Source organism: Erpetoichthys calabaricus, chromosome 3, assembly GCF_900747795.2.
Source record: "Erpetoichthys calabaricus chromosome 3, fErpCal1.3, whole genome shotgun sequence".
Lineage (NCBI taxonomy): Eukaryota > Metazoa > Chordata > Cladistia > Polypteriformes > Polypteridae > Erpetoichthys > Erpetoichthys calabaricus.
Genome location: NC_041396.2, coordinates 37,144,899 through 37,216,987, shown reverse-complemented (window position 1 = coordinate 37,216,987; position 72,089 = coordinate 37,144,899). Strand labels below are relative to the sequence as shown.

At 40.0% G+C, this 72,089-nt stretch overlaps 2 protein-coding genes across 2 annotated transcripts; both read right to left on the bottom strand.

The window, feature by feature from the left end:
- Window positions 1–31,862: 31,862 nt before the first annotated feature.
- Window positions 31,863–33,001, bottom strand: LOC127527146 (olfactory receptor class A-like protein 1). Its single transcript, XM_051924828.1, has one exon. The coding sequence runs from the start codon at window positions 32,992–32,994 to the stop codon at window positions 32,029–32,031; it is 966 nt and encodes a 321-aa protein (XP_051780788.1). The 5' UTR covers window positions 32,995–33,001; the 3' UTR covers window positions 31,863–32,028.
- A 17,684-nt stretch (window positions 33,002–50,685) lies between these two features.
- Window positions 50,686–51,730, bottom strand: LOC127527148 (olfactory receptor class A-like protein 1). Its single transcript, XM_051924830.1, has one exon. It carries the CDS (start codon window positions 51,717–51,719, stop codon window positions 50,754–50,756), a length of 966 nt encoding a protein of 321 aa, XP_051780790.1. The 5' UTR covers window positions 51,720–51,730; the 3' UTR covers window positions 50,686–50,753.
- Window positions 51,731–72,089: the final 20,359 nt, after the last annotated feature.

Here is a 72,089-nt window from a genome sequence, read left to right as displayed (position 1 = left end):
GCATCTTATCAAAGGCTGCGCCGGGGGGTAAATAAGTAATCTTCCGAACTGCAGCTCAACGGAGTAAGTCATTGATGTAAATAAAAATATTGAAAGACTAAGCTTTTGTCGTTTCTGTATTCTTAAACCATCTTCCAGTCCCACAATCCCCCGCAGTCACTGTCACATTTAACGTTCCCTGCTCCTCACCTGTCGTGTCACCCAAAGTATCAACACTCAGTTTCATTCAAGGCTTTACCGTCCTTCCTTTCATAGACATAAAATAAGACACACATTCCCTCTACATACGTGTCCAATAATAATAGTAAACTGGCAGGAACGAGAAAAAGCACAAGATGGGAATATTCATGACAAGAGCCTCGGCATCAGGGTAAGGATGTGCCTTGTCACCCATTACGTGAGCTCGTCTGCCACCCTTCAGTTGCACTGGCACACCTTACACTCTGGGGCAATTGCAATGGAGAATACCGACAATGTACACCTTCAGAAGTGGAATAAATCGACTGTATAAGTAGAACATTTCAGATAAACTATGAATTTTGTTAATCATAAACAATGCAACATAACTATTATATGTGTTGTTACTTTTTATTTATTCTCACCAAACGTTACATATCTACATGGGAAATGAACATGGGTAATATGTTTATAACCATTCTCACTAAAATACACTGTCAAAATATATTAATGAGCAAACTGAGACACATTGGCCTTTAGGAAATATAAAAAACGTATGCGCTGCCATTTACGACAGAATGCATTGTTAATTTGACGCACTCTCTACTGATGCGATGTCACAAAAAAATGAAACAGCACAGTCCGTGCAAACTCTTCGCCTCCTTGGTTTTTGACCTTATGATTGTCAACATCAAATCAATAAAGTCATTTTAAGAAGATGACAAGTCTGCTATAGTCAGTTCAATGAACGCTCCTTTTAAAAAATTGCTTATACCGAATATAAATCAGAATCTCAATGATGCGGGACTCGCGAGTAGTAACGAATAATATATGACACTGAGAAATTGTAATTCCTAATAACGGGAACAAGTAAAAACTACGATTTCCTAAAACGGACACTGTAAATGTAGGCATTTCAATAAATAATTTAGGAGACTTTTGTGTGCATTTTAATACCAATTTAAGAACTACGTAGGCTACCTGTTGTACTATAAACGATACCTCAAGCAGCACTTAACAGTAAATAGTCTAACAGGACAATGACTGACTGTACGAAGATGCTGCGCCGCTACAATAAAGGTTCACACTGTCATTCTGCATGTTTAGAAGGTGCTGATTGGCTGAAACTGTTTATAGCGAATTGTCTTAAATTGATAGTGCCGTATAGCGATCAGAAACGAAAAGACACATTTAGGCATGCTGGACAGTAGTTTGTTTTTCTACAATACAAATTCAGTACGACACCAGGGTCTCCAAACACACAAATATGAAGCTTATTACGTTTTACAGTGAAACTCTTTACATACACAATATAATTAGGGACGTGTGCCCCCTGCCCGTCTACGGCGGCCCAATCTTCCCTCGACAGCTCGATTTGCTCGCTATCCGTCCAAGCTGAAAATATTGTTAAATGGAGGAATTGAAAAAAACCTTTAACAAGTGGAGGATCGACGACGCGAACCGCTGGTGTTTTTACCGAGAGACAGTTGCGATACCATTGAGCCACCTAATCAGGATAATCAACGAGCTTCGCACAACTGAACTACTACTACTGTTCTTACTGCGGCGGATGTGGAAATATGTTGCTTGACATATGCACGTTAAATTGGTTTAATTGACACGAGAGTATCATTGTTGTATTCTCCTAATGAAGACAAAAAAATTATATTTATAGATGTATACTATATGACGTACGGTTTTGAACAAAATTAAGCGGTCCATAAAAAGGTTGCACGATTTACCTAATCTTTTTATATATATAAAGTTCATATATGACAATATATCTTTGACACTATGTATCAGACAAAGGAAATCACAGCAATCCACAAGAACAATAATTACTTCTCAGCAACTACCTGAATTGTAGTTTAACTATATTAAGTGAAGTGTGTAATGTCAATACGAATTACAAAATATAACTAGAGAGTTAAGTGTCAGATAGACTCTCAAAATATAGAGGTCAATGCCTTTGAGTGTGCTGAGGCTTCACAAAGATTCAGTAACCATGTCTGCTCGAGACTTCGAAGCCCTATCATGATCCAATCTCTGTACTACGCATGTCTGAGGCTTCAGAGCTCCGTCATGAGCTCAGTACTACGCATGTCTGAGGCTTCAAATCCCCGTTCGAAGCCCGTCATGACGCAATCTCAGTAGTACTACGCATGTCTGAGGCTTCAAATCTGCTCGAGGCTTCGAAGCCTCAGTTACCCCAGTGCGCATGTCTGAGGCTTCGAATCTGCTCGACGCTTCGAAGCCTCAGTTAACCCAGTGCGCATGTCCGAGGCTTCGAATCTGCTCGACGCTTCGAAGCCTCAGTTAACCCAGTGCGCATGTCCGAGGCTTCGAATCTGCTCGACGCTTCGAAGCCTCAGTTAACCCAGTGCGCATGTCCGAGGCTTCGAATCTGCTCGACGCCTCGAAGCCTCAGTTAACCCAGTGCGCATGTCCGAGGCTTCGAATCTGCTCGACGCTTCGAAGCCTCAGTTAACCCAGTGCGCATGTCTGAGACTTCGGCGCCACGTCATGAGCTCAGTACTACGCATGTCTGAGGCTTCAAATCCCCGTTTGAAGCCTGTCATGACGCAATCTCAGTAGTACTACGCATGTCTGAGGCTTCAAATCCCCGTTCGAAGCCCGTCATGACGCAATCTCAGTAGTACTACGCATGTCTGAGGCTTCAAATCTGTTTGAGGCTTCGAAGCCTCAGTTAACCTAGTGCGCATGTCAGAGGCTTCGGTGTCCCGTCACGATCTCAGTACTCAGCATGTCTGAGGCTTCGGCACCCCATCAGGATGCAATCTCAGTACTACGCATGTCTGCTCATTGCTTCGAACCGCAATGCATGGGGGCGGGACATTTCCATTCCTCATGTCAGCTTACTGCTTTGACCCGAGAGTTAGGAAGTTATATTAATTACATTACACTGCATATTCCACCACCAGGTTACAAAATTTCAACAGAGTTGTGATTGGTGAAACAAATCTTTCTGGATCATCAACACAACTGAAATTATTGTGCAGTACATTACTTAGTGTCAAAATATAAAATGACAAATTTTGCATATTAAAATGCTGACTATTAGAATGCATAAGAACAGCTGTACTAATATGGTTCAAAACACTTCCTTCACCATAATACTCTGGCTGTTCTCATAAATATTCCAGTCTCTGTGTTGCACTGCCTCACTTCTATAGTGAACAGTGTTATGCGTGTATTCACTGAATATAGAAATCAACATATATATGATTGTACCGCTACTTCGCGGTTCACTTTTCGCGGATTCACGACTTCGCGGGTTTTTAAATACAAGTGATTGACCGCCTATCGCGGAAGTTATGTTCCAGACCCATCAGCAACAGGAGAAAATCCGCGATATAGAAAGACCATATAAATAAACATTTTTATAGTTTAAGCCTTAAAATACCCATCCCACATGCTTTAAACACATGTAAACTTATAAAACACACTTTGTTAACACATATGATATGTGAATGTCGGGCTAAGGATATGAGTAACATCTCACTATTATAAAACATTTTAACTTCACGCAAGACAAGACAGTGAGACAGGAAAATTGGTGATGTACAGGCTTTTAAATTATTGACACGCAGAGCGACAAGCAGCACAAAGCCAGCACAAAGTCCACTTCTCCTTAGCGTTCATTCTGCTCCCCACCCCCTTGACAATGCGAAGTGGCAGGAGCTTACTGCGCTTCCGGGGAGGGGGGTTTGAGTGAAGGTGCGTTCAGCTCTCTCTCTCACACACACACACACACACACACACACACACACACACACACACCCCCCCCCCTTCCAAACGAGCAGAGCGACAAGCAGGCATTTTGGCAGAAGCAGCACAAAGTCCATTTCTGCTCAGCGCGAGTTCAGCTGCCCCCCTTCACAAAGCGAGTGCAGACACATTGACGTGTTTAAGAATGTAGAAAGTGTTTAAGAGCATAGGAAGTGTTTATAAGAGTGTGGGAAAGGTTAACAAGAGAGTGAGAAAGGTTTATAAGAGTGTGGGAAGGGTTTAATAAAGCCTTAGAAATATGTACAAATAATAAAATAAATATAGGTCGCTACTTCGCGGATTTTCACCTATCGCGGGGGGCTCTGGAACGTAACCCCCGCGATAGGTGAGGGATTACTGTATATATATATATATTTGCAGCTGGAGATCCACAAAGGGAGAAAAAATGTATCATGTATCATAAAGTAGTTTTTATTCCTGAGCTTTCAACCCCTGCCAGGGGTCTTCATCAGAGGATAATGCTTAGACTTGCAAGAATCAAAGGCAATATATAGCAAAACATTATGTGGATATGGGTATTGGGTGTACAGTTTATTTATTATGAACATGTTCTTCGTCTGTGTCCTCACAGGTGGCGCAATGGTAGTGCTTCTGCTTTGCATTAAGGAGACTGTGGAAGATTGTGGGTTCGCTTCCCGGTTCCTCCCTGTGTGGATAGCGCTTTGAGTACTGAGAAAAGCGCTATATAAATGTAATGAATTATTATTAAGTTTACATATGCTGGATTTACGTCCAAGTGTCTGTTGATGGCGTTCTCATTTGATAGCCAAGATTCGGCCAGCTCTCTGCCACTTTTAGTACTGGCCTTAAATTTGACTTGTCCCAGTTAAATGTATGTCCTGTTGATTTAGTATGCGTGTAGATCAATGAAAGTGAGTCCTTTCTTCTGATGGCGTTGCGATGTTCCTGTATACGTGTTGCGATTCTTTTTGAAGTTTGTCCTATGTATACTGCTGAGCAAGAACTGCGTGGAATACTATAAACTGCGTTTCGTGTTTCTGCTATCGATTTCTTATTTTTAGCATTAAAGAGGACCGTGCGCAGATTGTTCGTGGGTTTGTGCACTATTCTGACACCTGACTTGGCCAGGATGCCCGCTGTACCTTCTGACACATTGTGGTGATAAGGGAGTGAGTGCCAGGTGGGGTGGGGATTCTGATTCAGTTCAATTGTTTGCTGAGTTTTTTGGCGTCTTCTGTGTAAGCTCCGATTAATGAATGTTTTTGAATATCCGTTTGAAGTTATTCATTCATTTTTGTTTCCTTCGTATTGCAGTGGGTATGGACTCTTCTGAATAGAGTTTTAACACAGCTCCGTTTATGAGATACCGGGTGGTTGCTGGTGAAGTGTAATATCTTGTTTGATATTCTATATGTTCTATTTACTGTGTTATATGTTGTTTTTATACTGTTTGCTACGATATCACTGTTTCTGTCCCTTCTCATAAATATTCCTTTTCTTCCTCAGGTTCATTATTACTGCTATAATTACTGCATTAATGTTCAATATGTCTGTCAGTCAGTCAGTCATTGTCCAACCTGCTACAGTATATCTAAACACAGGGTCACGGGGGTCTGCTGGAGCTAATCCCAGCCAGCACAGAGCGCAAGGCAGGAACAAATCCCCGGCAGCATGCCAGCCCACCGCAGGACACACACATACACCAAGCACACACTAGGGACATGTTAGGATCTCCAATGCACCTAACCTACATGTCTTTGGACTGTGGGAAGAAACCGGAGCACTCGAAGGAAACCCACGCAAACACGAGGAAAACATGCAAACACCACGCAGGGAGGAGCCGGGAAATTAACCCGAGTCTCCTTATTGTGAGGCAGCAGTGTGATAAAGATGTATCTAATGAAAATATGTGTCTTGTTTCATGTATATGATGAAATGGTAGATCTAGCTAACGTAGAGGGTTTCATTAGTTGTATTAGCTATATTATGTTACAATAGGTAAACTGCAGGTCTTGTACTTTGAACGTTAGGTGATATACGTGTATCAAGTCTTATTTGCGCATGCTTCGAGATAAATGATTAGTATGGGCTGCTCTTATGGTAAACAAGAATAAATGTTTCTGGCAAAGACAGATTTTTTTTGAAATTACTATAAATATGGATAGCTGCCTGCTCTTTGTTTCCAGTGCATTAGTAGATCTTCATGCCGGCGTCTGTATCAATCGATGAAGAGTCTACAGCGTCGTCATTAACAAGGCTAACTTGGGGTGAAGTAATTGACAATGCTGATAAAAGTAAACACACGACATATCTCAGTGACATTTGGCTTTACCTCCCCTTCATCATCTCACGTGCACTTTTAAACAAGCTTCAAGGTGTCGTTTTGAAACATTTGTGCGTCAAAAGCTCAGCGTCTCATTTCCAATGCACGTGATGATGTGGATGTGTAGCGCCAGTTCGTATCAGTATAGTTATTGCAAAATTTAGTGACAGTTAGTGATGGACCAATCGCATTTCCACGAGGTGTAGTCTAGTTTGGTTGAAGAGTTTAATTCAAATACTGATATATGCTGGTTTTACATTGGAATTAGAATATGAATGTACATTATGCAGATTAAATTCCCGATTAGAAGTCTAACACCAACCAGGTTTTCAAGGAGCATTGCCGCATAATCGGAACTATCAATCAAACGCATCAGGCAACGGCAATCTGCAATCCCCAGACAGATGCTTACCAGGTTTGTTATTGAACACGAGACCTGGCGCTGTGCGACTGGCGTAATTGTTCAAGCCACCGTTACGCATACATTTACTTCTAAACAACGGTAATCCGTGCTAGCGCCTAACATAACTAGTCAACGTTGATCCGATTACTGCAGAATAATTACTTGCTAAGCGTATGTCGATTTACAATGCTTGACATTATTGCCAATTATAATTTTTGACTTCAAAGGTGTATATTACAACTTCATAGAGATTCGGTATTCGTCCACAATGCTCTAAGGGTTTACTGTTAAAATGTGCTGTTAATACAAATGGCCAGGAGGTGTCCCTAGAGAGGTGAGTGTCAAATGCTTCGAAGCTTCGATACGATTTCCGACACAATTGCTTCAAACGTGTTGATGCTTCATGAGGCTTCACTCCGCCCATCACTACCTGAAGGTTCAGGCGCCTACATCGGGCGTCAGAACGCCCAGTGAAGTACAAAAGACAAATGCGCCTACACAGCATAGTAAGAACCGACATAATACGGAAGGCGCAGGCGTCGCTGACATATTGTGAGTGGCACTAATGCGCCATATTGTGAGTGGCACTAATGCGTACGGAGTCCACAAAGGTTCATACATCAAACCCGAGATGGTACGGACACGCGTCTGAAACCGCGGAAGCAAAACTGTCTCGGCTCCAAAACCACACAGCTCAACAACTAACACAGCTTCGACACCGAACCCGCGTGGACACATCTAATGAACGTGGGATACGAAGTGAAACGGGAAACACTACAGAGTCCGCAGTGCTCCACAATGCACCACATAATATATATATATATATATATATATATATATATATATATATATATATACCTATTCAGCCTATATACATCGGACTTCCAATATAACTCGGAGTCCTGCCACGTGCAAAAGTTTGCTGACGACACTGCTATCGTGGGCTGCATCAGGAGTGGGCAGGAGGAGGAGTATAGAAACCTCATCAAGGACTTTGTTAAATGGTGCGACTTAAACCACCTACAACTGAACACCAGCAAAACCAAGGAGCTGGTGCTGGATTTTAGGAGACCCAGGCCCCTCATGGACCCCGTGATCATCAGAGGTGACTGTGTGCAGAGGGTGCAGACCTATAAATATCTGGGAGTGCAGCTGGACGATAAATTGGACTGGACTGCCAATACTGATTCTCTGTGCAAGAAAGGACAGAGCCGCCTGTACTTCCTTAGAAGACTGGCATCCTTCAACATCTGCAGTAAGATGCTGCAGATGTTCTATCAGATGGTTGTGGCGAGTGCCCTCTTCTACGCAGTGGTGTGCTGGGGAGGCAGCATTAAGAAGAAGGATGCCTCACGCCTGGACAAACTGGTGAGGAAGGCAGGCTCTATTGTTGGCATAGAGCTGGACGGTTTGACATCCGTAGCAGAGCAACGGGCACTCAGCAGGCTCCTATCAATTATGGAGAATCCACTACATCCATTAAACAGTGTCATCTCCAGACAGAGGAGCAGTTTGTCCTGCTCCACTGACAGACTGAGAAGATCATTCCTCCCCCAAACTATGCGACTCTTCAATTCCACCAGAGGGGGTAAACGTTGAACATTATTCAAGTTATTGTCTGTTTTTTACCTGCATTTTTTATTACTCTTTAATTTAATATTTTTTGCTGCTGGAGTATGTGAATTTCCCCCTGGGATTAATAAAGTATCTATCTATCTATCTATCTATCTATCTATCTATCTATCTATCTATCTATCTATCTATCTATCTATCTATCTATCTATCTATCTATCTATCTATCTATCTATCATAGTTTGGAAAGAGCTACAGTGACACGGGCGAACGCTCCGTATTAAACATACGTCATCCTCACATGTCCAAACTATAGATAGATAGATACTTTATTAATCCCAATGGGAAATTCACATTTTCCAGCAGCAGCATACTAATACAATAAATAATATTATATTAAAGAATGATGATAATGCAGGTGAAAAAAAGACAATAACTTTGTAGAATGTTAAATGTTAACGTTTACCCCCCCTAAGTGAATCACATTACAGTGATGCATTATTAACAGTACGATAAACATCACAGTATCGCAAACAAATGAACATTATTACTCGAAACGGGCAAAATATATTCACCACGGACCACGTGTCATTAAAACAAAAGCAGAATAAAGCGAGATCAGAAATAAAAGACAGAGTAGAAAGCAAATTAAAACGTCATAAACAGGTACACAGGCGAACGCTCCGTATTAAACGTGCGTCATCCTCACACGTGGCTGCCCAGCGGGCACGGGTTCAAAACACCGGGGGTAGGCGAGCGAAGCGAGCAGGGGGCGGAGCCCCCTTGTTTTTCATCATTAAATGAATACTTCAGCCCCTTTCACAAGCCCTAAGAGTAAAACATTTGATAACACCGAACTTCATTAAATTAAGAAACTAAATGGTCTCTATTTTTGAATGAATGAATCATTAAGAAAAGTTAACTAGGGTACATTTATTAAAATGCTATTCAGACATCTGTTCAATTAGTGAAATGAGCACTTCTTAGTGATAAGAGAGCAGCCCCTCCATCTTTAGAGAGAATGTAAAAAAAACCACAAGAAGTGGCCAGGCTGACTCTCCTGAAGTACAAGTCAACAGAACCAATGCCAGTACATGCTGCCTTTGAAACAAACACAAAAAAAAATATTAGCCTCACAAAGATTCCTCTAAAAAATCAAAGCTGAAAAAATAATACTATAATTATGATTTTTATTATTGCTTTATTTTTAAAGAAAAAAGTCATGTTTTTCTGTTTTTTAATGATGTAAAGTAGTCTTACGTACATGTAGAAGCTTTGAAAAAATAGTAGATGTGAAATGATGTGGGTGTGTCCGCAAAAATTACCAGAAAAGAGTGGACCAGTGACATCACTGTTCTAGTACTGAACTGGCAGAAAAACTCACATTCTAAGAATTAACTGAGGTCCGCCCCTAACACGCCCCTTCAAACTAACATGATGTACAAAACTTGTATTGTTGTGATCAGAACCATTGATGCTAAATGAGAGGTAGGAGGTCAGCTTTAACTTTAACTAAAAGAACCTAATTGAGGCAACTATTTTTACTGGCGGTGGCTCAGGGGAGAGAGTTTTTATTCCTCGCATCCCCGTTATACCCTCTGATCTCCCATTTCTATTCAAACGCCTACAATTTTCAGTAAGGCTCTGCTTCGCAATGACAATTAATAAGTCTCAGAGACAGACCCTACAAAGGTTGGCATTGATCTGAGGCAAGATTGCTTTTCACATGGCCAACTATACGTTGCATGCTCAAGAGTAAGCTCAGCGCACAGCTTGGTCATATTACAACCGGAGGGGCAAACTGACAACGTGGTATGCAAAGAGATCCTTAACAAATAATTATTGGTACATTTTCCCTCAGTTTATTATTTAAAATTTTAAAGCAGTACTTTGTCGCTGCGAAGCGCGGGTATTTTGCTAGTTAAACACTAAAGTACAAAAAAGAAGTAGAAAGTAACACTAAACCGCAACACCGCCAGGAACACCGGCACACAGCGTCTACTAAACACTAAGAAACACTAAAGGAAAAAATACTATTCAGTAAGTACCGCGTCTACTAAACAGTAAATCAGTAAAGGAGAAAGAACTAAACACTATGGAAAAAGAACGGTAAGACCGCATCAGCTGCGGAGCTCAGCTCAGAGCGAAATGAGGTGAATGGGAGGGGAGATGATCACGTGACTCCAACACCCGCCTTAACTCTCCGTCCCTCCACAAACACACAAACACAGCCACACGGATCCCATCTCTCCTTTATATATATAGAAGACTAGCTGATTACCCAGTGGCTTTGCTCACTGAGTGCAAGGGAAAAAAATAAAATGTAGTCTATAAGTTATTAAACAGTAAAACATTAACATTTAAGAAGTAAAGATACATTGAGCACTACTGGAGTTGTTTCGGGTACACTAAATTTTAAAGGCGCTATAACACAGTAAGTAGTAGATCCCTTGTGAAAGGCGCTAGACCAGGCCTGTCAAACACGCGGCCCCTGGGCCACATGCAGCCTGCAACAGAAATCTGTGCGGCCCGCATGACAGATCCTAGTTAGCACTAAATTTGTACAAAATGATTACTATCAATTGTGATTGAATCATTCTGCATCTTCGGCGTTACTTACTGACTTTTCTTACTTCTGCCTTCTGACAAAAGCGCGTTTTCCCATGGCATTATGGTACCGGAAATGTCATCTGCTAGTATAGCCACGAGCCTTGTCCAAAGTTAATGAGCCGTGACGACGCAACTGAAGTACTAGGCTGCATTAGCCTGGCAGCAGGGGTGGCCTTAGGCATGTGCAAACTGTGCACCTGTACAGGGCCGCCACGCCAATATATATTGAATATAAAACAGGAAGAGAAAATAACGACACAGAAAAACATTGTGTTTCTTGTTAATTAGTACATTGTATTTACTAATGTCGCTGGAGTCGGAGCATTAAGCTATATGTAGTATTATAACGTTCTGCCATAATGAGAATATCATGGGCCGCCACTTGGTTTTCAAGTTACGGACACACGCATATAGAAGCGTGTCATGAGCACTTACCTTTATGAGCAATTGTTTTCATTAATGAAAGCTACTAAAACCCTACATCGCTCAAGACTTACCGTCGAGCACCTTTCATCCCTCATAAAAGTTGCAGCTGCACAAGATTTCAAGCCTGATATTGACAAACTGGTTACTAACAAGAGATGCCAAGTGCCAGGACAAAAGAAATAGATCTCACACTGTAAGACTCCTATATAAGCAATGAATATACAGGTGTTGGTCATAAAATTAGAATATCATGACAAGGATGATTTATTTCAGTAATTCCATTCAAAAAGTGAAACTTGTATATTAGATGCATTCATTACACACAGACTGATGTATTTCAAATGTTTATTTCTTTTGATGTTGATGATTATAACTGACAACTAATGAAAGTCCCAAATTCAGTATCTCGGAAAATTAGAATATCAATTAAGACCAATGCAAAAAAAGGATTTTTAGAAATGTTGGCCAACTGAAAGGTATGAACATGAAAAGTATGAGCATGTACAGCACTCAATATTTAGTTGGGGCTCCTTTGGCCTGGATTACTAAAGCAATGCGGCGTGGCATGGAATCGATCAGTCTGTGGCACTGCTCAGGTGTTATGACAGCCCATGTTGCTCTGATAGTGGCCTTCAGCTTTTCTGAATTGTTGGGTCTGGCATATTGCATCTTCCTCTTCACAATACTCCATAGATTTTCTATGGGGTTAAGGTCAGGTGAGTTTGCTGGCCAATCAAGAACAGGGATACCATGGTCCTTAAACCAGGTACTGGTAGCTTTGGCACTGTGTGCAGGTGCCAGGTCCTGTTGGAAAATGAAATCTGCATCTCCATAAAGTTTATCAGCAGCAGGAAGCATTAAGTGCTCTAAAACTTCCTGGTAGATGGCTGCATTGACCTTGGACCTCAGAAAACACAATGGACCAACACCAGCAGATGACATGGCACCCCAAACCATCACTGACTGTGGAAACTTTACACTGGACCTCAAGCAACGTGGATTCTGTGCCTCTCCTCTCTTCCTCCAGACTCTGTGACCTTGATTTCCAAAGGAAATGCAAAATTTTCTTTCATAAGAGAACATAACTTTGGACCACTCAGCAGCAGTCCAGTCCTTTTTGTCTTTCGCCCAGGAGAGACACTTCTGACGCTGTCTCTTATTCAAGAGTGGCTTGACACAAGGAATGCGACAGCTGAAACCCATGTCTTGCATACGTCTGTGTGTGGTGGTTCTTGAAGCACTGACTCCAGCTGCAGTCCACTCTTTGTGAATCTCCCCCACATTTTTGAATGGGTTTTGTTTCACAATCCTCTCCAGGGTGCGGTTATCCCTATTGCTTGTACACTTTTTTTCTACCACATCTTGTCCTTCTCTTCGCCTCTCTATTAATGTGCTTGGACACAGAGCTCTGTGAACAGCCAGCCTCTTTAGCAATGACCTTTTGTGTCTTGCCCTCCTTGTGCAAGGTGTCAATGGTCGTCTTTTGGACATCTGTCAAGTCAGCAGTCTTCCCCATGATTGTAGACTGAGAGACCATTTAAAGGCTTTTGCAGGTGTTTTGAGTTAATTAGCTGATTAGAGTGTGGCACCAGTTGTCTTCAATATTGAACCTTTTCACAATATTCTAATTTTCCGAGATACTGAATTTGGGACTTTCATTAGTTGTCAGTTATAATCATCAACATTAAAAGAAATAAACATTTGAAATACATCAGTCTGTGTGTAATGAATGAATCTAATATACAAGTTTCACTTTTTGAATGGAATTACTGAAATAAATCAACTTTGTCATGATATTCTAATTTTATAACCAGCACCTGTAATATAATGAATATAATATAATTATATAAGGACCTAGCTAAGGGGCTAAGACTCTAATTGTACACTGTTTTACGGAGATTGTATGGAAATAAATTGCTTTTCTTTAAACTTTAAACTTTAAGTGTTACATTTTTTAAAGTTTTCAGTATTGGAAAGAAAACTACAGTAAGTTTGTATAATAGTATTTGTTACAGTGCGGCCCGCTGATGCATGTATGGCAGTCGAAGCGGCCCACCAATGGCAGTGAGAGTGACATGCCTGCACTAGACGGCCGCTGTGGTATAGAAATTACATTTTCTATGTGATTGTCCAAATTTTTGCCTGACAACCTTGCACTATATGCCTGTGATTTACTTGTTAAAATAATTAATCACAAAAGCAACCTTGAATGTTGTGGGGTTTTAGTGACCCGAACTTACCTTAAGGGACAGTAAGTAGTTGTGCAGGGCAATTTATAAACAAAGTCCTGCTTTGATGGCGCCGATTACACTCATTCGCAAAGATTTCCACTCTCCCAGGAGCCGACGGGGGACTTGAAGTGTCACAAACAGTGCGAGAAGAGAGGACGCTGCCCGAAACTGCGAAGCTCTCGACTCGGCGGACAGCCCGACATTCCGCGCCTCCCAGCGTCCACTTTGTTCTCACGACCCCTCGCCGCTGAAGGTGGTCTCGTCTTCATATTGTTTACAGCTCGGCACAGTTAAAAAGTAGAAAGACGCAAAGCTGTTTTCCTCATCTCTTCTACTATCAAGTACTGCCAACTAAAGAAAAGTTACAATGTGGCAGTTTCAGCGACAGTCATGTGGACGAATAAATAAAACTTTTCTGTCAGAACGTGCCTGGCGGCAGATGGCTCAGCACTGTAGTCCAGACAGGGAGGGGTGGGAGAGGGCGACGCAGGGCGTACACAAATAATAACAATTCGTAAAGACGATATAAAAATGGCGTCCACAAACAAAGTGATTAGTTCCTGTATTATAATGTGTTCTGTGGTCATAGGTAATTTCCATATCGTGTGGTCATACGTAATTTCCGTTCCATACGTAATTTCTATATCACGTGGTCATACGTAATTTCCGTTTCAAACGCGAAAAGAATTTTTTATATATAAATACTCCCCCATTGATACTTATAATTAATACCGTACAGAATTATCTTTTTGTGGCATAGGGAAATTTATATTTCAGAGCCTTCCTTGAGTGTCTCACTCTCGAGGTGTGGGTGGGGAATGGTGGAAGTGATTTCTGATCAAGTTAATGAAAGAATTTGGGGATCAGTGAATCACTTGTTTTATACGCAATGACACAAGTCTCCCTCATTGAGATTTCAGGTCAGATCATTTCCCACTCACCATGAGTTGAGGGAAGGGGAGACTTCTGAACTAAATTAAATAATTTGAAACTGACCACCCCAACCCACCACAATCTCACTATTTCCTGACAAATTTTACATAAACAGCTACATCATTTCACACTGCAATTTTTCAAAGCTCCCACATGAAAGGGTACTTTTTGCTATTAAAAGATAAAACAACCTGACTGTTCCTCTTTAGGTTGAAGGTGATTTAGGGGCTCTCCAATGATGTGACAATTGAAGATATAGTGTAAAACTGAGTCCACCCCAATCCTTCATACAGCACGCATATCTGCTAAAATGTCCTTGGCTCTCTATAACTAAATACTGTACATGTCTCAATTAAAAAAGACAAAGATCACACAACTAAACAAATTTACCATACACAGACATGTTTACAATACAGTCAAATTCAATTCATAGACCCAGGATGTCGGAGCCAATCCTAATAGCAGTGGATCAAGGCAGAAACCAATCTAGCACAGAATATCAGTCAAACAGAGCCTACTCACACACAGGGTTGGTTCAGATCCTGTACATCTTTGGTATGGAGAATCCCGAAGAGGAACTGTGCAAGTTCCAGTCAGGCAGCAACCATTTGCAGGATTCAAACTCAGGACACCGGATCTGTACAGCACTGCCCCATTCTTGTGTCATACCATATTTTAGAATAATGGTCATTACTATACATTATCTTTCCCTTCTAGTGACAGCTTTCCAAGTAAAATGAAAAGGGCATCAAATTCATCACTGATAGAAGTCTGTCTAGAGAAATGAGTTATAAATAAACTGTAAATACAAAACCTTCAAAATAAAAGACTAGCCAGGGCATGATTGTCTTTTCTTCTATCCAGTAGATGGCTCTAAATTGATTCTTTACCCTTTAGATTGGCTCAGCATGTTGGCAGTAATCCACTTTAGTCAACATTATCTGATACACAATTCACATTCTCATAAAACAGGGATTTCAGAACTCTAGGAAAAGTGGATAATTCTTAACAGAATTCCTTTTCACCCTTGAGCTGGATGGAGTAAGTTAGTTTTATTTTCTAATACTGAGTGTAAATACACGTAAAACAGAGAATGTGAAAGACTATATTGGAATTCTCACTCCAGGATTAGTTGTGACAGTGTAAAAATAAAGTAATTGCTACACAGTGCAATATATCATACAATATAAAATCTAAACTTTTAACATACTGTGACCACCAGGGGCACCTCAGTGCCCTGACTTAAGACACAAATCACCTATAGACAGATCCACAGTTTATTAACAGCAATACCTTTATCCAGGCTCCAAATCAACAATACAGCACACACTAAATTGTTTGTCTTCTTCCTACTCTGGCTCTCCGTCAGGAATGAGATGGCTTCTTTTATCCCTGACCCAGGAGTACCTCCAGTGCCATGGTGTTGCATAACTTCCGGATCAAACGGAAGTCCTTTAAAGCATGTAGAGTTAATCCTAATTGTGCCCCCTGTTGGCACCAAAGGATCCCAACAGGGTTGCCCTTTAAATATCCAATTCCCAGGCCACCCTGCGGGAGTCCATACTGGTGCCAAATCAGAGGAGCACTGCCCCCCTTTGTACTGGGTGACAAACTGTCTATCCATTATTTGTTTATCTCATCTGGGATAGGAATCTACAACTTGTCCGGCAGGGTTGCACCTCCTTTATGGTCCTGGCCGGTTAAGATCCATCTTCCATTCCAGTTGGGATGCCCATCCATCCATCCATCCAGCGCAGCTATTATAATAACAATTAAGCCAATATTAATACTCAAACAATGACACTGTTATCTCTTCAGCCCACAGGTTAAGCCTGTGAAGATTTATTAAAGTAAAACGTATTTAGAAGATTATTTGCAGATAGGATTAAGGAATATTTGAAACAGTTGCTTTTTATCCATAATAACTTGAACCTTTGACTGATGGCAACAACTGCAATTGCGAATGTATTGAGTGAATTTTGTCTGAGAGAAATACTTGCTTACCAAATAGATCTTTCAGATTTAACTGCTACAATGTTCTTATTTTACTGGTTGATTTTACATTTTAATTTGTCCTGTTAATGTTTGGGACATGATGATTTCAAAACCAAGCTAGTAGAACATAAGTTAAAACAGAATCAACACAAGATTTACAAAAAAAACAGACATAGGGTTAGAATTCAGCCTAAAAAAACGATGTCCCAATGTTCCTTTTTGAGGTTACTTCCACCTGCAGCTGAAGTCACTTCAGTACACATGTACTGTGTCAGCATGCCCGCATCGATCAAACACAGGACGTTCAGCATGTCTTCTTGTGACTTTACGCTATAGGAAGATCAAAAAATTAATCAAGGTAAATAACATTCAATCAGGCTTTTATATAAGTAACATATAAATGTGTTTTTATAAAGACCATCACAAAACATAATCTCATACAGGACTTTGCACGATACCTGCTTTTTTTCTTTAAAGGACACGTGTGGGACAGACTGACTGGCAGGATCATTCCTGACCTGTTGCTGAATCCAAACAGTGCCATCTTTCGCCTTTACGCCAGGTGCAGCTGTGTTGTTCTTATGTGTGAGTGGACGTTTCTTGCGGGGAGGGCTTCTGTTCTCTTTCTCCAATGTAGAACCCTCATGCTCATCGGAGTTCACCTCTGTTATAGCACGTCTTTATTTGAAAACTAACAGTGTCAGATCAGCGGGAGCGTGAAAGTGACTGAGAGAATAAAACTGAATTAAAAAAAAAAAAGCTAACTTTTACAAGTACCATAAATTTATACCGGCTGTTACAAACTCAAATCAAATGTATGTTTTTATTCTATAATAGTAAGAATAACAGCAGCTCACTACTCAAAAACGGAGGCATCTAGGATCGTATGGTGAACGTCTTGATTACGTGTCAGACGTTCTTACTGCTACACCACCAAAGCAGTCGAATTAGGTGTGTATCAATATGGCACCCAAATGCGAGTTCTTTTTCTGCAGTTATATTCTTGAATAAAAGCGCACTTGTTTTGTTATACTTGTACCTTTTGTGAAGTGTATATTTGATATTTGGACTTCAGGCTTCACACATTATACATTTCATGTCTACATTTTGTCAATTATTACTAAAACATGAAAAATGTTTCTGTTTTAACAATGTGGTTTGTTGCAGACACGGAACACACATGAAATGTATGTATTGCACTTAGAACCTTCTTTGTGAATTGAACTGCGGTGGTGGGTAGGGGGATGGGATAGCAGGCTGCTTGCTACTTGTGCTGATCGACACATTTACAACACAAAAGACACTGACGGAGAGGTGTAAACGGATTTAAGGTTGGCCAGGATTACAGTTTTTTCATACGTTTTGGTAATTCTAGTGTTAAAGTCAGTTGTGAGTCTACGATTGCCCTAAGATTTTTATAACTTTTAGTAAGTGTGTTGTCTGGGCTTTGCCTTTTTTGTGGACGAATTTGTTTTAATCAGTTCTTTAATTTTTGTAAATTAAGTTGTGGGAAAGGCTTCTCATTCCAATTAGCAAACTCATCTACCACAAAACTATGACTCATTCCATTCTGATTAAGTATTCTTGCAGTTGAAGACATCAGTACATTTTCAAATGAATGTATATTCAAATTACTGTAAAGAATGTACAAAAGATGTGGAAGAACATATCCCTGAGGGGACCCTGTGAATGAGAACAGCATGTTGGACAAGCAGCTGTTTAGTTTAACTCTTTGAATGTTGTCAAAGGGACATCCTACCAAGTTAGTCTTGATGGTATTAAAGACTGATGAAGTATACAAAAAAGAAACCCTTATTCTTCCTTCAGTGCCTTGTAATATATTACATTTATATTTATATTTCTATATTTGGCTGATGCCTTTATCCAAGGCGACTTGAAACATTTATGATACAATTTGGTTCCATTTTTTTCGGTTTTCCAATTGGAGCACAGGCAGGCCAAGTGACTTGCTCAGAGTCACACAGTGTCAGCAGCAGGATCTGAACCCACAACCTCTGTAAATGAGGGATTACACTCAGGGTTTTCTCATTTGCTATGAGCCTCCACAGTCTGAATGTTTTAGTGCAGTCTTTTCATATTTGTTATGTGTAGTCTTTGCTAAAATGCAGTTGTTTCTCTTCAAATGCAATAAAGATAATTTTTAGGCAGTGTGATCTAGATACCAATGCATTGGTTCAGATTCAGAATAATGGGTACAGTGCAATGAGATTCTTACTTTTGTGTCTATCATAAATAAACAATTCTTCTACTACCAACAACAGGCAAAAATATTGCATCATACATTAAATGTAAAATGAGACAATTCAATATATGCAAGAAACATAAATCCAGTTATCAGTATGGATGACTGTTGGATAAAAACCTTTCGTGAATTCTTGAGTGTACTGTCTGCAGAATGAAGAAAATGAACATTTCAGCTACAGTTGTGCATTGAATGGGCCTTTAACTGGTGTCTGGGACAGAAGGGCACAATAAATAAACAAGTAAATGCTGCTTGCTTGGTTCTATGAATATGAGAAAAAATATGTTTTCAATAATTAACTTAAAAAATCATTGTTTTTAGTCATTCACTTATATCCATGTTGAATTATGAGATTAAGGTATATTACATACTGTATACTTTACTGTCATTGTACTGTAATGTTTTTGGAGCACTAGCATATTAAGTGACTCAGTCAAGGTTACAAAGTGAACCAGTCCAATACCCTAAATGCTATGGCACATCATATTATACAGTAATACAATGTCCCAGGGGATGCAAGATATGGCAATTATTAGTGAATGGCGCTATAAAAACAGTTGTTGATATTCACAGATGGCATGTTTTTCCAGCTGCTTTGCTCCATTGTCCGCTCACACATGTTGCCCATCTCTACTTCACTCTGTTCATCCAGAGTCAGAGGCAACCCTGGTGCCACACTTTTCTCTCGGTCTGTGATCTGATCCAAGCTCAGGGGCCAAATCAGAGGCTCGTCACTGGCTACACATACAGGCCGATAAACTTTAGCAGCCAGGAGACTTGATCAAAGTGCTCCCTAAGTGCTGTGTCTGTGCCCTTCTCTTGAGATTGCTCACCAAATTATTTTGCTAGGTATATTTTTGCCCCCTCTGACAGGTTCCTGCCCCTGAGGAGTTTGTCCCTCTCAGGCCTGGACCATGAGGTCACTACACTTCCTTTATTCTTTTAAGCCAACATCCCGAGGGCAGCAAAAACTCCATCTGCCGGAGCATTCAAGAGGTGTGAGGCGATGTGGTCTGCTCTGCCTGAAGTGAACTGTCATTAGCGTGACTGAGGGATCCATCAGCTTTATGCTAATCATGTCCTCTGTCTCAGGGTTGTTAGTCTGTTCTTCTCCCAACCACTGCCTCCAGTGTAATGAACTGAGAGATGGAGGAATGGAGTTAACCTCTTTACACTAATTGCTGAAAGGAACCTTGCTTTCTTTAGGGCGCCTCCACCCCACCACCCTGACGTTCGACAGTGCCATGTGCTCCCAGCTGCTTTGTCTGCTTGCACACGCTGACTGGCTCCACATCACTCTGTTGACCCCGGGTCAAGGGCAACATGTATGCTATACATACATTGTATATATTAATTAAACTATAAATATAATATATTATATTCATGACTCAGGCGCCGCTGCAAGTGGCAGCTATTCCAGCAGCTCCGTGTATGACTTTATTTTTCTACCTTTTTCTCTATTTCGCTGTTAACTCCTACCACTTTCTTTTATGTGGACTCGTTCCCTGGACGCTTTTTACTACTTGGACATGGATTTTTACATGCCGAGACTCATCTATTCAAGTAGTCAACTTCAAGCGCTGAGAACAAATGCCCGCGCCGGTGTGGTTCCCTATTTACCTGACGAGGTAAGAAGACGGTATCATGGCAGCAGAGCCGGTGATAAGATAAAAGCCAAGCGTTTAGCGAGAAAGTGCCGCTACAAACCTTCGGTGCCTTCTGTGATCCTCGGAAATGTGAACTCACTACCAAATCAATGAACTGACCTGCGCTGGTGAAAATGGTCAGGACCTACAAAGAATGCAGTTTGTTGTGTTTTAGTGAAACGTGGCTAACAACTAACATATCAGATGCTAACGTGGAGCTACCCGGGTTTAGCACAGTTAGAGCGGACAGAGACGCAAGTACCTGCGGAAAGCAGAAAGGAGGAGGACTTGCATTCTATGTCAATACAAGATGGTGCATCTCTGGACATGTTAACGTTAAAATCTCCACTTGCTGCAGGGACATCGAACTGTTGGCCGTAAGTCTGCATCCCTATTACTTGCCCAGAGAGTTTGGACATGTCATTGTTGTTACTGTTTACATCCCTCCTCGGGTGGACGTGGAGATAGCGGGTGACATCATCCATTCCAATGTGGCTAAATTACAAACACAACACCCCAAGGCACTTGTGCTAATCGCTGGAGACTTCAACCATGTAATGCTGGACAAAACATTACCTGCCTTTTCCCAGTATGTGGATTGTAACACCCAGGGAAATAGGACTATTGACCTACTGTATGCAAATGTTAAAGACGCATACAGCGCCACCCCGCTGCCTGCGCTTGGGAAAGCAGATCATAACCTGGTTCTGCTTCAGCCTCACTACAAACCAAAAGTGAGGGAGCTGCCTACAACCACACGCTCATTCAGGAAGTGGTCCCCTGAGGCAGAGCAGGCTCTGAGAGACTGCTTTGGAACTATGAATGAGATATCCTGCAGGGATCATATAGTGAGAACATTGAGAACAGGTCCTGTTCAGCCTATATACATCGGACTTCCAATACAACTCGGAGACCTGCCATGTGCAAAAGTTCGCTGATGACACTGCTATCGTGGGCTGCATCAGGAATGGGCTGGAGGATGAGTATAGGGACCTAATCAATGACTTTGTTAAATGGTGCGACTCAAACCACCTACAACTGAACACCAACAAAACCAAGGAGCTGGTGGTGGATTTTAGGAGGCCCAGACCCCTCATAGACCCCATGATCATCAAAGGTGACTGTGTGCAGATGGTGCAGACCTATAAATATCTGGGAGTGCAGCTGGATGATAAATTAGACAATACTGATGCGCTGTGCAAGAAAGGACAGAGCCGACTATACTTCCTTAGAAGGCTGGCATCCTTCAACATCTGCATAGGATGCTGCAGATGTTCTATCAGACGGTTGTGGTAAGTGCCCTCTTCTACACAGTGGTGTGCTGGGGAGGCAGCATAAAGAAGAGGGACACCTCACGCCTGGACAAAATGGTGAGGAAGGCAGGCTCTATTGTAGGCACATAGCTGGACAGTTTGACATCCATGGCAGAGCGACGGGCACTGAGCAGGCTCCTGTCAATCATGGAGTATCCACTGCATCCACTAAACAGTATCATCTCCAGACAGAGGAGCAGCTTCAGTGACAGACTGCTGTCATTGTCCTGCTCCACTGACAGACTGAGGAGATCGTTCCTCCCCCACACTATGCAACTCTTCAATTCCACCTGGGGGGGTAAACGTTAACATTATTCAAAGTTATTGTCTGTCTGTATACCTGCATTGTTATCACTCTTTAATATTTTTATCTATCTACTCCAAGAACCAACCCAAGGCCCGGTTTCACATCCATGGCTCACCAGTGGGCATGTATTTGTGCCAATGGACTTTAGCAGCTGGCAGATACAATCAAAGTGCTTTGTAAGTGCTCTGCCTGTGCCCCATCCCCATCCGGTGATCATGTGGTAGCTTTTTAACAATGGTTTTCCTTAAATATAAATTACAATTTTTAAGTCTTACTTGAAAACAACTCTTAAATGTCATTTTCCACAGTAAAGTAAACTAAAAATACACATTCATTGAGAAGAGGGTGGCACATTGGCAGAGTGGTGGTGCTGCTGCTTCGCAGTAAGGAGAGCTGGGTTGGTGTCCTCCTTGTGTGGAGTTTCCATGTTCTCCCCTTGTCTGCATGGGTTTCTTCCCATTGTCCAAAGACATGCAGATTAGGTGAATTGGCAATGCCATATTGGCGATAGTGTGTGTGTTTGTCCTGCGATGGACTGGTGTCCTGTTCAAGGCTTTGTGCCCTGTGGTTGCAGAGATAGGCTCTAGCACTCATCCATGCATCTATGGGCTGAATTAAGCAGGTTAGAAAATGACATGACATTTACTGTGTTAAGTCTTAAAATGGGCTTACTTACATTATCAAGTAATACTTTGCAGCATTTTATGTAGGCCCATGCTTATTAAAGCACAACACTCACTGCATTCTTACTTGTAATCTAAATGTGATGAACTGTTCCATAAATAAAAGGAAAGCAAGAGGAGGACCGTGTTGTTAATGCATTACTGTGGACGATTTTCATAGTCTCTGACTAACAAAATGTTACAAGGGGGATTAAACTCAAATGGGCTTCTGATTTAAAACACAAGGGAGACCAAATACTAGTTATTACCTGCTATACAGTCCCACTTGTTATTGCCTCAGATGTATCATCAGTGTATAACCAGGTAATCAATCTCTCTTTCATACTTTAAAGCATCTGAATGATGAGTCCAAAGAACTTTAAATAGAAACATTTGTACAGACATTAGGAAAAATACAACAACTTCCTGTGGAGAAGAGCAGCACACTGATGAAGTGGTCTGTGGCACTCATTTACAGATAATAGGCTTAGTTGTCATGCTGGTCACTCACTAATTTGCCTTTTTATCTGGATTTTCTTCAGATATTTAATTTCCTCACATATTCCGAAGATGTCCCTGATTGATGCAGTATATAAATTCAGATGGTGCACTGCAGTACATTCATACATAAAGGACATTCTCAGACCAAATAAGTCCAATTCAGGGGTAATTTCAGGTCATAAATTATCAATATGGCACTGGGATTTATGTGTGAAATAGCTTTATATGCATGTACATTATGCTGTATTTTTATATTTTTATTTTATTTATATATTTACACATAAACAGTGCAGTTTAAAATTATTTGTTCCTTTCCTTATTTCTACTATTGTGCTATACTATACTATACTATACTATTCTGCTATTGAAACTTCTTGACACTAAAAAGTTTTTGGGGTTTTCATTCAAAACCTAATGTTAGATAAAGGTTACTTGAATTTGTTTACAGTTAGCTTGCATTAATACATACATACACACACAGTTTCCAGGTCTTAATATTAATGTCATTGAGGGGTCTGTATTGAAGGAGTGACACTTCATAGGAGTGACATAACAAAGTAGTGACATAAATACTGTATTAAAGGAGTGACATTTTATTTGAGTCACCTACCACACACAACTGAGAGTACGCTCGCCAAAAAAATCATTGCTACCACTTGGATGGTTGGTTGGATGGTTGTCACTCCTTTGAAATTTATATCTGTGGTTTCACTCCTTTGTTATGTCACTCCTATGACATGTCACTCCTTTGAATAGGACCATCATTGAGAGTTGTATTAGCAATAAAACAGTAACAAACATTGTAATGCACTTTAAAAGTTACTTTATTTTAGTTTGATAGTTAATGTTATTTAAGAATGTTACTGATTGTTTCCAATTCAATGTTGAAAATGGTCTCCACAGACAGAATTGCAAAGTTTAATATGACATTGGTGACGCACCTTTGAGTTGTGATATTCACCGTCTCAGTTCTGGGGTTGTCATTCATAATGTTCTTTTCTCAGCAAAGCATGAAAATAGCCCTCCTGTCTTAGGTTCTGCTAATAAGGTTTGAAGCATCTCTATAATTTAACAAACTAGAAACCAAAATATTAGTGTTCCCAATATTTCTCTGTTTTCCCAATATCTCGTCCAGATACTTTTTTATAAGTTGACAAGATTTCTGCTTAACTGCATGAGTTTGTTTCTGTGTGAAGAAGTGCTTCCTTATACCGACCTTCAGAACTACTTGGGTCTTTAGTTTAGAGTTCAGAGTGTTTGTTCGTTTGTTCCTGTCTTTGAGCATTGGTTCTGTCTGTTTACACAGTCATCTTAGTTATCTAATTTTTAGATTCTCACTTTGGGTAATAAGGGATACAGTCAATTTATCTTTTATCTTTGGATTTATCAGGCACTGGATGCGCACACACTTCTGCCTTGGAAACTGCCAGGCGACCATCTGGCCACATGCTGACAGACACTGTTCTGGAGTCACATGATGCAACAGTGGATGTGGCCAAAGAACTAAGGAATATAAGGGCTGTACTATGTGATTTTGTGTGATGGTGCAGGTCAGCTCCATGCTCCCTCTTCCTTCTTGGGAACCTCTTGAACCCGCCACCACTGATAACGTTTCCAATGGATGAGCTTGGCGAATGAGGACACCACACAAGGTAAGGGGAAGGTGCAAAGTGTTCAGTGCTTTTATTTTAAACAAAACAACAAAACAAGTGTCCATAAAGTGCAGTGCTTCAAAAGAGCTCAATAAATAAATAAATCTATAAAAAACAAAAATGAGGTGGAGGTTTAAATTCAAATAAATAAATCCATTAAAACAATGAGATTAAAAGCCAGATACAGACTATAAAAACAGCGAGCCCCAAAGTTTCCTTTTAAAAACTGGCACCTCCAAGACTCATGGTGATAGGTGCAGTCAGCTTTCTTAAGTGGGCTCCATTCCCTGCCACCCTTCCTTCGGCATCTGCAGGGAAACTTGACGAGCTCCACACGTCTCTCCTGCTGCTCACCTTCAGCCCTTGTGGTAACACGGCATCACTCAGGCTGCTCCTACTCCCCACAAAAGTGCTTAGTAGGATCGCCCCTATCACCGCCTCTGGTTACCATGGCCCTGAGGCTCACCCCTGACCACCTACCTCACTCTATAAGCTTCGGTGCTGTCTCTCTCCATCTCTGCCTCTCTGTCTTCCATTTCACTTTCAACCTTCTTCTTCTTCTTCTCTCGGTCACTGGCCAGTCTATTTTCCTCTGATCTGCATTTTTTCCTTTCTCCTTTTCTTTCCTCTCCCAGCACCAATTAGGGTCGTGGATGATCCTACACTCTCCGCTCTTGCCATTCTACCAGGACCCCTCCCCCACACACAAACACACGAGTGCAGCGATTATTTATTTAACAACACGGCAATCAGCCGCTGAGCTCACTTTACCACATATTGACCACAAATAAAATTAATTGGTTAAAAAAAATACTACATCTGTTTACCTGTTTTTATTCAGTCAGTCATTTTCCAACCTGCTATATCCTAACACAGGGTCACAGGGGTCTGCTAGAGCCAATCCCAGCTAGCACAGGGCGCAAGGAAGGAACAAATCCCTAGGCAGGGCGCCAGCCTACCGCAGGGCACACACACACACATCAAGCACACACACCAATGCACCTAACCTGCATGTCTTTTACATTGTGCTAATTACATTCAAACAAAGTTGTAGTGCTGTCTGATTTGGCTGATCATTTGGTGGGTCAGGGTCAAGTTCATAATATGCCATCTCTTCAGGTACGGCAAGCCACGATTGTGTGCCACATTATGTAGCATGCTACATGCCTGCACAATGCAACACACTTTCTCTGGACTATCGAGCGGCACATTAATAGAGTGGAAAAGCTTTCTATTTTATTGGATAACTAAAAAGATTACAATATGCAAGCTTTTGAGGCAACTCAGACCCCTTCTTCAGGCAAGATGTAATACAGAAATTGGAGTTCCCTGTGTTTATATACACACTAGGACAAATAACAACATTGGAAAAACTTTAAGTGAGACATCTTAAATGTAAAAAATTAATAGACATCTTCAGGCTAAGATGAATTGTGAATTTCCCCTTGGGATTAATAAAGTATCTATCTATCTATCTATCTATCTATCTATCTATCTATCTATCTATCTATCTATCTATCTATCTATCTATCTATCTATCTATCTATCTATCTATCTATCTATCTATCTATCTATCTATCTATCTATCTATCTATCTAAGATTCATTTAGCAAGAGAGAAGAACAATGTATAGTCAAGATCTTTTGATAAGATAACTGTCCAGCAAAGTCTTTTGAAGTTTCTGATGAGTTTTTCAATACAAGGTGTCATTTTGCCTGATTTCTCACTATGTTCATAATGGCTAACATGGTACAACACCCTAATACTATTTACATAAGCAAATTCATCCTCTGAAGTTGCCTTAATAGTGTAGTGTCTGCGCCGAGTGTCACTACAGATAGCTTCTCCACTCTTTTCTTGGCTCTTTGAGGTGATTTGTTATCCTTAAAAGGACTGCTTCCCTTTTGTCACACTAGTTGGAAAAAGCATCTGCGTCTGTGTGAAGTTGCCATTTTTATAGACTCTTCTGCTATAGATGATATAATGCCAGCTCATTCTTACGGTGATTCATCCCTGGCTGATGTAACTTGTCCAATGTTGTTGCAATAGCAATGTGCGTGCAGTTGACTTCTCTGACTACATTTGGAAAATTGAGCTTTAATGTTTCCCAGTTCAACCACAGTGTAAGGAAATCTTATATATCTGGATGACAAGTGGATTATACCATCCTATACAGTTTGCATGGCACGACTCAATGATGTTTGTGAAATACCCAATTGGTCAGCAAGTTCCATCCCTCCATTATCCAACCTATCCTATATCCTAACTACAGGGTCACAGGGGTGCTGGAGCCAATCCCAGCCAACACAGGGCGCAAGGCAGGAAACAAACCCCAGGCAGGGCACGCACGCACACACACACACACACACACACACACACACACACACACACACACACACACACACCAAGCACACACTAGGGACAATTTAGAATCACCAATGCACCTAACATGCATGTCTTTGGACTATGGGAGGAAACCGGAGCACCTGGAGGAGACCCACGCAGACACAGGGAGAACATGCAAACTCCACGCAGACAGCAGCACTACCCACTGAGCCACTGTTCTGCCCTGGTCAGCAAGTTCACATTGAAAAGCTGTGGCTAAAAACCAGAGGGTGAACAGAACTTGCAAAGGAACAAGTAGAGCACAAAATCCTTTGTAAAGCCAGTGCCAGTTCAGCACACAGCGCCAAGAGAATGGCTCCTGGAAATCGAAATCGACTTGGAAGCCAGTCATCATCATTATCTATAAATGAACACTCTTTTCTAATTCTTCCATTTCTTCAAAGAACACTAAAGTAGCCATAGTAGTTGAAATAGTTTGGCCATTGTGTGCATCATTATATTGTTACAGAATGATTAAAATCAAGTGAATTAAATTTGTAAATGATATGCAATTAATTTCAGTGTATTTGATTAATCTCACATCATGGATGCGAATATTAAAAAGAAAGGGACCTTACACAGAAAAAGTAGCACTGCTTTGACCCTGGGTGCTACCAGCTTGCAAAACTGAACAGAAACTTGTGTATGCATGGTGTGAGGCTGCCATGAAAATGTGTGTGGCTTTATGTCAAGTTTATTTATTTATTTATTTTATTTTATTGATTTTATTGTAATCATTCCATACAAATTGATGAATTTTTACAAAAAAAAATTGGATTGAAAACAAATCAACCCCCACCCCTGAGAAAGAGAGCATGGCCAATGGACTAAAACCTAAAAATAGTAAATATAAATAAATTGAAGAGGTTAATAGGCAGATACAGATAAATGGAGAAGAAAAAAGAAACAGGGAGAGAATCTACTTCCTCAGAGCTTTAAGAGCTTATTCTAAAATGTTATTGATTAGATCCTGCCAGATTTTGAAAAAATTCTGCACAGATCCTCTAACTGAGAATTTGATGTTTTCCAATTTCAAATAATATAAAACATCAGTTACCCTCTGACTTAAAAGAGGAGAGTTAGGATTCTTCCAGTTTAGCAAAATAAGTCTACGTGCCAATAGTGTAGTGAAGGCAATCACAGTTTGTTTGTCTTTCTCCAATTTAAGCCCATCTGGAAGAACACCAAACACAGCTGTTAGTGGGTTAGGAGGGATTGTGACATCAAGACTGTCTGAAAGGCACTTTTTGTCCAGAATGATGTTAATTTGGTGCAGATCCAAAACATGTGACCCAGTGAGGCTGGGACTTGATTGCAGCGTTCACAGGTTGGATCTTTCTCTGGATACATTTTGGACAATTTCAAGCGAGACAGATGTGCTCGATATATAATTTTGAGCTGAATAATTGTATGCTTTGTGCATATGGTGCTCGAATGAATTCCACTCCTTTTCTGATAAGTTGAGTGAGAGATCCTTTTCCCATTGGATCTTTGAAAGGGAGGGACTGTAAAATATTTTTATATATTGCAGAAATGCTGTCTAAGTCCTTGAGACTGAGCAATATTTTTTCCAGCATAGAGGAAGGTGAGAGATAGGGAAAATCGGGCAGTTTCTGTTTGACAAAGTTTCTAATTTGAAGATAGTGAAAGAAATGTGTTGCTGGAAAATTACATTTGGAATGTAATTGTTCATAGGATGCAAAGATGTTGTCTATATAAAGATCTCTAAGCAATTTAATCCCAAATGTTTTCCAGATATTAAAAAACTGCATATGTTTGCGAGAGTTGAAAAAGGTGGTTCTCATGCAGAGGTGCCACAGATAAAAGATTCTCCATCTTAAAATGCTTCCTACATTGGTTCCAAATTCTGAGTGAGTGAAGCACAATTGGGTTATTAGTATATTGGCGATAACTTGCATTTATTGGAGCGCAGAGCAGGGAGTATAAAGAAGTACTGAAAGGATTTTATTTCTATTGCTGACCAAGCCTGTGTATATTCATCTATTTGTGTCCAGGTTTTTATAGCTTGTAAGTTTAGTTTTATACACCTCAGAGTAAGTGTGGAAACAGGCATATGCAACATTTTTGAGCATATGCACCATTTATACCTTGGTCGTTTTATTAAGAAAGGGTAAAAAAGGTTGATTTCTTTCCTGTAGTAGTTGTAATAGCAGCAGAGTACAGTGAAATTCTTACCTGCTTGTCTGACCAACATGCAATGTGTCACCGCTCTAATGTGCCATGATAAACATGAATGCATTCAAATTTACATTTTAATATTTGATTGAAATTTGATTAGTAAACTATTTCTTTAAGTACATGCAGTACAGAAAGTGATCTAGAAGTGATCAGATAAGGAGCAAAAACCCAGTGCCTAATAGTTACCAACTCTGAAATAACAATTTTTCAAACCAAATCATCCATTTTAAAAACATTTAATCCAATTCAGTGTCACAGGTAGCTGGAATCAACCCTGAAAAGGGTCCTTTATTTTGAAAGGAAATAAGGAAAGTGCAGAGGATTACAGAGAAGTGTGTCTCAATCTTCAATAGGATATCGGCAAAACTTTGTGACCATACCCTATAGCACATGCACATAGGACATGCCCCTTAGCAGCACATGGTGTCATAGTAACCAGTTTTGCAATGTAATTATTGATGACATCACTAAAAAGTTAAAATTCTATATGGAAAAAAACAATTACTATAAAACAGACAAAACATATTGATTACGAGGTGGCCCAATGAGTCAGTTAGTTCACAGGATCTAAATGTGAAGAAAGTCTTTATGGGCTCATTGTATGGCTGCAGTTTAACTTTCACCCATACAGGGATTAATGTTTTTTGAATTTCTCCCTGTATGTTTTGGAGAAAATATTTAGAATGGTTTAAATGTTGACTCATCTTGACTTAGGAAAATTATCAAAGTAAAAACTAGAATTCAGTGTGTTTGTTTTCAACATTCTCATGTTCCTGTCTTTGAAAATTAGCTCTGTCTATTTAGGCATCTTGGTTGTCTAATTTTTCGATGTTAAATTAAAATTTGTTTCAGTGCAGGATGTCTGTGAATTTGTCAATTAATGATGGCAAGGAAGAAAACAAGAAAATGTGGCTGTTACATTGATTATCACAGTTGCAGAAACCTGTAAACAGAAAAGAGGAGCAGAGACTGGTGGAACAAGATGTGGGTGGTTTGGATGCAAAACAGTGCTTTGACAATCTCAGAATGTTAAGGTAGCCATTTCATTATCTAATACAACACCTGTATCTCTTTAATGTATCTTAATTTTATTGACATAGAGACCTTTTAAACATAAAATGTTAATGTTTATTTATTAAGAAGTCTGACATTTAGGTGTTCTTGCATATAATTCAAAAAAGCACCTACTGCAGTTGTCATGTCTGTTTGTCTATCTGTCTTTCAGCATGAAACAACTCTGCTCTCAGTAGACTCATTATGTTGAAATTTGACACCCAAATTCTTCAAGAAAATATGTTGTGAAATTTTAGTTTTTATTAAGATATCTTACATAAAGTGTTCTGTGCAGTGTTTCAAAATCTCCTAATGAAAAGCATTTGTGAATTCTCAAACTCATTCTTCTTAAAAAAGAGGACTTTACTGTGTGACTTTACTTATGGGTTAGTTTACTGTTTCAAATTTATCTTGAGAGGGGTTACTTCGGCGTGTATATTTTTAAAATATATTCTTATTTTACTTCTTCAAAAGCTGTCCTTGATTGCAAAACAGTGAAACACCTGCAGACTTGTGTGCTCTGCAACAACTCGTGCTTGATATGCCTATAGAATATTCTCCTGTGGCTGCACTGCTGTATGTGTGAAGCTCTGTCACAGCAGCTCACTTCTCCTGTTCCTCGAATTCATTTTTGGTAAGTGACTTAATATTCATAAATGTAAAAGAAAAAAAATGTAATCAACTTAAATTAGTAGAAATTAATGTAACAGGAAAGATATTCACTAACCGTAGCTTGGTGACACTTTATGGATACTGTGAATAAGTCTGTACTCAAAATGTATATTATCTGATGGACGTTCAAATGGTTTCTGCACATTTTTTTAACTCTATTTATTAAGAATTTCAAAATCAAATTACGTGAACTTTTCTACATATTCACCTTCCTCTGTGAAGCAATTTTCCCAACATTGTACCAACTTTTTAATGCCCAATTACTACTTCTCCCGCCTTCACAGTTTCCAACAAAAATATAAAAGTGCGGAAACTTTTTGAACGTCTCTCATACTAAAACAACTTCACAGCTGTATTGTGTACAGGTTATAATGATTTAATATTTCACTATTTCTATTAAGTTGTTGGGAAAGTGCCACAATAATGTGCTATCCATTATGGTCAGATGTAGCCAACAATTTTAGTTGGAGAGTTCAATAAAGGTTTAAGTCTTGGTTGCAAACTTTCTTGAAAAATGTAATGTTTAAGACATTTGAACTACAATTAGACATGTAGAAACACTCCACAACCAACAGCAATAGCATATTAGTCAGTGCAATATTTTCACCATTTCAGCTGGAATTTGCTGTTTACGAAAACTGATCAAGCACCTCAAGCCTATTCCGGTTCCATTTTTAACTATATGATTATTATCATTGTTATTTCTTAATATAACTCATTCTTCCAAAAATATGTAATACAAAAAACTGCGATAACTACCTCTGATTCAATGACTAGAACGTTTGAAAATGTTCCAACTTCTGAAACAGTCCACTAAGTCTAAGAATGCACCCGAATCTTATGCCATATGTACATTTTCGTACTTGTTACATCATTATTTTGCTTGAATACCCGTAGATGTGTTTGAGAATCTAAGATCAAACCTGACCTATTTTTAGACATCAGGTGTGGTAATGTTTGTCGTTTGGCCTAATCTATCCTGTTTGCCAACCTTCATCTTAATTTTGACCTTTGGGTTGGTGATAATGACTACAACTGGGCATACTGAAGTGTACAGAGTAGCAAAGAAGACTCGAATGTCTGATAAAAGAAGTGATACTCTGAGAACTGTCAGAGAGTAGAGATAGATGATGTTATCGACCCCAAAGAACAGACAGTATAGTGTGACCAAGGTGACTACAGCTTGTGACGCCTTGACCTCTGCTCTTGCTCCAGTCTGGCTGCTCTCTGAACTCCTCAGACTCTTCACTCTCTTGCTATGCTTGTAGAGTAGAACAAGAATGTAGCCACTCATGATTGCCATTAGCACTATAAACAGAAGGTCACTGAAAAAATTTACTAGACCTCCAGACATGAATCCTATGTAGTCGGGATACTTAATGAAACAGAACTGCAGGTTGAAAGTGTAAGGCGGAATGGTGTTATTGGGGAAGGAGGCTACAGCACTCAGAGGAGCATTGGAATTGGAAATACAATATATAACATAAAGGACAACAATGATATGTATAAGGTACTGAGGGATTCTGGGCTTCAAAGGGGCAAGTCTAGATGTGGCTGGAGAAACCAGCACTGCCTGGTAGGTGCTCAGCAGACAGGTGAGACTTATAGAGAGGCCTCGGAAGATACGGAAGGAGAAGATAGTCAGCTTACATCCAACATCATCAAACATGTTCTTATAGCCAAATGCTGCCATTGTCTGTGGGATGCTGCGCATCAATGCCACCATCAGATTGGCAAAAGCTAAGTGGCATAAAATGATATCAGCTGTCATGAGTTTCCCTTCTTTGACAAAGGTCCGAAGAAAAGTATAGCACACAAAGATGTTGGCTGGAATGCTAATAGTTGTGAGGATTAGGAAGCCTGCTGCTTTGAAGACTTGTCTGGTGTCAGTTGTGTCCATGATGACTTCTGTAAGAAAGAAAAAATATTTAATATTAATTCTTTACATTTATATTGTGCTTTTTTCACTACTCAAAGCGCTCTCCATGCAGGGAGGACCTGGGACACGAACACATGATCTCCTTACTGGCAGCAGCGTTACCACTGTGCTTCCCAACATAAATGAATCCAGTTGTTGGGACAGAAGGAGCTGGAGTCTGGCCCAGGGATATCAGGTACACATGCAATTGCACACCAATATTCATTATGTGTTGACAGTCAACATAATTCACACTTGTCTAGAATATAGAAAGAAAATCAAAATGTTCATGAAATTCACAGCATCTGAAGGAAAAAGGTGCAAACTCCACACAGAGGTGGCCATGTGAAAATGTTAACCCAGTCTGTAGAATTCGTTGATAACAGTATGTGCTACTCAATGTTTAGTTTAGTATTTATAATGTATTCTGACTCCTGCCAGGGAATAGGGATGCAGTACTGAGAATTATTGCCTCATGGACGCTGGATTCCAGTTTCGCATTTCAGCTGTGATGCCATCTATGTGGATCTTGAATGTTCATGCATATGTATAACATGATTTGACTTATTTTTGACTTTCACTGAACCTTACTATTATGCACCAGCCTTGTGTGGCATCCTGTCTGAGATTATTGGAGTACCATCACCACTTATGGGCTATTTATTTCTCCCGGTTTCACCTGGGAGACACCATAGGTCCACAACGTTTTGGATGCTCTGAAATTTTACATTGATACTGTAACTGAACTTTTTCTACTTATTGGTGGCTATCTTGTGCTGTGTGACTAAGTTTCTTCTCTGTGTGTGCGTGTCTGCCCAAATGCGGGGGCAGTAAATGGTGAGCTTTACTTTGAATTTAATTCCAACACACACATTTGACATCTGGTACTGTGTCACATTTTTTCTTGCTGCTACTGCCTCATAGGCTTCGAGATCTTAGTTTTATACATGACTAGGTCACTGTCTTCATGGAATTAACTGAATTATCAGGACAAAATCCCAGAAGACTCTCCTCTGAATTTTGAAGTGTACTTCTAAAACTTCAGTTTTGTCTTTGTTTGAATTTTAATAAACTTTCTAACATCCAGTTTGTAATGCTACTTTATACAACTAATTAAAGGATTTAGTGCTTTTGGATCATCAAGCGATACAGAGATTTATAATTGTATGTCATTTGAATAGCTTATATAATTGAGTGTTATATGGAACACCACATGTGACAGATCTTTCTCTGATAAATGATCATATAGTTTTACAAAGAACCCATCCATCCATCCATCCATCCTCTTCCGCTTATCCGAGGTCGGGTCGCGGGGGCAGCAGCTTGAGCAGAGATGCCCAGACTTCCCTCTCCCCGGCCACTTCTTCTAGCTCTTCCGGGAGAATCCCAAGACGTTCCCAGGCCAGCCGAGAGACATAGTCCCTCCAGCGTGTCCTGGGTCTTCCCCGGGGCCTCCTCCCGGTTAGACGTGCCCAGAACACCTCACCAGGGAGGCGTCCTGGAAGCATCCTGATCAGATGCCCGAGCCACCTCATCTGACTCCCCTCGATGAGGAGGAGCAGCGGCTCTACTCTGAGCCTCTCCCAGATGACTGAGCTTCTCACCCTATCTTTAAGGGAGAGCCCAGACACCCTGCGGAGGAAACTCATTTCAGCCGCTTGTATTCGCAATCTCGTTCTTTCGGTCACTACCCATAGCTCATGACCATAGGTGAGGGTAGGAACATAGATCGACTGGTAAATTGAGAGCTTTGCCTTACGGGTCAGCTCCTTTTTCACCACGACAGACCGATGCAGAGCCCCCATTACTGTGGACATTGCACCAATCCACCTGTCGATCTCATGCTCCATTCTTCCCTCACTCGTGAACAAGACCCCAAGATACTTGAACTCCTCCACTTGGGGTAGGATCTCGCTCCCAACCCTGAAAGGGCACTCCACCCTTTTCCGGCTGAGGACCATGGTCTCGGATTTGGAGGTGCTGATTCTCATCCCAGCCGCTTCACACTCAGCTGTGAACCGATCCAGGGAGAGCTGAAGATCACGGCCTGATGAAGCAAACAGGACAACATCATCTGCAAAAAGCAGTGACCCAATCCTGAGTCCACCAAACCGGACCCCCTCAACACCCTGGCTGCGCCTAGAAATTCTGTCCATAAAAGTTATAAACAAAATCGGTGACAAAGGGCAGCCCTGGCGGAGTCCAACTCTCACTGGAAACGGGTTTGACTTACTGCTGGCAATGCGGACCAAGCTCTGACACTGGTTGTACAGGGATCGAACAGCCCTTATCAGGGGGTCCGGTACCCCACACTCCCGGAGCACCCCTCACAGGATTCCCCGAGGGACATGGTCGAACGCCTTTTCCAAGTCCACAAAAAACATGTAGACTGGTTGGGCAAACTCCCATGCACCCTCCAGGACTCTGCTAAGGGTATAGAGCTGGTCCACTGTTCTGTGACCAGGACGAAAACCACACTATTCCTCCTGAATCTGAGGTTCAACTATCCGATGGACCCTCCTCTCCAGAACCCCCGAATAGACTTTTCCAGGGAGGCTGAGGAGTGTGATCCCTCTGTAGTTGGAACACACCCTCTGGTCCCCCTTCTTAAAGAGGGGTCCACCACCCCAGTCTGCCAGTCCAGAGGAACTGTCCCTGATGTCCATGCGATGTTGCAGAGATGTGTCAACCAAGACAGTCTGGTGGACCAGAAAGTCGTTCTCCATGGCCTCCCCAAACTCCTCCCATGCCCGAGTATTTGCCTCAGCAACCACCGAAGCCGCATTCCGCTTGGCCTTCCGGTACCTATTAGCTGCCTCCAGAGTCCCACAAAACAAAAGGGACCGGTAGGACTCCTTCTTCAGCTTGACAGCATCCCTCACTGCCGGTGTCCACCAACGGGTTCGGGGATTGCCACCACAACAGGCACCGACCACCTTATGGCCACAGCTCTGGTCAGCCGCCTCAACAATAAAGGCACGGAACATGGCCCATTCGGACTCAATGTCCCCCACCTCCCTCGGGATGTGGTCGAAGTTCTGCTGGAGGTGGGAGTTGAAGCTACTTCTGACAGGGAACTCTGCCAGACATTCCCAGCAGACCCTCACAACATGTTTGGGCCTACCAGGCCTGACCGGCATCCTCCCCCACCATCAAAGCCAACTCACCACCAGGTGGTGATCAGTTGACAGCTCCGCCCCTCTCTTCACCCGAGTGTCCAAAACATGTGGCCGCAAGTCCGACGACACGACCACAAAGTCGATCATCGAACTGACGCCTAGGGTGTCCTGGTGCCAAGTGCACATATGAACACCCCTATTCTTGAACATGGTGTTTGTTATAGACAATCTGTGACGAGCACAGAAGTCCAATAATAAAACACCACTCGGGTTCAGATCGGGGGGGGGGGGGGGGGCATTCCTCCCAATCACATCCTTCCAGGTCTCACTGTCATTGCCCACGTGAGCATTGAAGTCTCCCAGCAGTACGAGGGAGTCCCCAGAAGGTATGCCCTCCAGCACCCCCTCCAAAAAGGATGGGTACTCCAAACTGCTGTTCGGTGTATACACACAAACAACAGTTAGGACCTGCCCCCCCACCCGAAGGTGGAGGGTGGCTACCCTCTTGTCCACCGGGGTAAACCCCAATGTACAGGCTCCAAGTCGGGGGGCAATAAGTATGCCCACACCCGCTTGGCGCCTCTCACCGCGGGCAACTCCAGAGTGGTAGAGAGTCCAGCCCCTCTCAAGGAGATTGGTTCCAGAGTCCAAGCTGTGCGTCGAGGTGAGCCCGACTATATCTAGCCGGAACCTCTCAACTTCGCGCACTAGCTCAGGCTTAGAAAAATTGAACCGAGTGTTATATGGAACACCACATGTGACAGATCTTTCTCTGGTAAATGATCATATAGTTTTACAAAAAACTGAATAATTAATAATTTGAAACTATTTAAGTATGTTCTATCTCTTATTGAGAAAATATTCATTTTTCAACCTGGGTGGAAATAAATGGATAATTATATCTAATACTTTTGCCTTTTGTAAAATTCTAGATCTAGATATGTGAAATCTAGTTTTGAAAGTACTGTGCAAATTCTTCACATTTTTGTGTGGATACTAGGTTTTACTAGTCAGTCAGCATCAACAGATTAATTAAACAATTAATAATAAAATTAGTTTTCTCAGATTATTAATAATTTGGGAGAAATAGTCCTGTCTTTCTCATCACAGGACTCTGTACTTCTTGAAGACTTTTTTCTTGACAATATTAGCATGGACCAGTAATTTTCATTCTTCTTTGACCCTTTCTCTTAAGTGTGTAGGTAATAGCATTTTTCTAAGGCATTATACTTAAAACACGTTTCATTTTTTATCTTTTCTGGTGCTTTAATACCTAATGTTTTTAGCACATTATTAAACTTATCAACAAGAAGATTTACAGAAGAAGAAATACTGAATGGCATTACCTGTGTCTTCATTGTGTCTGTAAATGTTACAGAATGAAAACAGTGTCTTTTGACAGTATGCTCTTTTTTCTTTTTATCCATTTTATTATATTAACAAATACACAGTGATGGTCAGATAGAATTGTGTCAAGTACAGACAACAAAGCAATATTAACACCTATACTATATAGCTAAGTCTATGGTCATGTTTATGAATTACCCTATACAAATAATGAATAAAATCAAAGAAATATACTAGATTTACACCACCTTTAAATCATTGTTTAGCTCATATGTAAATAAAAATCCCCAGTTGGTAGGACTCTATTATATTGTATCTTGCATTACCTCTACATATCTTGCAGACAATTAAGCTAAAAAACAGGACTTTGTATAGATGGGCAATCAAACTTTATTGCAAGCATTTATGGCTGGTTTTACTGCCAAACACTCAAATGAGGAAAATATCCAAAAAGTGCTGTCATTGCATCCTAAAAAAGTCTTGAAATATTACAGCAGTGCCCCCTCCTCTTTTCCTGCCATTTTTAATGTTAATTTTTAAGGCACAACTCATTTAAAAGAGTTAGACCTTGACAACCAAGCCAGGTCTCCATCAGAACAGTACCATGTAGAACAAAGTCTAAAATGAGATTGATACTAACATCAGTCACTGTTTTATGAAATGGGGTGTGATATCAAACTATGGTCAGTTAAGTTATTTCCAACATATTTAGAATGTTAAATATAAAATCTCGATATGTAATGTATTGTATTTAAATGTAGAATATAATTGTTATTGTTGATTGAATAAAAATTATTAATATAACAATTGATTCAGTGGAGTAGAGTATTATTATTTATTTTATGTGTGACTTAGCATAAGCTTAGAAGTAATTTTATGTAACTGCAAAGAGAAAGGCCTAAAACATTTACATCAATAAAATGCATTACAAAATAGTTTTCATTTTTAGAGTACTAAACAGTTTCTACTTTCTGTTCATCTGCAAGTTCAGTCTATACCTGTTTTCCCAATTTGTTTATAATATAATATTTATTTTTATTGAAAGTTAGAATAGATCACTTATACCTCTCCTCTATCTTTAGCTACTATTATTTAAAGCTTTCTGAGAACTGCTTTCATCAGAGTACACATGTGCCTTTTCTGCTCTCTGCATGTATTTTACATATGTGTTGCTTTGCCTAATAAATTCTCTGTTGATGTGCTCCATTCTCTCATGTTTATTGCATAACATTCCTTGGACAGTAGTATGCTGCATAGGACTACACTCAGCCGCTTTTATCCACTGTAATTTACAAGTTTAAAATACATTAGAGATACATTTCGCTTTTGAAGAACTAAAGATCTCACTCAGGGCCACAATCTCAGTCAGTCAGTCAGTCCAAACACCTAACTGGTAAGCCACATTTTGTTGTGTTACAGAAAATTGTCTAATTACACCTTTAGAAATATATATATATATATATATATATATATATATATATATATATATATATATATATATATATATATATGTGTATATTACATTCATTGCATTCGCAGACTGAGTCCCGACATGAATTGTGTGGGTGGTTACCTACCAGGTAACGCTTGTGGTTGGTTCCGCCATTCGGCAAACATCCACCACGGCGCCCTCTTCAGTTGCGAGAAGCAGATCATATATATATATATATATATATATATATATATATATATATATAAAATTGCATAGTTTACTGTCAAATAATGCAAAGAGTACGCGACATGTGTTTCACCCTTATTTGAGCTCAGCAGGTGTACACACTTTACTACTCCCCTTGTGAGGATCGAACCTCAGACGTATATATATATATATATACAGTATATATATACAGTATATATATATATATATATATATATATATATATATATATATATATATATATATACGTCTGAGGTATATATATATATATATATTTGCATATGCATATATATTTTAAATTGAAGATTTATTATAAAAGTAGCTCTTTTTTATCACTTCCCATGGGAAAATAAAAACACAGAATTATTGTATTAAGCCTAAAATAGATTTACTTAGATTATCATGAAACATTTTGCACTGTTTACTAAGCAAAGAAAGGCCATGTTTTTTAAAGTGTAACACTAGTCGCATTCTTACCTTTAGTCTAAATGTGATAAACTGTAGGACAGCTGACTGCGAACTGAGGTGTTGTTGTATCAGTAGAGATGATTTTTATAGTCCCTGACTAACAAGCTGTTACAAGTGGAGTTGATTACGAATGCATACTGATTTAAAACTCATGGGAGACTTAAGAACAAAGCAAGACGTTCAATGCATATAGTACTGTGTGCGATAGATAGATAGATAGATAGATAGATAGATAGATAGATAGATAGATAGATAGATAGATAGATAGATAGATAGATAGATACTGTATTAACCCCAAGGGGAAATTCACATAAGTACATAGTAGCCCACTTGTTATTACATTAGATGTATAAACAGAATATGACCCATATTTAGTATTAATTTTGCATTTTAAAGCATGTGTATGGTTAGCACAAAGAACTTTAAAAACTAAATAAGTGCTTTAGCTCAACCATTACGTAATAATCCAACAGATGACTTTTTCATGTTCTTATAAACTTTCTTTGATTAAGAGCTGCTCTCCCATGAGGTGGTCCATGGTGCTCACTTATACTGTAGCTCCTGGGCTCAGTTCTCAGTCTGGACATTAATTCCATCTGCTTTTTATCTCACTTGCTCCAGATACCATGTTTATAGATATTTTAGTTCAAAATTGTGTTGCCTTTTGCCTGAATTTATCTGTTATTATCTTTGCTATTATCTATGAATGTGTTCTAAGGTATTCATCCAAAATCTATTATTAGATAAGAAATACATGAACAAACAAGTAATATTTTCTCAAAATTATTTAATTTGTTTAGACTTTGCTTATATTAATACACACAGGGGTGATGCAATAAAAATTGATGAGATTCTAGCATCAATTTTATTAAGAGCTTCATTAGTAATGAAAGAAATATAAATATTATGTTACACTTTAAAAGCTATTTTATTTTTATAGTTTGAGTTTTGAGAATGCTACTGACCATTTCAAAAATCTGTGCTGTAAAAAGTGTTTACATATTCATGCTGATATGACCTCAATGAAACAGCCTTGTGCTGTGAAAATCACCATATAAGGATTTGTTTCCATACAGAAAACAGTACTGGCTCTAACCTCCTGGCTATGGATAGAAAAGTTTGTATGAGATCGGTGCAATGCTCACTTAACCAGTGGTATACTTTTCATTAACTGTGTTTCACAGACACCCTAATAGTGGACTGTTGTTTCAAGGATCCTTCTTGTGCATGCAAGAAAAAGAGAAGTTTCTTCATGTCATTTTCTAACAGTGATTACTTGACGTCCTCCTTTTAAAATTTTAGAACAAGAGGAGAACAATACAGTCAACCCAGCCACCGGGGATGCACAAACCAGTGTGTTTCTTCGTGCCGGTCCCAAGCCCATATAAATGGGGAGGGTTATGTCAGGAAGGGCATCCGGTGTAAAATTTTGCCAAATTTATATGCAGACAACAATGCAAATTTCCATACCGAATTGGTCGAGCCCTGGGTTAACAACGACTGCCACCAGTACTGTTAGCCAACAGGGTGCTGGCAGAAATTGGGCTACAGTTGGCCAAAGAAGAATAAGGAGAAGAAGAGGGGTGAGACGTGTCTGGAGGCAGGAGGACAGGAGGAAGGCAAAGAGAGTGGAACTGAGGATAGGAACTTTGAATGTTGGCAGTATGACTGGTAAGGGGAAAGAGTTAGCAGATGTGATGGAGAGAAGGAAGGTTGATATATTGTGCATGCAAGAGACTAACTGGAAGGGGACTAAGGCCAGGGGGATCGGAGGTGGATTCAAATTGTTCTATCATGGTATGGATGGGAGGAGAAATGGAGTAGGGGTTATTCTGAAGAAACAGTATGTTGAGAGTGTTCTGGAGGTGAAAAGAGTATCAGGCAGAGTAATGATTATGAAGCTGGAAATTGGAGGTGTGATGATGAATGTTGTTAGTGCATATGCCCCACAAATTGGGTGTGCAATGGGTGAGAAACAAGATTTTTGGAGTGAGTTGGATGAAGTGATGAACAGTGTACCCAAGGGACAGAAAGTGGTGATTGGAGCAGATTTCAATGGGCATGTTGGTGAAGGGAACAGTGGAGACGAGGAGGTGATGGGTAGGTATGGTGTCAAGAAGAGGTCAGAGGATAGTGGATTTTGCCAAAAGGATGGACATGGCTGTGGTGAATACGTATTTTAAGAAGAGGGAGGAACACAGGAAAGGAGGAAATGGTGATGGAATGGGGAAGGACAGGAGACTATACAGAGGAAGAGGATGGCAAAGAAGAAGTGGGATAATCAGAGAGATGCAGAAAGTAGACAAGAGTACAAGGGGATAAGGCGCAAGGTGAAGAGAGAGGTGGCAAAGGCTAAAGAAAAGGCGTATGATGAGTTGTATGAGAGGTTGGACACTAAGGAGGGAGAAAAGGACCTGTACCAATTGGCTAGATAGAGGGACGGAGCTGGGAAAGATGTGCAGCAGGTTAGGGTAATAAAGAATAAAGATGGAAACGTACTCACAAGCGAGGAGAGTGTGTTGAGCAGATGGAAAAAGTACTTTGAGAGGTGGATGAATGAAGAGAATGAGAGAGAGAAGAGTTTGGATGATGTGGAGATAGTGAATCAGGAAGTGCAATGGATTAGCAAGGAGAAAGTAAGGACAGCTATGAAGAGGATGAAAAATGGAAAGGCCGTTGGTCCAAATGACATACCTGTGAAAGCATGGAGGTGTTTAGGAGAGATGGCAGTAGAGTTTTTAACCAGATTGTTTAATGGAATCTTGAAAAGTGAGAGGATGCCTGAGAAGTGGAGAAGAAGTGTACTGGTGTTGATATTTAAGAATAAGAGGGATGTGCAGGACTGTAGTAAGTACATGGGGATAAAATTGATGAGCCACAGCATGAAGTTATGGGAAAGAGTAGTGGAAGATAGGTTAAGAAGGGAGGTGATGATTAGTGAGCAGCAGTATGGTTTGCATGCCATGAAAGAGCACCACAGATGCGATGTTTGCTCTGAGGGTTGTGAGACTTGCCCGGATACCACCAGTCGGAAACCACATCTTTATAAAAGTCACATGTTTATTTTTCATAAATATACACAGGTTTTACAGCCCTGAACACCACACACAATGCACACAGCTAATATCACCACAATAAGGGCTTCTCTCTCTCAGTCCTTGGCCGCCTGTCTCCTCCTGGGAGCTTTGTCCTGCTCCCACTCCCGACTCAAGCTCCCCGACTGTATGAAGGTGGCCCCTTTCATTCCCGCCCAGATGTGCTCCAGGTGGCTGATTACGTCCTTCAAGCAGCACTTCCTGGTGTGGCGGAAGTGCTGCTCTTTGCACTGGAAGCACTCCGGGTGTCCCTGGCAGGTTCCTCCGCCATCTTGCCAGATGTGGTGGAAGTAACTGTTTCCGGGTTCCTTGAGGTTTAAGGCACCCCCTGGCGGTGGTCACGGGTCCCAACGGGTTAACCGCTTGTCCCTCTTCTCCCGTGGTCCTCTCTTAATCCAAGGCGGTTGCCCTCTCGTGGCCCGGAAGCTATACATGCCCTCTTCTGGTCCTTCCAGGCATCCCAGCCAGGTAAGGACCCCAGCAATCTGCCACAGGGTGTTGATGGAGAAGTATAGAGAAGGCCAGAAGGAGTTGCATTGTGTCTTTGTGGACCTTGAGAAAGCATATGACAGGGTGCCTTGAGAGGAGCTGTGGTATTGTATTAGGAAGTCGGGAGTGGCAGAGAAGTATGTAAGAGTTGTACAGGATATGTACGAGGGAAGTGTGACCATGGTGCTGTCTGCGGTAGGAGTGACGGATGCATTCAATGTGGAGGTGGGATTACATCACGGATCGGTTCTGAGCCCTTTCTTATTTGCAATGGTGATGGACAGGCTGACAAACGAGATTAGACAGGAGTCCCCATTGACTATGTTGTTTGCTGATGAAATTGTGATCAGTAGTGATAGTAGGGAGCAAGTTGAGGAGACCCTGGAGAGCTGGAGATATGCTCTAGAGAGGAGAGGAATGAAGGTCAGTAGGAACAAGACAGAATACATGTGTGTAAATGAGAGGGAGGTCAGTGGAATGGTGAGGATGCAAGGAATAGAGTTGGCGAAGGTGGGTAAGTTTAAATACTTGAGATCAACAGTACAGAGTAATGGGGATTGTGGAAGAGAGGTGAAAAAGAGAGTGCAGGCAGGGTGGAATGGGTGGAGAAGATTGTCAGGAGTAATTTGTGACAGACGGATATCAGCGAGAGTGAAAGGGAAGGTCTACAGGATGGTAGTGAGACCAGCCATGTGATATGGGTTAGAGTCGGTGGCACTGACCATAAAGCAGGAGACAGACCTGGAGGTGGCAGAGTTAAAGATGCTAAGATTTGTACTGGGTGTGACGAGGATGGATAGGATTAGAAATGAGTACATTAGAGGGTCAGCTCAAGTTGGATAGCTGGGAGACAAAGTCGGAGAGGTGAGATTGCATTGGTTTGGACATGTACAGAGGAGAGATGCTGAGTATATTGTGAGAAGGATGCTAAGGATAGAGATTCCAGGCAAGAGAAAAAGAGGAAGACCTACAAGAAGGTTTATGGATGTGTTGAGGACATGCAGGTGATGGGTGTAACAGAACAAGATGCAGAGGACTGAAAAATATGGAAGAAGATGATGTATGTGAAGGAGAATGTAGAGAATTACAGAGAGTGATGCTACATGACTACACTCTATGACACACCACTTAGGTCACTCCACATTGCAGCACATGACATCATTGTTGTTAAGAGATAGTCATGGTTTCATCCCCTGGTTATTATTCTTTTATTTTTGTTTATTCATTGTGCCTTCTTTTTAGTTAAATGTTGCAATATGGTCTTTCTTTTTGTTTGAGGACTGACTGAGGTCATTGATGTGTTGGTAGAATGCCTAGAGGAGGCTGGGCGGTCTTGTGGCCTCAGAACCCCTGCAGATTTTGTTTTTTTTCTTCAGCTGTATGGAGTTTTTTTTTTTTTTTCTATTCTCCCTGGCCATCGGACCTTACATTTATTCATGTTAATTAGTACAGTAATCCCTCCTCCATCGCGGGGGTTGCGTTCCAGAGCCACCCGCGAAATAGGAAAATCCGCGAAGTAGAAACCATATGTTTATATGGTTATTTTTAGAATGTCATGCTTGGGTCACAGATTTGCGCAGAAACACAGGAGGTTGTAGAGAGACAGGAACGTTATTCAAACACTGCAAACAAACATTTGTCTCTTTTTCAAAAGTTTAAACTGTGCTCCATGACAAGACAGAGATGACAGTTCTGTCTCACAATTAAAAGAATGCAAACATATCTTCCTTTTCAAAGGAGTGCAAAGCAAGCAGTCAAAAAAAAATCAATAGGGCTTTTTGGCTTTTAAGTATGCGAAGCTCCGTGCAGCATGTCCTTCAGGAAGCAGCTGCACACAGCCCCCCTGCTCACACCCCCCCTACGTCAGCGCAAGAGAGAGAGAGAGAGAGAAAGTAAGCTGGATAGCTTCTCAGCCATCTGCCAATAGCGTCCCTTGTATGAAATCAACTGGGCAAACCAACTGAGGAAGCATGTACCAGAAATTAAAAGACCTATTGTCCACAGAAACCCGCAAAGCAGCGAAAAATCCGCGATATATATTTAAATATGCTTACATATAAAATCCGCGATGGAGTGAAGCCGCGAAAGGCGAAGCGCGATATAGCGAGGGATCACTGTTTTGCCTAATTTTATTTCTGTATTTTGTCTTTTTTCTCTTTCTTCATCCTGTAAAGCACTTTGAGCTACATCTTTTGTATGAAAATGTGCTATATAAATAAACGTTGTTTTACTTATTATCAGTTTTTTAATACAATTATACAATACAATACAATTGCCTTTTGACAGCCACCAGCCTTGACTCTGTAAAAGACAAGAAAAAAACTCCCAAAAAAACCCTTGTAGGGAAAAAATGGAAGAAACCTTGGAGACCCCTTTCCAGGTAGGTTGGGCGTGCAGTGGGTGTCAAAAAGAAGGGGGTCAATACAATACAATACAATACAGTACAATACACAGAACAGAACAAATCCTCAATACAAAACAAAAATTTTAGAAGTATGGAGTAGAATTTAACACTAGATAATATCACATATTATGATTTGGATTTGTTTAGAGTCCTGGAGACCTCATTCATCAAGCTGCCTCCCCCATTTGGCCATTCCACAGCCTAAATAGCACTAATACGATGATAGGACCCCTCTTTCCCACGATTCCTGCGATCCTCCATCAGGGATGACTTTACCTTAGGCAGGCAAAACAACTTGGCAGGTGGGCCATGGCACCAAGTGCCGCATTTGAGTACCGAGAAGAGAAACAAAATAGGTGAGGGTTAGTATCAAATTATAACTACTTGTATCATGTTACTTATGTTTTAGTACTAATGACTAACAACAGAGCTGCAGTCTGTACAGTTAATCAGCAGCTCTAGTCAGGGTGTGCTAAACTGAAGTATAGAGTGTTCAGCCGTGATTTAAAAGCTGAGACCGAAGGGGCATCTCTTATAGTAGCAGGCAGACCATTCCACAGTTTAGGGGCCCTGTAACTAAAAGCTTGACCTCCCACCGTCATTTAATTAATTCTTAATGAATTTCATGTTTCTGTATTACGTTAAAAATGTGATTTTTGTTCTCTGTATATTGAGCCTAACGGCACAGGGCCACCTAACATTGCAGCTGGGGGACAGCACAGCAGGTCACAAGATGGTTGCTTTGGTATTACACTGTATCTCTGCCTTTTGTCTGTTTTTGGGTTACAGATTTGTGTTCTGCTTTTTGGTTGTGGACTTTGGCTTACTTTAAGGTATAAGATTTTTTTGGGTTTGTGGACTGTTTTTTTTAATATATTTTCTCATGTCTCTTTTGCTTTGTTTTTGCATTCCTTTTTAATCTGTTTTATAACATATAAAGAATATTGTTTTGTCATTGAGTACTAGTATGGTTTCAGTTCCCCTATTCTTCATTTTCATATTAAAAGCCTTGGATATTTTTATTGGACCTGTGCAAGTTGAGAAGTCTGCTTTTTTATTTTGGTAGGTAGACCTCAGGGATCTTGAAGGCCTACTTCTAAGGGTTCCTACACCCATTTTGCACAGAAAGCCAGGCAGTTCATAACAATTGCAGCATCATTTTTTGCAATATAAGGCTTGACCACATGACAGGACAGATTGCAGTGGTAGTTCTATTACATTGCAATAATGATCTCGGACTTAAGTCACAGGCACTCCCTGCAGGGTGTGTGCATGTTCTTTCTCTGTCCATGTGGGTTTCCTCTAGGTGCTCAGGTGTTCTTCCACAGTCCAAAGACGTGCAGATTAGGTGATTTGGTGATGCTAAATTGGCTCCTGATTTCATGTGTGTGTATGTGTTCAAACTGTGATGTGTCAACACCATGTTTAGTGATTGTTCCTGCCTAATGAACTGATGATGCTGGGATACGCTCCAGTTTTCCCACAACCCTGCCTCTACAGGCTAAGAAAGTGAAAAGATGGATGGATGATTTGACGATGACACTAACCAATTAAATTGACATGTGAAGAAATAACTAATAACTTCAAATGTTATGATTCTTTATTTTTAAGATTTACAAATTTTTGTCAGGCACTTGGTAATGTTTTCCTTTGGTTTTGTATCATATACTTTTTAGTTTCTTTGAAACCTTTTAATTTTATTTAGACATATTTAGATTTTCTGTGAACACCATATTTTATTTATTTTTTGTTTTGTTTTGATTATAGGGGATTAGATGCATTTTTTAGTGTTTAATATGTGTGAAGGACAGCCGGGTCCCATGCCCGGCAGGGACACCCCTACTGCATCTGTTCCGGGGGAGCTACTATGGACAGCTCAATACCTCCCCCGGGACGCTTGGTGGCAGCCTCCCTGGCAGACGATGATTCCCCAACCGGGCGCATGGCTCCATGGGAGATGGAGTCCTCCACAGCCTGGCTGGGGGCTCGGATGGCCGCCAGGGGGAGCTGCATGGAGTCTGCAGCCCCGCTGGTCAAATCTTCAGCCCCACCTGGAAATGCAATTAGCGCCAGGTGATCAAGCACCTGGAATGCTTCCGGGTGGGGTATAAAAAAGGCCAGCCACCACCACTCGAGAGAGCCAGAGTCGGAGGACTAAGCCTGAGGAGGAGTGGTGGTAAAGAAAGAAGAGAGAATTGTGTTGTGATATTTGGGAGTGTTTTGGGACTGTGTTGGGCCTGTGAGACACGGGGAAGGCGTGCCCCACGGCTGAAGAAAATAAAAAAGAATTCTATTTAAGTACGTGCCTCTGCATCAGTCTGTGCCGGGTCAGGCGCTATATAGCGTCTTTATTACATATGCTAATGCATTGTGCATACATTTGAAATTGGCAGCACCTGACACTTATATATCCCTCTGGGGTTGGAAAACTTTTTTCCAATTTTTTGGTATTATTTAGAAAATGAATCTTCAGCTGCAGTGGGCTGGTGCCCTGCCCGGGGTTTGTTTCCTGCCTTGCGCCCTGTGTTGGCTGGGATTGGCTCCAGCAGACCCCCGTGACCCTGTACTAGGATATAGCGGGTTGGATAATGGATGGATGGATGGATGTTCAGTCATTGATAAGGTCAAAATGGTTTTTACCTTTTTTTCCTTAAGACTTCCAACGTATTCTTTTTCGTCTGAAAGACTTTTGCCACTTTTTTTTTCTTTTTACTTCCCAGTATTTTGACTTTTGCCTCCTTTCAATTAATTTTTTGTGCAAAATGATCCCTGGGGCACATTTAATCTTAACAAATAATAATAATTATTATTATAAACAGATGGAAATTTATCCATTATATTGTATCGCAGTAAATGTTTGAGGAAATCGGTTAGTAGGCACTTGCTCTGGTGTCATAAGTTCTGAAACACGAAGAAAGTGTGGGCTAATTGTAGGAGATAGGTAAGGTCTCTTGAGGAATAGCACCACATGCTGTTTTTGCCCCTGTCTGTGTTTTGGAGACATTTTTAAAACTTTTAAGGGCAGGCTCTTCTTTACTGAGGAATTTGTGTACTTAGTTTAGGATTTCTAGTGTTTGATTTTTGATGTTCACATGCTCCTGTCTTGGGGCTTTGGTTCTTCATGTTCAGAGATCTTGGCTTAGCTGATTTTGGGTTCTAACCTTGGTTTGAATTTAGAGTACAGTTTTGTCCAGTGTAAAGACACTTAAGCTATGTAACTTTAAGGGTCATGTTCACACTGCAGCTAAAAGTGACCTGATTTTAATTTTTGGCTTCTATCCAATTTTTTTTGGTGACTGTTCAGATTAATTTTTCAAATGATCCAAGTCCAGTAAGATTTGTGAATATGATTTTAATTAGTAACACACATTCCTTGCAGTCAAGACAGAATTAATAAATCAAAGCACAATTCCACCCTCACCTAAGAGAAAGAGATAGGAGCCAGTAACTGAAGCTACTCTATAAAAGGAACAAGAAAATAATAATAATAAGTTTTATTTATGTAGCGCCTTTCAGACACTCAAGAAAAGAAGGGTATCCTTTGCCCTAACATAGAATCTTATTGTAGAATGTTATTGATTAGATCCTGCCTTATTAAAAAAGTTTTGAACAGATCTTTCAAGTGAGAATTTGAGTTTTTGCAGTTTCAAGCAGTATAGAACATCGGTTACCCACTGACTTAAGAGGGGTAGGGTGGGATTCTTCCATTTAACCAAGATAAGTCTACGTGCTAGTAGTGAAATAAAGGAAATTATAGTTTGTTCGCCCTTCTCCACTTCACAAAATTAATAGAAATGAATTCCACAACCCAGTGCTACTGAATATCGCACAATGACTACCAACACCATCCTTAAAATTGTTTCAGTGCAGGGTGTCTGTGAATGATGGCATAGAATAGAAACAGAAAACTAAAAATTTCAGTTGTTGCTTTGAGTGCATTTATCCGAGTCGCAGAAACCCATGGACACAAAAGAGGATCCAGGACTGATAGAAGTGAAATGTTGATGATGTGGATTCACAACAGTGGTTCAACAATCAGTGAATGTCAAGTTGGATGTTCAATTGTCTATGACAATGCCTTTCTACAAGAGTTTCTTGGAAAAATACACACTTGAGGTGTGGTATTTCAATCAGAAGTGACATAGCAATTGGGCTGTATTGGCTGGTGGGAAGGCACCCAAAATTCAGTTGCCCTGCTGAATCTATACTGTCAATTCATTTTGATTTTCCAACCAGAGATACGACAAAGGCTACATAAGAAATTCAAACACAGGCTACTTTCAAGCTGCATAAGTCTATATTAGTTTTAGTACTACATAAGAAAGTGATGAAAATCCAGTGTAAAATATTCAGATTTCTGATTTTGATGTGACACATATTGGATCTGGGTCACGTATATATGAAAAAACTGGAGCTGAGTCTGCAGTGAGAATGTATCCTAACATTAATTAGTGATTAAACAAATAAAAATCTAGATTGTGAAACATTGAGCATTGACCACCCACTTGCTACAACTTAGATGAAAAAGGTAACATTTATTCCTTGGTAAAGTATGATCACTCCCTCCAGATAGACCTTTTATTGACAATTTTTGGAGCTGATTTGAAATGAAGCTCTTTACTGATTGGTTGCAGACTAATGTAAACAATACTGCCCTTACAAATACATGGCTTAATTTACTGTAAATATTTGAAACTGCTGTTTTTTCTTTATCATTAGCATTCCCGGGTGGCACAGTGGCACAGTGGTAGCACTGCTGGCTCGCAGTTAGGAGACCCCTGCATGGAGTTTGCATGTTCTCCCCGTGACTGTGTGAGTTTCCTCCGGGTGCTCCGGTTTCCTCCCACAGTCCAAAGACATGCAGGTTAGGTGCATTGGCGATTTTAAATTGTCCCTGGTGTGTGCTTGATGTGGTGTGTATGTGTGTGCGCGCCCTACAGTGGGCTGGTGCCCTGCCCAGGGTTTGTTTCCTGCCTTGCGCCCTGTGTTGGCTGGGATTGGCTCCTGCAGACTCCCATGACCCTGTAGATAGCATATTACAGGTTGGATAATGGATGGATGGATGGATGGATGGATGGATGGATGGATGGATGGATTAGCATTGCCCTTGGAAAATTCATCAATTAAAATATTACTCAATTTAATGAAAAAATGAATTCCTGTTATACATTGGATTTGCTGTTTTCAGTTTGTGAGGCAAGTGGTTCTGGTTTTGAGAATTTCAGCTTGGAATTGACTCTTGGGTTTGTGAAAATAACTACAACTGGACACACTGATGTATAGATGGTGGCAAAAAATACTCGCACATCAGATAGGAGTGGGGCCACCCTCACGACAGTTAGAGAATACAGCCATATGAAATTGTCAACTCCAAAGAAGACTGTGTATAGACTGACCAAGGTGACCACGGCTCGCGATGCCTTCACCTCTGCTCTTGCTCCAGACTGGCCACTTTCTGAACTCCGGAGACTCCTCACTTTCTTGCTGTGCTTGTAGAGGAGTAGCAGAATGTACCCGCTCATGGCAGTCATTGACACTATAAATAAAAGATCTGTGAAAAAATTTGCTAGACCACCAGAAACAAAACCAATTTGATCAGGATAGGAGACAAAACAGAACTGTAGGTTGTATGTGTAGGGTGGAATTGTGTTGTTGGGGAAAGAGGCAAAGGAATTGAGAGCAGCATTAATGTTGATGGCACTGTATAAAATATAGAAGGAAGCCATCAAATGCCATAGGTACTGTGGAATCCTGGCCTTGAATGGGGCAAGCTTGGATGTGGCAGGAGAAACCAGTACTGCTTGGTATGTGCTTAGCAGACATGTGAGGCTGATAGAAATGCCTCGGAAAATGCGGAAGCAAAAGAGGGTCAGTTTACAGCCAACATCATCAAATAGGTTCTTGCAGCCAAATGCAGTCAACGTCTGTGGAATACTGCGGTTAAGGGCCATGACCAGGTTGGCAAATGATAGGTGGCACAGTATGATGTCAGCTGTCATAAGTTTATGCTCTGCAACCAAGGTGAACAGGAAAGCATAGCAGACAAATATGTTAGCTGGGATGCTGATTATGGTGAGGACAAGGAATGCTGCAGCTTTGAAGACTTGTCTTGTGTCCGATGTGTCCATGGTGCCCAGCACAAACTAAAGAGAAAGAAAGAGAAATAAGTATTATATGTATATTTTTTTAATGTGATTTAGATTAGATTTGCTTTTTTTTTTGCTTCAGATATGTTTTTTAGAATCTTTACAAACTACACTACAAGACTACACAGTAAAAAAGTTTTCAAAGAGGTGTTCTTCTCAATCCCTTTGGTTCCCCAGTGAACATAAACAAGCAAGCTTAACTAGACTTTAATATCACCTTTCAAAATATCTTTATGAACATGAAGAAAAAATATATAATGACAAACTAAAGAAAACGTACACCTATATTGACTGAATACTGCCTCAGTAGAGGCTATCTAACAAGGCCCTACAATCCAGACTACGAGTCACACTTGTCACACGGATGATTTTCAAAATCGTCTTTCTACAGAAATTGACATTGGTGGACATTTTTGTAAAAATATATTCTAATGAAGAAACAGCATTATTCATATGAAAAAACAAACCTTCTATTTTATTGCTTTCTAAGCTTGAAGATATACAGCATTTCAGCATACATGGATCAAAAGATGTAAAAGTAAAGCTTGTTGTTGCCTGCTTATAACTTTATTTATTCTTAATGTTTTTTTCTACTTTTTTAAAAATTCTGTGGTGACCCCTTTGTTTTGGAGCCCTATGGATGTGCTTATTTTGCTTAATGGTTAGCCTAGGACTACCTTATTAATATTATGAAGTGGAGTAAATAACCACCAGTACTTTGTTTTATCGGCTTCTTCAATAGTTGCAGAAGTGTGTGGTAATGACCGTTTGAAGTCTCAATCAAACCTACAAATAATTTCAGAGAGTGGGGGGTAGGAACGGGGGTCCTTAACAAAGTTCGAAGACACAGTCATATATAAAAATAGTTTATAGGGGGTTAGGGTCTAAGGATTGGGATTGTGCATTGTGATAATTTCCTGTATACATGCATTTATCACTGTTGCTCTTAAGGCACAAAAAGAAAAAATGGTTTGTACTGGCATACTTCGAACACTGATTACACTGCACAACAATTTTTCTGAAAAGTCTTGCTTCCCGAAAAGGTTTCGCTGATTGTGACAGGTACCTACTGGGTATGCACAAATATAGTTTTGGTTTTACTGCATCACATACGAACTCTGAGAAATAGACATTTATATGTTTACTGACAATAACGTATTTAGTCAGGTTTATGTTTCACATAAGCTATTAAATTCAACAGAATTAAAAGTGTTTTGCTCCTGATTTTCTTTTGTATTCAGTGTCTGGTGCATCACGTTGCAGAGTCCAACAGTAGTCAGCCAGCATTGATGGATTCCAGTTGCCCTGGTATCGTTTCTCCATTGTAGCAATGTCCTGCTGAAACCTTTCACCGTGTTCGTCACCGACAGCACCGAGATTAGCGGGGAAGAAGTCCAAGTGTGAGTGGAGGAAATGAATCTTGAGTGACATGTTGCACTTCATTGTCTTGTGTGCTTTGAGAAGTTTGTCTACCAGCTGAATGTAGTTTGTGGCTCTACAATTGCCCAAAAATTTGTCAACAACATCTTTGAAGGCTTTCCAGGCATTTTTTCCCGGCCCAACTAACATATCTTCAAACTGCTTGTCACTCATAACATGTCTGATCTGGGGGCCAACAAAAATGCCCTCTTTGATCTTGGCATCAGTTATTCTTGGGAACATCTGTCTTAAATAATGAAAACCTTCGCCTTCCTTGTTCAGTGCTTTCACAAAATTCTTCACGAGTCCCAGTTTTATGTGAAGAGGAGGCAAAAATATCTGCTGGATTGATTCATGTGCCACATTTTTCTGTCCTGGAACTAACTTTTTACGGACCCACTACACGACGAAACAACTCGGGATCCCGTTTTGCAACCCCCCAGGCAGACACGCGGTCCAGTCCCACCCTCCGGAAATGACCTTCTATCTGCCGCAGCCAGGTGTTACGTGGGCGACCCCTTGGCCTGGTCCAGCCACTCGGGTCCCCAACAATGAGGATTTTACGAGCTGGATCACCCTTGGGGAAACGTGCCACATTGCCGTAGTGTTGTAACTGATGCTCCCTCACAATGCAGGTAATGTGCCTCATTCAGGACTCCATGAGCTCATTTGACACAAAGTCAAACCAACGGTAACCAAGGATTTTCCAGATAGACACAGTACCAAAGGAGTCCAGTCTTCATCTCAAGTCACTGGATAGCCTCCATGTCTCACAACCATATAGCAAGACAGGAAGCACCAGGACTCTAAAGACTTGGACCTTCATCCTTTTGCATAGATATTGGGAGCACCAAACACCCCTTTCCAGCAACCTCATGACCCCTCATGCTCTCCCAGTCCATCTACTTTAACTATACTGCTCACCATCATTAGTATGTCTTCAATTACATTTTCCTAATCACCATGCTTTATGATTATTATGTTTCTATTCTGCTTCATTGGTTTCCACAGCATATATATGAACACCTTTCATCCTCTTTGTGAAGTACTCACTACTTGTAAGCTGCTCCTTTTTAATATCGGGGAAATAATGGTTATTTCACCTTATTTTTCCCAGAGTAAACTCAAATTTTTTTAGAACACCATTAAAAAAATGAAAGAGACCTTGTGACCCTGAACTGAGTAAGCATGTTAGAAAACGCATGAATGGAAAAATGGAATGGTTTCTAGCTAAAAAGTGAAAATATTCCGCATGTAATCTGAGACGATCGGTTTATAATTGATCAGCATATTGTTAAAGTTGCTCCCAATTGATATTTTCTTGACTTATGTAATGTTTTTCATAATGAGCATGATGATAAAAGTGCTCTATGGAATTTAAACTGGAATATTGAAAAATCTGTATAAAAATGCAATCGTTGTTTATGCCTAATCTGTAAACTTAAACTATTCATATCAGTCAAAGTTCTCTTCCAGTGTTTTTATTTTTGTGTGATCCAGTCTGTTATCACTTTCAGAAAATTCCTTTGACAGGGTCAGCAATCTGACAAATCACAATTTAAACAGGTTACCAAACATGTTGCCAGAATTCATAGAGATGATGTTTTTAACTTGATAAGCATGAGAGGGTGATATTAAAGAAACTGGAAATTGTCTCTGCTGATAAGAGACACCTATAAGGTGAAACATTTACTTTCACTAAATTGGGGGAGATTGTTGCTGTAAATCCCCACACAAACCTCTCCAGAATATCCTTTCCCCTGCTGTGCCATTTAGCTTTTAAATACAAAACATCAGAGCTTGAAAAAGTTTTGAGATGAAGAGTGCCTTCTTAAGTATGATGAATGTATCTAAGTAAAAACCTACTGTCAAATTATTAGTAGTAGTTATCAACGTATTTTAAATAATGCACATTTTTTAAATGTCAAATTTTCTAAATATATTTATTCCTTTCTATTTAGATGCAAATGAAAAGGCATGTTTGTTTTCTAATGTGAATTACTAATAAAACCATAGTACAGCTTATCATAACATAATTTTCATTATGCAGTATTCTTGATGTTTTTTTTTTTATTTTGCCAAGACTTTATTTACATCTCATTGTAAAATATACTGCTTGTGTAAGCATGTAAGTAGTATTTTTTAGAAACAAATGAAAAATATTAATATAGAGTACTAAAGCAATCTCTTACCTGTTTTATAATTGCGGTGAAAGTCCACAACAGCAGAAATGTGTTGTGTTATTTTGTGTATGAGGCATTTTATAGCCACCTGCAAATAAGCAGTTTCAAGGGAAATCAACCCTAGACAGGCATCATATTGCACTCAAAGGAGATGTTCAAAAGATGAAAATGTTCATGAAACCAATACTTTGTGTGGATCTCGCATGGACTTTTGTTTCTATTCTGTAATCTCAGTTAAAAAATAGCCTATAGGAGTTGATGGTGTTGTTACAGAGATTTGGAAAGTGAGATAAAAACAAACAACTTAGCCAGACACAGGTAACCAGGGAAAGAAAAACACGCATGTCTCATTGGGGATCCTAGAAAAGTCACTGCATTTCAAAAAGTTAAACCCTTCTAGATCAATTTCCTACTGAGACTGTGAAATGGACCTTTTGATCTCTGTGTACAGTATCAGATTACATGCCATTCATATATCATGAACCCTACAGGCACAAAATTGGCTGACATTACTTAAAATCAGGAGAGGTTTGAGCTTTTCCAAAAGATGGTAATAATCTGTCCCGGCCTCAGATATGGACACTTTGAAAAGCTGTCAATGAAGTCCACCTTTGTTTAAAGTGATTGCTTTCAGGACGTTTGTGACGATGCAGGTTCAGCTCCATGCTCCTCTTCTATTTGGGAGCCCTTGAACCCATCACCGTCGGTAATGTCACAGATGAGCTAGTCAGTGAGGCAATAAACAATTGAGCAAGAGGATGGTTAAAAAGTGCAAAGTGCTTTTATTAATCAATCCAAACAAAACGTTCAAAGTAAAGTGCAGTCGTGCAACGTTCAATAAATAAATAATACATAAAATGAAACGTGGAGGTTAAAATCAATCAGGAAAACTCTTCTAAAAACCATGAGGTAAAATAGTACAGGAAGTAATGTTAAAATCAAAAACCCGGTGTCTTCTGTTTTCATGGCGGCTCCCCTGCTACGCCCATCTGGTCTGCTCTACAGGAGAGTCACCTACCTGCAGGATCAGCTGCCCTTCAAACAAGTCCAGTAGCCCTCCGTTCCTTGGCTTCGTCGGGCTCCCAACCGGACCGAGACTTGGGATATTTCCCAGTGGCCAAGGCGCTCACGCTGGGGCTACACCTGCCCAAAGCCTCCTCGCTAAGCCGCGAGCGCAGCGATTATTTATTTAATTAAAAATGGCCTTTGGTGGGAGAGCTGTGGACCCATAACACCACAACGTTTTAGGTACGTTTTGCAGTATGAGTTAATTAAAAAAATAATAAGACCCGCCTAATGAAGCAGAGCACCTCAAATAAACAATACGCAAACTCCTAACATAAAACCACTGGACATGGGAAATTGAAATCAGGAAGCTAAATCCAGAAACCTTTGCACTACCTTGCCCCGCCTACTTTAAAAAATTATATCTTTATATATAATATGCTCCCGTGACTGTCTGTCTGTCTGTCCAGGATTTTAAATCACCTGTAGCTCGCAAACCATTTGACCTATTGACCTGAAATTTTGGAGCCATATACTACGTGACGGCTATCCTCTTTTGGGGTGATGATTGACCTCTAAGGTTATTCCTCTTTTTATTTTATTTTATTGTTGAATCAACTCTCAGCTGCAGGGCAGCCATGTGGCGAATGCGTACAGGTGCCGTTCTCATTCCCTACCACCTTCCACCTTCACCATCACTTCCTAAATCATTCTTGAGGCATATTGAAGACTTAACTTCCAGCTTAAGTGAAAAATTAAAGAAAACGTACTAAGTAATTGCAACACAAACACTGACTTAATCAGTTTTAACGTGAAACGATGCAGACAAAAGAAGAGAAGAAGCAGACCGCTAGGGTGGAGAAAACAAGAGCTGCTCTGGAAGCAGCTAGCAAACAACCTCTGAACAAACGAATGGTAAATGTACAGAGAAAGAGGATGAAAAGTAGGAATGCTCAAGTCAAGTGTATTAACTGCACGCTATTGTATAGTGCGCCGTTACAGGTATGTATATAATATTATAATTTATTAATTAATTAAATTAACGTATAATATTCAGTAGTATATATATATATATATATATATATATATATATACAGTCAACCCTTGATATACGACCGGCTTGACATGCGAACAACTTGATTTACGACCAAAATTTTTATTTTGATTTACGACCAACATCTTGCGTTACGACCTGAATGCGGTCACGTGTATCCGCTTGTGCGATTGTAAACAAACAGAAACATTCCTATTAATGCGGCACTCATTCAATAAAATGTCAGGTTTGTAAACTCTCTTGGGACCTCCCCCAACTAGAAGACATGCCAAAGTCCAAATTCCGTATGGAAGACTGTTTATCTGTTGCTGGGGCAAAAGCCGGCTTAAAGCTGTGCTGAGTCTCTCATCCAAAGCAAACAGAAAAGATATCGATAGGTGATATGCATGTGATATCCCTGCCCGGCAATGGACAAGCAAGCTTCCACAGTCGCGGCAATCGCGCTTCAGGACGCACTTCAGCATGTCGTTCCCATTGAGGGGGGGGGGGTCTCAGAAGACTTCAGAAACAGTTCCTTGTATCATCGCAAGGAAATGCTGAGAAAAATTCTCGCCAGAATAACTTGTAGGCAGGAGGAGATTAAAATTAACGAAAAAGAAGCTATTGAAATGATTGCAAATGCCTGAGCGCAAGTTAAAGAAAGCCTTTAAAAAGCCTTCAGTTTCATTATCATTCTCCTCCCTTCATGCAGCCCAAAGATGTCAAATTAAATGGTGAGTACAGTATGAAATTGTTGTTTCTGGTAGGCTAGGCACTTTTTATTACTTTTTGGTTAGTACATTAGAAAAATGATTGGTGTTTTGGTAAATTATGCACATTATACAACCCCTTTTTTATTATGAAAAGGTTAAGTAAGTGTTGCAGTGGGAGGTTCGGAACGCATTATGGGTATTTCCATTATTTCTTATGGGAAAAATAGTCTTGACTTACAACCAACTTGAGTTACAACCAGCCCTCGCGAACGAATTGAGTTCGTAAGTCAAGGGTCCACTATATATATATATATATATATATATATATATATATATATATATATATATATAATATATACTGTATTTATATTGTTGAATTTTATTGCAGTTTAAGCTATACCATAGTGGTTCAGTGAGTAGTGTTCCTGTCTTTTACAGTATCACTCAGATCCTAGCTGTTCACCTTGAAGAACTTTAGATTTATCTCACAGTTTAGAGACATGCCATTATTGTGTTTGGAAAGTCTACAGCAGTATGAACCAGCGTGGGTGTACAACAGCCTGAGAACTTTAAGTTTTTATCTTTTTTGCCACATAGGCTAAAAATGTTTATAATCTAAAAAGGAATTAAATACTATTTGTCAATTAATGATTTGACAGTGGATTAACACAAATAAAGATATAACATTATTTTTGTTTTCATGATGTAGTACTTTTTGTAGTTTCATATAGCTTTGCACTGATGTCATATTACTTGGAGCTCCAAACCTCATATTTAAATCCCATAAAAATATGTGGGACTATATGGAGTAACAAGTGAATTACCGGCTAACAAACTGTCTGAATAGTGGGATTTGGTCCTGGAACAGTGAATGGAAATGAATGCTGCCTACATCCACAAACTGGTGGTCTCCATGTCAGACAGAATTGCAGCTGTATTTCAATCACACAGAGGAGTTACAAGTTGTTAAATACATTTTAGCCAGTGGTGACTATTTTTTTTCTGGTGAGCTTATTACATTTCCCATTACATATGTGTGAAAGTCCCATTAAAAGGCCTGGTGTCACATCCACTATTGTATCCTGACTTGTGCTAGTGTAGGAGTGGAAGTGCATTGAAATATGTTAATTGTTTTACCAATAATCACCATTGTACAATGGACGATATCTCATCCTGAATTAGTCAAAAATGTAAATAATTACTTTTATATTACTCAATAGAGAGTTTTAAAAGCTATGGTCTTGTTTTTGAAGAAGCAAAATTATAATGTTTTACAGAAATATTCTAGCACAACCCCATCATTATGTTCAGAAGTTATGATGGCCTTCATTATTTTCACATTACATTTTTCTTCTGGCAAAATATCATTCAGGTTCACTCACATGCATCTGTGCTTCATAAACTGAGCTATTACTGGTAAAATATTGTTAGGTGTGACTTTTTACACAAGCCCATTCAAGATAACGATGAAATTAAGGAAAAGGATTTCTGAAGAATCCAGAGACCTGTCTGTTTCCTTTGCAGTGCTGAAATTGCCAATGAGAAATAAGATCCATAAACCTCATGTTATCGCCATGTATCATTCCGCCACTGCCTTACACAAACCAGGCCCAATTAAAAGTGCCCACACTGTAATAAATTGAAGGTCTGATATAAGCATGAGGATTCATTTTCTTGTTCTTTTGTCTGACAAATAGGCACACCAGCAGTGTCTTAATGTACCATATCCTTTCAGCTATTAATTTCTGTTTCTCTTCTGGAGTCCCTAACTGTATGATTGTGAGCGATGGCCGGCATCCTTACCCGGCAGGGATGCCCTTAGAATGGAAGGACAGTGGGAGACAGCTTACACAGGGCTTTACCTCCCCCAGGATGCTAAATGACAGCTAGTCCAGGCTCGGATCCCCACATAGGTGCCCTCAGGGCATGCCAGGTATTGTAGTCCCAGGAGACAATCCTGTTGGGTCCTATGGGGGCTTCCAGGGGGTGCTGCAGGATTGGAGAGTCCCTATGTTATGGGGTTTCTGCCTCACCCAGAAGTGTTGACGGGTCAGGATGAAGTGGTTAAGGCTTGTGAGAGGAGGCAGTGACAAGTGAGAGAAAGAATAAAAGAGTTGTGCTATTGTGCATGTGCATATTTGTTCTTGTGGCTGGAGTGGGAAACACTTGGTTTAAGGAGTTTCCCACATTAAACCTTTGTGCCCTTTACCTTGTGTCTATGCCTGGTTGTGTTGGGTGTTGGGGAGCTGGAGCGCCCCCTGGTGTTCACAGCATGTACAATATATACAGTTTATTAATTTATATAATATACACAGTGTATAATGTACACAGAATATATATATATATATATATATATATATATATATATATATATATATATATATATCTTGCATAGTTTTACTGTCAAATAAAGCAAAGAGTATGCGACACGTGTTTCGCCCTCATTTGGGCTCATCAGGCATACACACTCTACTTCTCCCTTTTCGGGGAATCGGATGTCAGCGTCAGAGACGAAGTCCCTTTACACTGCGCCACGGTGTGTGGTTCGTTTATTTGACAGCCTGTAGGTCTGGAGTAATTACATTCATTGCATTCGTAGTCTGAGTCTCAACGACCCGAATTGTGTGGGTGGTTACCTACCAGGTAACGCTTGTGGTTGGTCGACCATTCAGCAAACATCTGCCACAGTGCCCTCTTTCAGTTGCGAGAAGCAGATCATGGAATGCTGCATAGTTTTACTGTCAAATTAAGCAAAGTATGCGACACGTGTTTCGCCCTCATTTGGGCTCATCAGGCGTACACACTCTACTGCTCCCCTCTCGGGGAATTGAACCTCGGATGTCAGCAACCTCGACGACCTAAATTGCGTGGGCTTCTCGCAACTGAAAGAGGGCACTGTGGCGGATGTTTGCCGAATGGTAGACCAACCACAAGTGTTACCTGGTAGGTAACCACCCACATAATTCAGGTCGTCGAGACTCAGACTACGAATGCAATATATGTCAATGTCAATGTCAATTTATTTATATAGCACATTTAAAACAAACATAGTAATGCTGTTGCCAAAGTGCTTTACAAAAATAGAACAAATTAACATAAAACATAAATAGAAATAAAATATATGAACATAAAATACATAATAAATAGAAGTAATGTTTTATATAATATATATATATACTCAGAGAGATGACATTCATATTTACAGTGGGGTCTCTGTCCGTGTGGAGTTTGCATGTTCTTTCTGAGTTTGTGTACATTTTGTCCAGGTGCTCTAGTTTTCCTACATTCTTGAAATATGTTTAACTTTAAATTGTCTCTTGGTGTGAGTGGGGCCTGTGATAGACTGACACCCTGTCCAGAGCTGATTCTTTCCTTGTACCTGATGCTACTATAATAGATTCTTACCTTCTGGAAATATTAGTTATATTAAGCCAGTTTGAGAATGTTATGAGAGTAATTTAAAAAGTATTCACAAAAGACATGTACATAGTTTACTGGATATCACTTTCCTACATAGAAAACAGTAGTCTTCTAAGTGATTTACTCACTTTGTTCAACTGTCACATACCTGTTTGTCACAACCATGTCACAGACAAATATCGACAGTAGTTGCAGATGCAGATGTTGGGTAACTCAATTGTTGTTAATGTTTGACACTTGTATGGTCATTTTTGGACTTCTCCATCCATGTATAGACACATTACATTGTTTCCACACCATTTTGAAAGTCAGCAGCAGATCTGTGCCTCTGATACTCCTTAAGACTAAAACAAAGATTAACTGCACATTGCTCTTCATTGGTACAAATGGATAGATGGCTCCACCCCTTGCTCTAAACCATGGGTGTTGAACTCTGGGCCTGGAGGGCAGGTTTTCATTCTAACCCTTTTCCTAATCAGTGACCAGTTTTCACTGCTAATTAACTCTTTTTTCCCTTCATTTTAATAGCCTTGTTTTTAAGGACTCAGTCCTCTGAATTGATTCTTTTCTTCATTAAATGACAGCCAAAGAGAAATGAGATGTGAAACGAGCCAACAGATGACCAGCTTAATTGGGATTTAAAACTCCATTCAATTTCACTCCAACCAATCTCTTAATGAGAAGCCAATTCTTGCTATTAATTAAGCCCATTATTTAATTCCACGGGTTGTTGCTGCTCTCATTCTGCCACATCAGACATTTCCAAAACTGTTGATTTTCTATTTTTTCTAAGAACACCGTCAAAATGTTTTGGTGACCTGAGCAGATCAACAATCACGGAGATCCTCACCTTTCTTTATTTTTGAGATATTGTGTGATGGGCACAGGTGAGCTGGTCATATGGCAGCTTGTTTTGTGTCTCATTATTGTTTGGCTGCTCATTAAGAAAAAAGAGACAACTAAGGGGCCTGAGTCAAGTTATTTAATACTAAAGCAAAAGAAGTTAATTAGCAGCAAAAACTGGTTACTAATGAAGAAGATGGTTAGAATGAAAACATGCAGCCACTGTGGCCCTCCAGGACTGGAGTTTCGACACCTGTGCTCTAAACCATAATGGTAAGGGGTGTATCTGAATTCCTACGGAGTATAGTGGTGTGATAAACCCCCAACAATCCATGAAGTAAAAATATTCCTGACCATGTGGGTGGGGAACTTGACATGATATTTTGGGGGTGCTTAGTCCAGGTGAAAAAATCCCTGGAGCTGGGCCTGTGAATAGGGAAGCGGCCATATTAACAGTGGTAAAACATGCCAAGGCTTTAGACAGATAAAACTCACACACATGCACAGCTACTGATGCAGCCAGTTGTATAAAAAAGTAAAAACATTATTGTGGAAATTTTTTAATTTACCCTCCTCAAAGTGGTGGCTCTCTAGCTAAAGGATCTGGGCTGGTAACTCAAAGGTTGCCAGTTTGAATCCTGGCAGTGCCAGAAGGAATGCTGCCCCATTGGGCCCTAGAGCAAGGACCATAACCTGTAATTGCTTCAGGGGCACTGTACAAATAGCTGACTCTGCGCTCTGACCCCAAAACTCTGTGTGTTTCTGGAGAGCAAGTTGTGGTACGCTAAAAAGACAAATTCCTAAAACAAGAATTTGTATATGGCGAATAAACGATTAAAAAAATATTAATATAAGCATTTATATTTTGTTTTTAAAACTACTTAATTGAGCAGTAAAATAACTTACTGTATATTTTAATGTAGATTGTCACTCTGAAAAGTGATGGAGCCTCTGTTTACTAATAGGAGACCCCATTAACTAGTGTGATAAAGCCTGAAGAGAATGTTCATTAAAAACAAGCCCCAGTAGCAGCTGTTCTTTAAGTTCAGTTTATTATTGTTTAGCTGTCTTCTGTGGGTGCAGGTTCAGAGGGCTCTAAAAAGTTCATGGGTAAAATACAATTGTCAGCTTTACAATTTACAGATGGACATAATGCATGCACAAAAAGATCCAGATTTGTTTAATCTCACATTGAAAATGTAAATTCAGTTCCTATTTTGTTGTTTTTGTTGTCCATATTTGAGAGAGTTTTGTTTCTGTAAAGTGTACTCACCTTTGTAGTGCTGTATTAAAGTCGTTCTTGTCAGTTTTACTATAATTTTGTCTAGTTTTACTGTAGTCTATAACATTAAGCATTTTTGTGATCAAATTTTTATTGACAGCCTTTGAGAAAGCGTAACACCAATATGCCTATGGATGATTGCAGAAATTTAATTATGCATAGAGAGAATAGAAAGGTGTCTGAAATTCTAGATTAGGTCCAGTTAGCGCGAGTGTAAATTAGCATCCCTTGTGGTTTTAAGTGCAGTAACTACACATTCGAGTCATACAAGATTGTTGGAGTTTTGTTGACTTACTGGTGTGTCTTCCCTGCTGTTTTGCTCTGTCATGGCAATGAGGAATCCCAGGACATTACAGGGACGCCTGCTGTGATGCCTTTGGATTTCTTCTCACTGATTTTAATTGCATTAATGAATAATGTCATTATAAGTTCAGGTATAATTCTTTGATTAATTGCGTAACTGATTACTATATGCTAATGTGTTAAGAATTTAGCTTGAAACTTTTGATTGTTTTTTTTTTTTTCAGAAATAATGTGAGAATAATTATAAATATAATTTTATTCTTTATATTTGTATGTAGCACAAGAACAGAGCAGTTACACTGATTTGCAAATATAATAGGGTAGCACCTATGTATATAACGTTTGAACATTAAACACATATTAACACAAAGGTCAATATCATATATGTTTCTAATATATAGTAACAAAATCAATAAGATACTTAGAGAGAGTTGGAGCACCTTGGAGGCAAACCCCGTATATTTGATGTGCAAAAGGAAAAAAACAAAAAAAGAAGCAATGCAAAAACAAACAAGCAAAGAGTGTCTTTCAGACATCAGTCAGAACTTGACTGACGTGAAGATGGCGATGTTGTTTCTTAAGAAGGAGCCAGACTGGACGGGGTAGCTTCAGGAGACGGGAGCCTGGAAGTGGCGTCAGGTTGACTGGCAGTCATTCAGTCTGTAGGAAGAAAAGGAGGAGAAGCATTAGGTGACAGTGTCCTAGATGAGTCTTCAAGCAATCTATCAAGCGCACATGTGTGATCGTATATATAATCCATCACTTCAAGAAAGGCCTACCAAATCAATAAGTCAATTAAAAGGACAGGCTCACTTATAGGACACACACTCGATGCCCTGGGCATAAGGAGCAAAGGAGAGGATGAAAACAAAACTGAGTGTCATTTTAAACAATGTTGCATATGAGGGACAAAACAAGGACCAACACAGGGTTGCCAGACATCCCTTATATATGGGACATGTCCCATGTTTGATAATTTTGTCCCCTGTCAAATTTTGTAATAAAAATATATTTTTACTACCTTCTTACGGTACTTAGTTGTAACTTTATAAGTAATTATACGTTCTTTTCTCAGATTCTCTTGATGAAAGTAACCCAAATGTAACGAGGAAACGAGTGTTTGCTGCCTGTTTGCAACTTGTTCAGTTGCTATGGTTGGCTGAGGACAGCGACACTCTTACTGTTTTGCTCTCCAGCCGCACTGCTGTGCAGTTCTGTATCAGCATTGCAGCATACAGTGACTGTCAACAAAGTGTGCTGTTACTACTTGCCACGGCCCACTTTTTTTCTAACTGCCTGTATTAAATAATAATAATATTTCTCTGTTGTCTGTATTAAATAAATATTTTCAAATTATTTCACTTTTACAGAATTTTTTTTTAGCTTGTATTAAATAATTTTCAAATGATTTTACTTTTGTTTTCCTCATAACCCATTAAAATCCTTGCTTTATGTTTTAAACTTATGTCTCTACTTTTATATAATATATTGGTCTGGGTGTGTAGGGGGCATGTATACATTTATATATATAGTAATAGAGAGAGAGATTTTAAGAGTGTCCCGTATTTCTAATTTTCTAATCTGGCAAGGCTAGACCAACATAAATCATATATTTTTGTTTTGTGTGTAATCAATTGGTTTACATGTTCATGCTATTGTTTTTGGAGTATTTACTATCAGTTTGCTTGCATACTTGAGTGGTTTGCGCGTGTACAAAACAGGTTTAATTCATACAAACTATTTTGGTTTGTGTCTCTATATTAACAGTTTGTGTATGAAATATATCGGTTTTTATATGTATAGTACTGGTGTACATATTGTCACACACGCGTGTTTAGGGGACAACCAAAGGGCCTGAATAAATGTAGTTCCATGCCGGACCAGGGGGTGGCAAAGTGAGCTAATTCTCTCTCTCAATTCCTTACAGACCATGTTCTGGGGTAGCCAATGATGTCACTTCTGGTTCCGGTCCTGATGACATCACTTCCCCCGTAAGGGTTTAAAAGCCCGCCATCTTAAAGGTGATACACAGTTCTGTTTTGGACTCAGTTGTGTGAACATGTTTTTGTCTTTTGACAGATTTTACAGCTGTAAAATATTATACAGGTGGCTGTCCCAAACCTTCCCAACGTCTCTTGGTTATTCTTGTGACAATATGAACTATGTTGATTTGAATATATATATCTCTGGTCCATGTGTGTTTGTTATTGGTTTGTGAGTGAATTGTTTCAGTTTACGCTTATATACTATCAGTTTGCGTACGAACTGTATTGGCTGACGTTCATATACTACTGGTCTGCTTACATTGCAATGGTTCTGTATGTGCACTATATTGGTTTTATGTATATCTGATTTTTGCTTCATGTAGGTAATACAGTATATCAGTTTCACATATGAAGTCTCTGGTTTTATTAATGCACAAAGATCGATTACTTGTGATTCTTGCACTGGTTTTGTGTGTGCTATTATATTGATTTTGCATATGAATCAAACTGTTTTTAAAAATGCATGCTTTCACAGCTTTGTATTTGAAGTATATTGGTTCCGCATGCAAACTATAGTGCCTATTCGTGTGATTTACAGTGGCAATAGAAGGAGCAAGAAAAAGGAAGTTAAGGGCTGGTACAGCCAATTCAAGAGCATGAGGAGGAACAGGTAAGAGTAATGTGTTAAATCAGCACAATATTTTCTTTTTCGAACAATAGGTTTGGTGGTAATCATTACTGTTTAACAGTATTTACCCTTAAGTCTGAAATTAGCTCTAATCTCACTCAATTAGATAAAGTTAAAATGCTTTAATAAAATCTCCAGGGCTCTGCTATCTACAGTTAGGTCCATAAATATTTGGACAGAGACAACTTTTTTCTAATTTTGGTTCTTTACATTACCACAATGAATTTTAAATGAAACAACTCAGATGCAGTTGATGTACAGACTTTCAGCTTTAATTCAGTGGGGTGAACAAAACAATTGCATAAAAATGTAAGGCAACTAAAGCATTTTTTAACACAATCCCTTCATCTCAGGGGCTCAAAAGTAATTGGATAAATTAAATAACTGGAAATAAAATGTTCATTTCTAATACTTGGTTGAAAACCCTTTGCTGGCAATGACAGCCTGAAGTCTTGAACTCATGGACATCACCAGATGCTGGGTTTCCTCCTTTTTAATGCTCTGCCAGGCCTTTACTGCAGCGGCTTTCAGTTGCTGTTTGTTTGTGGGCCTTTCTGTCTGAAGTTTAGTCTTCAACAAGTGAAATGCCTGCTCAGTTGGGTTAAGATCAGGTGACTGACTTGGCCATTCAAGAATTTTCCACTTCTTTGCTTTAATAAACTCCTGGGTTGCTTTGGCTGTATGTTTTGGGTCATTGTCCATCTGTATCATGAAACGCTGCTCAATCAATTTGACTGCATTTAGCTGGATTTGAGCAGACAGTATGTCTCTGAACACCTCAGAATTCATTTGGCAGCTTCTGTCCTGTGTCACATCATCAATAAACACTAGTATCCCAGTGTCACTGGCAGCCATGCACGCCCAAGTCATCACACTGCCTCCACCGTGTTTTACAGATGATGTGGTATGCTTTGGATAATGAGCTGTTCCACGCCTTCTCCATCCTTTTTTCTTGCCATCATTCTGGTAGCGGTTGATCTTGGTTTCATCTGTCCAAAGACTGTTTTTCCAGAACTGTGCTGGCTTTTTTAGATGTTCTTTAGCAAAGTCCAATCTAGCCTTTCTATTCTTGAAGCTTATGAGTGGCTTGCACCTTGCAGTGCACTCTCTGTATTTACTTTCATGCAGTCTTCTCTTTATGGTAGACTTGGATATCGATACGTCTACCCCCTGGAGAGTGTTGTTCACTTGGTTGGCAGTTGTGAAGGGGTTTCTCTTCACCATGGAAATGATTCTGTGATCATCCACCACTGTTGTCTTCCGTGGACGTCCAGGTCTTTTATGTGTTGCTGAGTTCACCAGTGCTTGCTTTCTTTCGCAGGATGTACCAAACTGTAGATTTTGCCACTCGTAATATTGTAGCAATTTCCCGGATAGTTTTTTCTGTTTTCGCAGCTTAAGGATGGCTTCTTTCACCTGCATGGAGAGCTCCTTTGACCACATGTAGTCTGTTCACAGCAAAATCTTCCACATGCAAGCACCACACCTCAAATCAACTCCAGGCTTTTTATCTGCTTAATTGATAATGACATAATAATAATAATAATAATAATAATAATATATACTAATATATAATAATACATTTTATTTATATAGCACCTTTCCCATGCTCAAGGCACTTACAGAATATAATAAAGAACGGCAGCATATACAGTATACTGTATATAATGACATAATGACGGACTTGCCCACACCTGTCCATGAAATAGCCTTTGAGTCAATTGTCCAATTACTTTTGAGCCCCTGAAATGAAGGGATTGTGTTAAAAAAATGCGTTAATTGCCTCGCATTTTTATTCAATCGTTTTGTCCACCCCACTGAATTAAAACTGAAAGTCTGCACTTCAACTGCATCTGAGTTGTTTCTTTTAAAATTCATTGTGGTAATGTACAGAACCAAAATTAGAAAAAAGTTGTCTCTGTCCAAATATTTATGGACCTAACTGTAGTAGGAAAATTATCAAAGTATATTTCTGATATTTTTTTCATCCATTTTAACCCTTCCATGCATTTTTGAACCCACTTCATTCAGTTATATGGTTGCACGGGTAGCATTGGGGTAGATACCAACTCTGATCTGGTCAACAGTTCATCAACCTTATTTTTTTTTAAATCACCATGAATGACTAGACAATTTAATTTTGTTTGAAATGTTTTGACATTTCATGCTGTATATAAAGCCACATATAAGCTACAAATCCACTAAGATCAATTATTATTTCAATCATTTCTTAAAATAATAAGAGTTAAGTATTCCCCAGCTAGATTTGTGCTGTGGTTAATGTGGGTCACATCAGGCTGTTTACTACTTCTGTGGCTCTTTGTAGAGTTTAATGGTTGTTGTCTTTGCCATAACATTACCCAGCAGCTAAACTTCCCCTTGCTGTGTGTGTGTCTGTGTGTGGGCCAATGCTTGATTGCCACTGTGTACAAATATGTTATTACTTTTATTAGGAGAAATAAATGAGCAATATTTTCAGCAGAGGGCACTAACTCCCTTGGAAAAGTCTGTTCTTTTAACACAGTAGCTGGAAAGCTATAACTAGTGTACAGCTTAATGTTGCATGCTTCCATTGAGGAAGAGGAAATAAAACATTAAATACTCAAGGAATTGTACTGAAATGTCAACCTTCATTGCTGACATAACAATAAACAAATGCAAATAATAGGAAAACAGAACAGTACCACAAAACAACAGGAAAATGTATAATATAAACTATGAACATGAACAAGAGTTGTCGTGCAGTCCTTCAGTATCTTGTATGTTCAACCACCTCCTGCTGCCACAACTGCTGGACAGCACTGGTGCAGAGAGCTGGTGCTGAAGGGTCTGATGAAGCTGCCCACCTTTAGCAGGCAGAGATTTATGTCTCCAAATCCAGGACATCCCTAAGTTGCTGTAATGGGTTAATATCAGATAGAAAGCAGATATGCACAGAGCAGTTGTGACCACAGCAGCAGTGTGTGGCCTGGCATTATCCAGCTGTAGGAGTAGCCATTGAGGAGGTATGAGTGGAGTGTCTCTTTCTTTAGCTGGTTTTACAAAGGGGTAGATGCTGTAAGGTAGGCTGTGAGGAATAGAAAGAAAGTGGCACAAGGTAGCACTGTGGAGCTTGTCCAAAATGTCTTGTCACTAATAATGTCATTGAGTCTACTGGCACTTTCAGCAGTATGGGTAGCAGATCTGAAACAATCTCTTAGGTGGACTAGTCTGAAGTTACCAATACTGCTTTGTTGTGGTCACTGGAGGGCATGCAAGTCTTGGACAGTCGTTTGTCCTGCCAGTCTGCTGTAATTGAGACATGGTGAAGCCACATACTCCATTTAGTTTGCCAACACTAGCATATAACTTACCTTCCTGCAGCACCCCAATGACCCATCTTTTATTTCTGATGACATTCAAAACTTTACTGAAATGTAAGTGTGACCTAGTCCTTATTTTATTGGAGGTCTTTTTAAAGGTGACATGATCAGACATTGTTCCTCCTGTACTTTTTTGAATAAAATTGCACCTGACAAACTTGTGTGTTTGTTTAAGAAATTGCACCGCTCCACTGCACAAGCGCCACTGCTCATTTCTGAAAGTACTCAAGTTATAGTATTCTTGAAGTTTTGTAATATCAGAAATTGTGGTGTTTATTTTCTTCATGAGTATTTGGTTGTTAATGGTGTTCCATTTTGCTACCCATTGCCATTTAACACCCACCCACCCCCGCTGTAGTCACACTTTACATTTTTTAAGCTATTCCTACACCAACTCACCACCCACTTTCAATTTGACTTGTTAAAATTAATTGTTTTCCAGACATTTTCCACTGTGCTTATGCAGATATAGTTTTAATTAATAATAGTTTGAATTTTTTAACAATCCTAGTTATTATTGTTTTTATATAAAAAATAATTTATTTTTAAAGATCATGATTATTAACTATACCGTACAGAGTAATGGGGATTGTGGAAGAGAGGTGAAAAAGAGAGTGCAGGCAGGGTGGAATGGGTGGAGAAGAGTGTCAGGAGTGATTTGTGACAGACGGGTATCAGCAAGAGTGAAAGGGAAGGTCTACAGGACGGTAGTGAGACCAGCTATGTTATATGGGCTGGAGACGGTGGCACTGACCAGAAAGCAGGAGACAGAGCTGGACGTAGCAGAGTTAAAGATGCTAAGATTTGCATTGAGTGTGACGAGGATGGACAGGATTAGAAATGAGTACATTAGAGGATCAGCTTAAGTTGGACGGTTGGGAGACAAAGTCAGAGAGGCGAGATTGCATTGGCTTGGACATGTGCTGAGGAGAGATGCTGGGCATATTGGGAGAAGGATGCTAAGGATAGAGCTGCCAGGGAAGAGGAAAAGAGGAAGGCCTAAGAGAAGGTTTATGGATTTAGTGAGAGAGGACATGCAGGTGATGGGTGTAACAGAACAAGGTGGAGAGGACAGAAAGATATGGAAGAAGATGACCCGCTGTGGCAACCCCTAACAGGAGCAGCCGTAAGAAGAAGAAGAAGATGATTATTAACTGTACCGTAACTAGGAAACTAGAATAGAAGCTTATTTAATATAATAAACCTTATTTTTTAAAGTGAACTTTTTCTAAATCAGTGGTTTCCATTCCCTTCAAGATCTGAAGCCACAAAGGAGTGTTAGGAGGAAAGAGGAGTGTCAGGGTGGTCACCAGTTTACTGCCATTCTGTAGATCAGTAATCAACCCAGCAAATGAATGGCTGCATGGTGAACTTATGGGACTGAGCTTGAATGCTGTCCGTTTGGAGTGTGCGTGATCTCCCTATGTTTGTGTTAGCATTTCATTTGTTAAATAATTTTTTTCTCCTGCGTCCCAGATAATCATTTGTAAGTTTGATTGGTGACTGTACATTGACCCAATAACATATAATAACGTGAGACAGTTTAAGTCCTATCTGGCTTGCATCAGTTTGGAGTTTTCATAATTTCTCTGTGTTTGTTTTTTCTTTTCACCAGTTACCAAAGAACCTTCTTTAACTTTGGCTGGATACTGTAAATTTTCCTACTTTCTGCTTTACAAAGTTTATGCCAGCAGACCATCAGAGTGTATTCTATCAACTCTGGAAACCAGGCAGACCCAACATGCTAAGAGGCAACTGTCCACCATAGGGCACTCTCATGCACATGTGTATGAGCTGCCATGTATATTAGGTCAATGTAGAGTGTCCAGTCAGTGTAAGACACATTTCTTTGGGATGGAAAAGAAAATTATCTGGAGAAACCATGGCTGGACCCAGGGGATAGTCTCTACAGGGACATCAAAGGTTTTGAGGGGTGAAAATATTCTGGCTGTTGCTATAAAATAAGTAACATTTTTAAATGATTAATATTGCATTGTGCTATTGATAACCTCTGCTCAAAAGTCTTAACGTACTGGAACACCCCAAGGTGTGTTGGAGGTAGAAGTGACAAACACAATGGTTGAAGGCCATAGTAAGGCCCTTTTATTAGCTTTGT

Excerpts from the sequence above, each read along its gene's own strand:
- LOC127527148 (XM_051924830.1), bottom strand. The coding sequence starts at position 51,719 with ATGGACACATCGGACACAAGACAAGTCTTCAAAGCTGCAGCATTCCTT.
- LOC127527146 (XM_051924828.1), bottom strand. The coding sequence starts at position 32,994 with ATGGACACAACTGACACCAGACAAGTCTTCAAAGCAGCAGGCTTCCTA.